Raw genomic sequence first — 69,326 nt, 5'->3', positions numbered from 1 at the left:
CATTTATTTTTACTGTCATAAGAGTGGGTGGGTAGGGGATACCTCTGTAAAGATTTTGAGCTGAATACAGAAATTTATATGTATTCGAGTTTGCCTGCATTTTGTAGTAAGGAAGGGTGTGCTAATCTTCATTATTTTTTCCCAAGCATTTACTTTGGGTCATTCTTTTATTGAAATTACATATACGAAATTATTTGTCAACTTCCTATCTGCCTCTTTCTCCCAAATCCATCAAAAGCAGCAAAGAAAATGAGAAATAGCAGGTTTCTGTCTTTGATTAAATGAGGAAAACCTCAAACTCCAAACTCTAAAATAACTAAGAAAAATTGCTGAGGGCAGAGAACAGTGATCCATCCAGGGAAACCTTTATAGCAGGACCAGTGTGGGACTGACCCACGCAGGTGGGTGGCCTACTTGGGGTGGGGGTTGGGACAAAAGAAGAATATTGGATACAGTAAAGTAGAAGGAGAAGGTGCTCAGAGAGAGAGGAGGTTACATGAAGGACCTGGCAAATGGCTGCCTCGGCAACATGGGGAGCAGGAAGGGCTCAACGGGAGACAGTAGCAGCTGCCATTCTTGGTCAGCTCAGAGGAGAAAAGGTCAGCAGCCTCAGTCACACGCACTTGTCTTATGAGATGTCCCATGAAATAATGCAAATATCCTGGGCCCTCCCCAACACCATCCTTATGAAAACAGCTCATCCAAGAAGTCAACCACAAAATGAATAGGCAAAGAGTCTGTACTGTGGGGGAAAAAAGAAAGTGGAAAAATAAAGAAACAAGTGAAGAACATCTCTCAGACCTACTAAACCCAAGTCTTAGGATTTCCAGCTGAATCTTAAGAACATAAAAGTTTGAAAAGCTTTGTTCTTAAAAGACCATTTTTAGCCAAAGATGAACAGAAAAACTAGCAATGACGGCAACAAGTTCAGTTCAGTTCAGTTCAGTCGCTGAGTCGTGTCTGACTCTTTGCAACCCCATGAACTGCAGCACGCCAGGCCTCCCTGTCCATCACCAACTCCAAGAGTTCACTCAGACTCACATTCATCGAGTCAGTGATGCCATCCAGCCATCTCATCCTCTGTCGTCCTCTTCTCCTCCTGCCCCCAATCCCTCCCAACATCAGAGTCTTTTCCAGTGAGTCAACTCTTCGCATGAGGTGGCCAAAGTACTGGAGTTTCAGCTTTAGCATGCTAAATGCATTCACATGTACAACTGAACTACAAACAACTGCAGCGATTTTGGTTCCAGAAAATAGAAATAATCGAAGAAATTGTCTTCAGTAGAGTCGGTAAAGGAGAAGCAGAAATGGTAACAGATAGTACAAATATGTTGATTTTCTCATCTTTCTCAACACAATAGTAACTAGATACTATCTTAAGCTAATAAAGAATATATTTAAAGGAATAGGATAGGGTGGCAATACCAAAAACATATAAACGCTGAAGGCAGGAGCCTAGAGGGCTCCTCACTGGGGAATCTGACCCCCAACAACTGGCTCATGTCATCACCCACTGTGAACCTCCCAGCTGGCAAGGCCCACTATGTTCCCAAAGTCCCCGGTTAGTCCCCATTCTTCATCATGAGCAGGGAGTCATAAATTACTAGACATCTGAGAAAAATGTTGAACACACTTAAGAGGAAAAAAAACAATCTGGAGGGAACACACTATACAGGGAGAATGTTTTATGTATGTGTTAAAACTCTTCAGGGGACTTCCCTGGGGGTCCAGTGGTTAAGACCACCTTCCAATGCAGGGGGTGCACGTTCCATCCCCAGTCAGGGAGCTAAGGTCTCACATGCCTTCCAGCCAAAACACCAAAACATAAAACAGAAGCAATATTGTAATAAATTCAATAAAGACTTAAAAAAAAAAACCTTCAAATTACACACCCCGAATAGTGAATACTACCGCATGTAAATTTTTTAACTGAGATTTTTTTAAATCGTTTTAAAAAATTAAATATCCTTAAAATGGTAACAATGCTATTTTTAAAAAGGAAGGATGGAAGAAAAGGAGGGAGAGAGGGATGGAGGAAAAGAAGGAAGGAATAAAGATTTAGAAGAACACAAAAATAGGTCTTGGAAATTAAAAATCTGACAGCATTTAAGTGGAAAATATGTAAAGTAAGAGTTGGAGGGTAATTTGAGAAACTCTCCCAACAAGGAGGACAAAGAAAAGGGATGGAAAAGATGGGAAAAATAAGAGAAATTCTCCAGGAGTTCAACGATCTAAATGAGAAAATGGAGGAGAAAAATTGTCAATGATCCCCTAAAATAGTAATTTTAGAAATGTTGCCAGAACTGAAGACTTTGACTTTTAAAAGTTGGAAGAACCCTTGAAAAAACCTATAGACCCACAACAAGGAAAGCTACTGTGAAATTCCAGAACACTGAGGACAAATAGAAGATTCCAAAGGCTAGAAAAGAGGGAAAAAAGAGACGCACAGAAAGATCAAGAATTACACTGGCTTTAGATTTATCCACAGCCAAGTGGACAAGAGAGTAATCATTTCAAAATACTGAAAGAAAATTATTCCCATTCTAGAATTTCATATTCAAGACAAACCAGTAACCAAGTAACTAGACTTCCCTGGTAGCTCAGATGGTAAAGAATCTGCCTGCAATGCAGGAGAGCTGGGTCGAATCCCTGGGTTAGGAAGATCCCCTAGAGAAGGAAATGGCAACCCACTGTAGCATTCTTGCCTGGAGAATTCCATGGATAAGCCATGAGGTTGGAAAGAGTCAGACATGACTGAGCAACTAACACTTTCAACCCTTCAGTAATCAAGTGGGAAAGTTGAATAGGGATATTTTCAGGCATGCAAAGTCTGAAAAATTGACCCCTAAGTACCTTTCCTTGAAAGGCTACCGTGATGTTCTCCACAAAAACAAAAGAGATAAACAAGAAAGAGGAAGAGATGGGTGAGAAGAACTGGAAGATCCAACAAGGAGAGAAGTGATGGAAATCCCCAATAGAACATTGAAAGAGAATCCCTGGGTGCCCCCTTCCATTGCACCACCGTTATAACTGGAAGACATGCGGCCTGCTGAGCTGGTCATGAGTCTCAACTGTACTTGTTTCCATAGGAAGCATTCCTGCTCTTTACCATGCCTTGCTGCTTGCATCAGTGGAGGATGCTCAGCCCAGCGCATAGAAACAGTCCCTTCCTCCTATCTCATTGCTGCCAGATGTGCAGCGCCTGCAAACTCCAGACACCTGTGGGATTTCCCAGCTGGGATTTCTCTCTCTGGGAAATTCACCCATGATCTTGCCCACCAACTTCCCTGAGGAGGGCCTCAGAGACTCTTAAGGAAACTGAAGCCAAGGGTATGCCTCAGAACCTCTGTTCAGTGTATCCTCTGGGGCTTCAACAAACAGTGGCCATACTGCCCTTTCCTTGCACAGATGGGTTTCAGTTCAGTTCAGTTCAGTCGCTCAGTCGTGTCTGATTCTTTGCAATCCCGTGGACAGCAGCACGCCAGGCCTCCCTGTCCATCACCAACTCCCGGAGTTCACGCAAACTCATGTCCATCAAATCGGTGATGCCATCCAACCATTTCATCATCTGTCATGCCCTTCTTCTCCCGCCTTCAATCTTTCCCAGCATCAGGGTCTTTTCCAATGAGTCAGTTCTTCACATCAGGTGGCCAAAGTATTGGAGTTTCAGCATCAGCATCAGTCCTTCCAATGAATATTCAGGACTGATTTCCTTTAGGATGGACTGGTTGGATCTCCTTCTCAGGAGTCTTCTCTGACATCACAGTTCAAAAGCATCAACTCTTCAGCATTCAGCTTTATTTACAGTCCAGCTCTCACATCCATACATGACTACTGGAAAAATCATAGCCTTGACTAGACAGACTTTGTTGGCAAAGTAATGTCTCTGTTTTTTAATGTCTCTATTAAAAAGCAGAGACCTAGATTGGTCATAACTTTTCTTCCAGGGAGCACGCGTCTTTTAATTTCATGGCTGCAGTCACCATCTGCAGTGATTTTGGAGCCCAAAAAAATAAAGTCTGTCACTGTTTCCACTGTTTCCCCATCTATTTGCCATGAAGAGATGGGACTGGATGTCATGGTCTTAGTTTTCTGACTGTTAAGCTTTAAGCCAACTTTTTCACTCTTCTCTTTTACTTTCATCAAGAGGCTCTTTAGTTCTTTGCTTTCTGCCATTAGGGTGGTGTTATCTGCATATCTGGGGTTATTGATATTTCTCCCGGCAATCTTGATTCCAGCTTGTGCTTTATCCAGTCCAGCATTTCTCATGCTGTACTCAGCATATAAGTTAAATAAGTAGGGTGACAATATACAGCCCTGATGTACTCCTTTCCCGATTTGAAACCTGTCTGTTGTTCCATGTCCAGTCCTAACTGTTGCTTCCTGACCTGCATACAGCTTTCTCAGGAGGCAGGTCAGGTGGTCTGATAGTCCCATCTCTAAGAATTTTCCACAGTTTGTTGTGATCCACACAGTCAAAGCTTTGGCATAATCAATAAAGTAGAAGTAGATGTTTTTCTGGAACTCTCTTGGTTTCTCGATGATCCAATGGATGTTGGCAATTTGATCTCTGGTTCCTCTGGTTTTCAAAGCTGTACAATGCATTCTTTAGGAGTACATAAGTAAGGAGTAAAACCACAAAGAAAAGCAAGGAAGGCATATGTAGGTGAGGCTAGGAGGAGGTTAGGGACCTTGGGTGGTTTGTGGGGAAGGACACACGGAAGAGTAGTTATGGTTCTGGTAACAGTCTATTTCCCAACCTGAGATCTGAGTATGTGGCTATTCACTCTATTATTTCCTCTTTCAACTGAAAATGTACCTTTTCTATATTCTTATCTATGTATGTTGCATTTCACAATAAAGTGTCTTAATTTTTACATACGTGTATAAAGATATTTCTTGCATATTTTTTGCTTCAAAATCATAACTAAAAAAAAAAAAAACGCACCTGGCAGATGGTAGCTGTTGTCTCCTTGTAAAAGGCTACGCAAATAAGCAGACACTGCTCTTAACTTTCAAATACAAGCGCCCATTGCAGTTCATGGGGAATTTGGGGCTCAAAAAGAATTAGAGCCCAAGCCTCCAGATGTTGAGTTTGCACTCCCTGATGAAATGACAGCACCAAACTAGACAAGGATCAATTCCACCACAGTACCTCCCAATCCAGAGCCTCGTTTCGAACCCTGTACTCTCATACCACCTGCCAGCTAGACTCACATCCTTCAGTCACTCACCATAAACAGTAGAAGAAAGCACACACCTCTCCTGCAAGACCATTCTCATCTCCATGCTCGGACTTCATGGGGCTTCTCACTATATTATTCAAGAAACATCAAATACCCTTTCAAACTTTGAACACCCTTTCAAAATTTTTCAGTGGTAATTCCCTCTGACTGAAGAGTTACCCAGCCCCCACCCCCATCAGTATGACAAAAATCCTACACACCCTTGAAAGTGAAAAGTGAAAGTGTTGGTTGCTCAGTCATGTCCAACTCTTTGCAACCCCATGGACTGTAGCCTGCCAAGTTCCTCTGTCCATGGAATTCTCTAGGCAAAAATACTTCTCCAGGGGATCTTCCCAACCCAGGGATCGAACCTGAGTCTGCTGCATGGCAGGCAGATTCTTTACCATCTGAGCCACTAAGGAAGCCCATCCTCGAAGGCTCACTTTGAAATTCTCTCCCTCATAAAATCTTCCCAGACCCTCTGGACTCCCACATCAACAAGTGTTCGGAATATCAGCCCCTATCACACTGCACTCAATGGCCTTGTCTCTCTGTGCTTCCTTTTCTGAACCAAGAGCTCCTCAGCCAAGAAAAGTATCTTTTTCTTCTAAATTTTTACCCATCACCAAGTCAAGCTATGACATGGAGTGCTAACAAAGGCCTAATGAATAAATAAATTATTTTTCAATAGGACAAATTGTAAACACACAGATGCTCTCTCATCTGAGTGATCCTTTTAAATCAAAGAAAATCAAGTGGAAGTTGGAAGAATCCTCATGGGAGACCTAATATTCCCCAGTGAAGCCAGTTCTATAGATGAGCCCAGCCCAGGAAATGTCAAGCACCTGTTATGTGATGGCCTAGGGCTATGGCTTCCAAAAGGGCAGTATTACATTTCCAGGAAGAATATTATTTCCTTCAAGGAGACAGTTTTGTCATCTGCAAGAAAATTAATGCTTCCTTAGCAAGGTGAGCTTCCTTCTCAGGTAAATTACCAAGACTGTGATCCACACAGTCAAAGGCTTTGGCGTAGTCAATACAGCAAAAGTAGACGTTTTTCTGGAACTATCTTGCTTTTTCTATGATCCAGCAGATATTGGCAATTTGATCTCTGGTTCCTCTGCCTTTTGAGGAGATGCAAAGAATGGGATTATGAAATCCGTTCCTGAAAATATCTAACTATCCAAAGACCTGTTCCACCAGTTTCCCTGGAGCATAGTGCCTCAGTCTCCACCCTGAATTTCCTGTAGGGGGTGCTGAAGGTCAACAGCTGCAGCAGCACAAGGTTCAGTCTCTGCAGAGGCAGACGGCAAATGCCCTTGTTCAGTCGCTCAGTGTCCGACTCTTTGTGACCCCATGCACTGCAGCACTCCAGGCTTCCCAGTCCTTCACCATCTCCCAGAGCTTGCTCAAACTCATGACAATTGAGTCGGTGATGGCATTCAACCGTCTCTGTCGTCCCCCTCTCTTCCTGTCTTCAATTTTCCCAGCATCAGGGTCTTTTCTAATGAGTCAGTTCTTTGCATCAGGTGGCCAAAGTATTGGAGCTTCAGCCTCAGCATCAGTCCTTCCAATGAATATTCAGGGTTGATTTCCTTTAGGATTGACTGGTTTGATCTCCTTGCAGTCCAAGGGACTCTCAAGAGTCTTCTCCAACACTACAGTTAAAAAGTATCAATTCTTCAGTGTTCAGCTTTCTTTACGGTCCAACTTTCATGTCCATACATGGCCACTGGACAAACCATAGCTTTGACTACATGGACCTCTGCCAGCAAAGTGATGTGTCTGCTTTTAAATATGCTGTCTAGGTTTGTCATAGCTTTTCTTCCAAGGAGCAAGTGTCTTTTAATTTCATGGCTGCAGTCACCATCTGCAGTGATTTTAGAAACCAAGAAAATAAAGCCCATCCCTGTTTCTACATTTATTTGCCATGAAGTGATGGTACCAGACGCCATGATCTTAGTTTTCAGAATGTTGAGTTTTAAGCCAGCTTTTTCACTCTCTTCTTTCACTTTCATCAGGAGGCTCTTTAGTTCCTCTTTGCTTTCTGCCATAGGGGTGGTATTATCTGCATATCTGAGGGTATTGATATTTCTCCCAGCAATCTTGATTGCAGTTTGTGCTTCATCCAGCCCGGCATTTCACATGATGGACTCTGCACATAAGTTAAATAAGCAGGATGACAATATTACAGCCTTGACGTACTCCTTTCCCAATTTTAAACTAGTCTGTTGTTCCATGTCCGGTTCTAACTGTTGCTTCTGGACCTGTATACAGGCTTCGCAGGAGGCAGGTAAGGTGGTCTGGTATTCCCATCTCTTTAAGAATTTTCCACAGTTTGTTGGCAAGCTCCAGTTTGTAATTGACAGGTCCTTAACAGACATGTGAGTGAAAACAAACAGCCAATGGGAACCAATGACACCACCAAGAGCACCTGTGTGAATAGATGCCCTGGAGAACTAGGTTCAACTTGCAACCATGCATGCACACACACTCTCTCTCTCACTCACAACTGAGTACTAGATAAGGCTCTAGGGCCTTAAACACAACCCCAGGGAAAGGGTAAAACCCTCAATTAGCCGAGCTGAGGTTTTGCCACTCCAGCAGAATGAGAGTTCAAAGCAGAAATTGAGTTATAGAAAACTTTAATTACCTTTTTTTGGCTATGCTGGGTCTTTGTTGGCTGTGTACAGGCTTTCTCTAGTTGTCACGAGGGGGGGCTACTCTCTTGTCATGGCGTGAGGGCTTCTCATTGCAGCAGCTCCTCTTGTTGCCCAGCACTGGCCCTAAAGCAGCACAGGCCCTTGGGTGGCGAAGGCTCAGTTGCCTCACGGCAGGTTGGACTTAGTTCCCAGATCAGGGATCAAACCCATGTTCCCTGAATTGGCAGGTGGATTCTTAACCACTGGACTACCAGGGAAGTCCATAGTTATATTTCTTGCACAGGTGAATTTATGAACAGAGTTTCCTCCTTGCTGCAGGAAATATTTTGGAGGCAGAATCAACAAGACTTGGAGGTCTGATGTATGATGCAGTGGTGGGGAAGAAGTCTCTGTCCCCTCTGAGATACCTGTCTCCCAAATGCCCCAGGCAAATTCAGGTCTTCAATTCTGTCTGCAAATCTTTCCTTCCTTCCTTTGATGTTCTTTTCTCACAGCCTATAACATAGGTTCTACTGCTCTTGCCCAGTTATTTAATGATCAGGAGCCATTACTGGTTACTCTAATAAAGCAATGTATTTACTAGCAATTTACTATTTACTTCCTAGAAAAAGTATCTCAAAATCGCCCCATTCCGACTTCTGCACAACAGTCGCTTAAGTTAGTCCATAGGGCCTGGAAGAGGTCAGGGCAAATTCTCAAATGCTCTGCCTCCACGAGTATCTCACCTGGATCTTCCTGTCTTATTCTTTCCCTTTGCCTAAGCTCCGCTACCCTCACAGAAGCTCCAGTCCTCACCCTGGTATTCGAGATTATTTCCCACTGGATCCCATCTCTCGTCCTCTCAGCCCTATGTCCTTTTCTCTAAACCTCTCTTCCTCTCTGGGGTGGTGGGAAGGGTTTGTCCTAGGCCTTCCTGCCCAAGAGTAAAAAGGCACTTCTCAAGTGTAGAGGGAGGAGGATTGAAGGAAAAGAAAGGAGAATTAGTTACCTCCCCCAAAAAGGGTTAATAAATTCCTTAGGTGGGCAAGGCCCAACTCCAGGACTCAAGGAGAGGAAGGCACCCTGATCTGACAAATTCCTCCCAGAATACAGCCGCAGGATGAGGGTGGCAAGCTGGATGGGGTTCAGGAACTGCACTGGGGCTGCCTGAAACACACACCTCTGTGAGGCCCATGATGCCCAACCTCACCTGTGCAGACGGGACACTATGCTGAGATGGTAATCTGGTTGGCATCACCCTTATCATTTTCCCTTTCCTCCTCTCCACTCAAGCAGCTGGTTCTGTAACGGTTGCCTTGAAGTAGGAGTAAAGTACTACTTTATTGGAAAGTGGAAAGTAGGAGAACATATACACCATCTGGATTTTATGTTTCGAAAGTCCAAGCTCTTATAGACTTGATGGTTGAGGTCAGTGGCCTGCAAACTTTTGCTTCCTGCTTGCTTCCTGCTCCCCAAAAACAGTTTTTAAAACTACATACCCTTTCACACAGGACTAGCTACATAAACTGGAGTACCTAGAACAAAATGAGAATGTGGGCCCCTTGCTCAAACATTATTAGGAATTTCAAAGGACTTCCCTGGTGGTCTAGTGGTTACTTACAGCTCTGCGCTTCCACTGCAGGTAGCCCAGGATCCATCCCTGGTCAGAGAACTGAGATTCCACATGCTGTTTAATGTGGCTGGGGGCGGGGGGAAGCGGGGGATAGGAAGCAATTCAAGAAGTAATGGCAGACTGTTAAGCCAAGCTCAGAGCCCTCCTGAATTAGAGGTCTTGAGTGACTGTGCAGGTTACCCAGAAGAAGCTGGCTCTGCTCTCACACATTCCTAAGTTAGCCTGTAAATATATATATATATAACTTTAAGCAGTTGCAAAAGATGTGATTTTAGTATCCTGCATACTTGCTTTAAAAATATTTTCTTCCTGGGACTTCCCTGGTGGTCCAGTGGTTAAGACTGTCTCGCCGATCCTGCCGACTATGCCAATTGTCTTGCTGTTTCTCACTGTGTACACTGTTTGTTGAACCCATGGTAGGTGAAGCATGAGTGGGGAAGCTGGAAGAAAACTCAAGGAGACATAGGAACTGCAGACATGTTTCTTCTCTCCAGATTGGCACAGCAGCTGTAGCAGCAGCAGACATGCTATATTCTCCCTTCTCATGGTTGACCCAGTGGACACAGCCGTAACACAGCCTTACCACATAACACACCGATAAGGTAGCTGCAAGGGCTTTTTCAGGTGGAATTTATGTATGCTTACAGAACAGAAGTAGCTCGTGGCCAACCGAGTACCTTGTGAGCCACATGCGCAGTGCTATAAGTGATCTCAGCTGTTGCCTAATCATGATTTACAAAACACAGGGCGAGAGCGAGAGGGCGTGGGGTGAGAGAGCCTGACCACCGCCATCTCAGCTGATTTGCTGTTTGCCTACAGACTCTGTGTTCCCAGTGCAAAGGATGCAGGTTTGATCCCTGGCTGGGGAAGATTCCCATATGCCATATGGTGCAGTCAAAAAAAAAAGGAAGAAAAATTTTTTTCTTTCAGTTCTCAGAGCAGTATAATAAGTTAATTCAATGCATGAGAAAGATCTGTCATGACTATTCATCAATGTTGAGTGAATAAACAAACTGCGGTACTTCCATACAATGGAATACTACTTAGTATTAAGAAGGAATGAGCTTCTTAAGTATTAAGAAGGATACACGCTACAACATGGATAATTTGCAAAATAATTATGCTAAGGGAAAGAGGTCAAACAAAGCAAAGTGCATGCTATATGAAAATGCAAAACACTTATAGAGACAGATCAGTGGTTGCCTGGGGAGAGGGATGGAGTGGGAGGGAAAGATGACAGTTAGGTGGAGCCATATGGCTGCAATCTCCCCAACAGAATGAGTGAAAGTGATGTGTAGTCATTAATGGGTATTGCTCATAAAAACAACCCATGCAACCCTTGTTCTACCTTCTTTTCCATCCTCTCATTGAATGAAGAGAACCTAGATGAGGGCAGAGCCACAAGACAGAGAGTGGACCCCTGAACGACAGCCTGAAGCAAAGTCCCCTTCATCCAGCTTTGGACTGTGACATGAACAAGAACTAAGCTATTATGGTATTAAACCCCTGACATATTGGAGTCGGTTGTTACAGCAGTAAGCCAACACTGACTAATACAGAGTCTAATGTAAGCTCCCTGCCAGGAGATAGCAAGTTGGTTCCCTCAAAGTAAGGTTCTGCCTGGGGGCTCAGGCTGGTTCCCCAAAGTTTGCAAATTGGGCTCAGCACTGAGAATAGGTCAGCTGAGGGAGGGAGCATTTCGTAATACTCTGTCAGTTTTCTCATAAACCCATCGAGCCAGTCCTGATATGGCTAGGGAAGGAGCCAAACTGCCCACCAAGCTGCTTAGAAGTTCTTCTGTAGTAAGACCCTTGGGTGACTATTCATCTGGCATACAAATAACCCTAGGCTCTGAAGCCATTCTGGGCAGTTTATCCACATTTATCTTCCTCAAAACTTATCACTAAGCCTTTAGTCTGGTTCCTTTCAAGTCCCTGACCAACAGACCATACCATGAACCAATGGCCAGGAACCCGTGCATCTTCACTCTGGGGACTCTGGGCACACTTCCCTTTTCTAGGTCCCTCAGGCCTTCTCGGAGGAAGACTAGAAGACTCTAGCACTCCACTTTCAGCAGTAGCCAACATAATGTGCAAAGCCACCTATAAACAAGTCTTTAGGTTCTTCTTCCTTAATCAACCTATTACAAACAACTCTCTTGGAGTAGCACATCAGTTGCAGAAGAGGAAACAACTTGCTCAGGCAACCTACTTGTGCCTTTAAGGCCTGCAGGATCCCAGCCGTGTATGTCATGTCCTCTTCATGAAGGAGTGAGGCCTGGTCATCCCTGGTTCTATATCTAGGTAGATCAGATACCACAGTAGCTCAGGTCATGTGGTCACCTGCTGTGCCATGATCAGGCATCCAATTTCAACAGACTCCTGGAGCAAGACAAATGTTTCTCAAAAGGAAAATAACTGTTGCAGGAGGTCATAACTTTGCTCCGAAATCCAATGCCCAAACATAAAATGCGAAAGGCAGAACCATCTACCCTAAAGCCTGATCCAGTAAGAAAACCATCTCTCCTTGTATGGTCCCCCCTAAAGTTGATAGTTTTCAAGTGACCCAGTAATAGGTAAAAATAATATACTGCAGATGGTGACTGCAGCCATGAAATTAAAAGACGCTTACTCCTTGGAAGAAAAGTTATGACCAACCTAGATAGCATATTCAAAAGCAGAGACATTACTTTGCCGACTAAGGTCCGTCTAGTCAAGGCTATGGTTTTTCCTGTGGTCATGTATGGATGTGAGAGTTGGACTGTGAAGAAGGCTGAGCGCCGAAGAATTGATGCTTTTGAACTGTGGTATTGGAGAAGACTCTTGAGAGTCCCTTGGACTGCAAGGAGATCCAACCAGTCCATTCTGAAGGAGATCGGCCCTGAGATTTCTTTGGAAGGAATGATGCTAAAGCTGAAAGTCCAGTACTTTGGCCACATCATGAGAAGAGTTGACTCATTGGAAAAGACTCTGATGCTGGGAGGGATTGAGGGCAGGAGGAGAAGGGGACGACAGAGGATGAAATGGCTGGATGGCATCACTGACTCGATGGACATGAGTTTGAATGAACTCCGGGAGTTGGTGATGGACAGGGAGGCCTGGTGTGCTGCGATTCATGGGGTCTCAAAGAGTCAGACACAACTGAGCAACTGAACTGAATATACCTAAATTTCGTATATTTTATACTCAAGTCTAAAGTCTAAAGAAGTCCACAAAGTAGTATACCTCTTTCTTAGTGGTCAGGAGTGTGGTATTCAGCAACTTGTCCTTTATTTGGTGCAGAATATTACAATACACCCCAGAACCCTAGAAAGTTCACTGAGTAGACAGACCCCTATGTATTTGCGGGACTTGTTATCTGCCCTCTGGCACACATTTGTGTGCTTACCAAATCATCTAGGGTATCCACCACTTCCTGTTCTCAAGCTCCATCTGGAAACTGTCATCAGTATCACAGTATATTAGCCTGATATCCCCTGGAATGGTGATCTGGTCAAAAATTCCTGTAAGCTGAGTGTATCCAGACAGTGACATACCCCTGAAGCGAGACAGTAAAAGTCTATTCCTGCCCCTGCTAAAGGAATACAAACTATTCCTGAGCTTTGGTATAGAATAAAAAGCACTGACCTGACCTATCATTGTGGGTCAACAACTGTGCTGGTCTGCTCCAAGAATGACCACTCTGAAGAAGTCCCTCAGTTGGGTTCCCTACCAGAATGAGTTTATCATAATGCTCGATGATTTTTTAAGACCATCTATCTTCTCTGTTGAAGTATGAATGGATAAAGAAAATGTGATATAGACAGACAGATATCTGTATATATATATATATATATAAAGGATTATGTAAGTATATACCATATATATATGAGTATATATATAAGGATATACAAAAAGTATATATAATAAATATAAAAAATATTATTTGGCCTTAAAAAAAGAAGAGAATTCTGTCATTTGCACATGTATGAAATTTGAAAGGCATTTTAAATGAAACAAGCCAGTCACAAAAAGACAAACACTGCATGATCTCACTTACATGTGGAATACTTTTAAAAAAAAAAAATCTAAATTCATAGGGCTTCCCTGGTGGCTCAGTGGTAAAGAATCTGCCTGCTAATGCAGATCCCACATGCCTCAGAGCAACTAAGCCCCTGTGCCACAGCGATTGAGCCTGTCCTCTGGAGTCCAGGAGGGACAGCCGCTGCTCTGGAACAAGAGAAGCCACTGCAACAAGAAGCTTGCACAACAGCAAAGACCCAGCACTGCCAAATAAATAAATAAATATTTTCTTAAAAAGAGAGTAGAACAATGGTTACTAGACACTGCAGTGTAGGGAAAAGGGGAAGGTTTTTTGTGTTTTTTTAAAGTAGAAGGCTGGTTGCCAGGGGCTGTAAGGATAGGAGAATGGGACCTTATTTAATGAGTATAGAGTTTCAGTTTAGCAAGAAAAGAGTTTTGGAGATGGATGGTGGTGATGGCTGCACAACAATTTGAATGTATTTAATACAAATGAACTGTACACTTAGAAATGGTTAACACAGTAAGTTTTATGTTGCACATATTTTACCACAATGAAAATAAATAAATGGGGGGGAAATGCCATCTATCTTCTGTTCTGGCCAAACTGAAGAGTTAATGTTGATATAGTGGGAATCACCCTGAATCTTTCAAATCTTTGACGATGGTGCTAATCCCTATAACGAGATGAAGTATTATTTTTTCATTCGGTAGTTAGGGAGAGCTCCAGGGCCTTCGATTTAGCCCTTACTCCCTAAGTCGGGCCAGTGTCAAAATTGTGCCCGTGATGGAGCAACAGCAACTCTACATATAACCACCGTAAGTTTCAGGATACCACTGACCCTTGCATGAGACAAGCTGCACTCAACACTATTTTTGAAAAATTTGTTCTACGTTCATGTCACATATTCAAAAAAGAGTAAACATCCCATTTTAAACAATTAAATACATAATCATTACACTTTTTAAATGTTCCATTGATATCACTCAGAATCCTCCCACACACACATATACTTTTTTGGAAACACTGACCTAGTATGTGCTCCAGTCATCTCATCTTTATCACACTTGTTGTAATTGTGTATTTCAGTGTCCACTCTTTCCACCTGACTGAGGAGCTGAGTCTCCCTGTCCTAAGCACCAAACGCTGGACTCCCCGTGGATCTTACACTGAAAATAAGGATCTAAACAATCCCTTCGTCCATTCAGCCCAGGCTGTCCACAAGCCCATGAGTTCTGGCTGGCTGATGCTGAGCAACCGTTTCATCTTCTGTAGCCCCCGTTTTCTCCGCTGCAAAATAGGAGCTATAGCACCTGCCAGGTCGTGTAGGTACGAGAAGTCAAGTCACAGCTGTGAAAGTAGCGGAGCACTATAGAAATTACTAATATTACTAACATTCACTCATCCATTTAACAGCCAGTTTTGAAGCTCCCAGGGCCGTGCAGCACGGTTACTACAGCGCACACCCCCTCCTGGCGCAGATCTCATCCCCGGAACCCCGAAATGAGGAGGGCATTTCCTCACCAGGTTTACTCTCTCACGGAACTCCGGGTAGTGACCTTATGCAAAATGGCGCAGGCGGCCTCGGGGGCTAGTGCGGCGGCGCGGACTCCGCGTGCCCTCTGACCTGCTGGCAGCGGCGGAGGGGGAGCCGGGCGCCGCCATATTGGCTGTTGTCCTGTGTGGGGAGCGGCGGCGGCGGTGCGAGTGGAGCAAGGGAGCGGCGCGAGAAGCAGCATGACTCGGAGGCGGAGCAGGCCGAGCGGCGGCGCGGGCCGGCGCGAGCGGGCGCGGGCCACGGGGCCGCAGAAGCCCCAGGCGCCAGAGCCCCCACCGCCGCCAAGCCTGGAAGCGGGAGCGGGTGCAGGGCCCCCGGAGGCGCCGGCGGAGCCCTACTGCGACGACCCCAGGGAGGAGGACGAGCCCAAGCTGGCGCCCGGCCCCCAGGTAGGAGCGAGCGAGGCGAGTCTGGCTGCTCGGGTTCTTTCACCTCCCCGGAGTGGGGCTGGGACGGGCTTGGGGATGGACCATTCCCGGGTGGGGCCAGAACCTTAATCCTCAGGGCCAGAGCTGAGGCTTTTTCCCCCAAGGCGGGAGTGAGCCTGGACCCTTTGGTCCAAAGCCGAGGCACGGCCCGTCCGGTTCTGAGTGAGACCAGCCTCCCTGCCCTCTCCCGCCGCCTCCGGGATACCTTCTGGCCGCACACCCAGTCTTACGGCCACAGCTTAGCTCTGTGCCCTTCACCTTCCCTGGGCCCACCTGCTCCCCACCCACCCACAGGCCACGTCGGGGCTCTGGGCCCTGGAAGGCTGCAGCCTGTTCCCTCCACCCCCCCTCGGGAGCAGCTCCACCCCTTCCCCTCGCTGCTCCCTCAGCAGCTGTGCCCCCAGCATCTGTCTCCAGGACGCCGCCCCCCCTCCCCGCGCCCTGCGCCTTGCCCAGCTGAGCAGTTGAAGCAGACAGCCAGGCTACCTAGAATTATTTGGTGGGGCTTCTGTACTGAGTTGGAAACCCAGCAAAGCCTGCTCTTTCTCCCCACTATACCCCCGACCCACGAGGTAGTCCACCCAAACCCTCAGATCCCTGGGTTTGACGAATCCTGCTGAAAGTGAGCAGTAGGAGGACTCTCCAAGGCTTCCAGCTTGCCACCTGGAAGAAGGTCACTTTCTTTCGAGCAAAGGAGATAATAGGAGGTACCCTGCCAGTGTTCACTGCGAAGCTGGGGTGGCATGAGCCACAGTTGCTCTGGGGGGGTTGTGGCACCTGGGGCTGGGTGGCTCGCCCTAAGCTTGCTCTGACAAAAGAGTTTTGAGTTGGTTTTTTGGATGAGTCTGCCGAGGAAGGCAGGCTCCTGCAGGAGTCTTGGAGGGTCGGATGCAGCCCCGGATGAGGATGAGGCGTGGCGGAAGATGCGTTTGGCTCTGCAGACACTGCATCGGGCAGCAGGGGACTCTGGGAGGCTGGTGCAGCCTGAAGGCATGGCTCTTGACAGCCTTCTAGTAGAATCTCTGGAATTGTGCATGTGAGTGGGGATGCTGTTTGGGGTACCATTCCCAGAAAGCCTTTCCTGACCTCCCCAGCTGTGTGAGGTGCCCCCTCTGTCCCACAGCCCCCCATGCTCTCCTCTGGTAGCACTCCCTGTTCTACAATGACATAGTCTGTTGATGTGTCTGTTCCCCCCACTGAACTGTGAACTCCGCAGGGGCACAAATCATGCCGTCTGTCCCCAGCCCTCCACTCCTAGCCCTGGGCCTTGCTGACACAGAGTAGGAATAATTAGGTGAATGAGAGAGAATGAATCCGTTGAGAACCTGAAATTACTGTAACCCAGTTTTTATACTGTCTCCTTTGTGTCTTAGATCATAGTAAGATTTTTAATTAATGAAGATGTCACCACTTACTGAGTGTGATAAGCGCCCCCTTCATCCCCATCTCCTACCCTGGGCTGAGACTGTTTCCAAAGGACTCCTCGAAGTTGAGAACTCAAGTTGGACCCCACCCTTGCCTAGTCTAACTTTGCACCCTGAAGCTGTCTCCCCCTCTAGCCTTCTCTGGACCCCTGGGAGTGCTGTTCTCCAGAAGAGGAAGGTAGGGAAAGGAGAGTCAGGGAGCTGTTGTCTTCTCTTGTTTACCATTCAGGGTCCCCTGCCACTTAACCAGCCTATAGTATTCATGGCCAGAAAGTTTGGTTGATGGCATAACCATTCAGTTTTTATTTAGGTCGCAGTTTTAGCATGATAGATTCCTACCTACTCCACTACTTGACCTTTCAGTTAATTCATTTATTTATGCTAAGCATTTTACATACCTTCCCACCACCCCTGTGTTCTCCTCAGCATTTAGCACGAATGTGATGAGTTAACCATTGATATAATTATTAGTCTGCTTTTGCTTTGTAAACTCTTGAGAGTGTAGGAACCAAGTCAGTCACTATTGTACCACTAAGCCTGGTGATTGATAAATTCTAATGAATGAAGATATAAATACTGTTAATCCCATTTTTCAGATGAAGAAACGGAAACTCAGAGAAACTAAACATTTGCCCAAAAAACTCCTACTATAGGTACACCTACCACCGCCTCATAAAGTACCTTCTTGTGTACTGTAGGGTATTTAGCAAGACTTTTTTTTTAACTCTTGCTGTAATAGGTGAAACAAATGAACAAACTTCTGATTGAGCCCTGTTTTTGCTGGGGAAGGGGGTTCTGGGTGCCAGAAGCAGGCCTTTGTGCCTTGGTGAAAAGTACCTGCTGAAAAAATTGGGATCAGTCCTTGCTCTGCCCGCAGGCATACCTTTGGCGAGGACCTCTGGCTCCCACCACCACTTAGTCCCCTGTCTTAAGCACTTAGAGTGGGTAAGTAAGGTGAAAGTCAGTGTCGAATGCCACACTGAAGCCAAAGCTGGAGAATGGGGTCACTTTCAGTCTACACACAGGGTTTAATGCCCCAAATCACATGTTTTGTTTTCTGTTTTCATTTGAGCCAGTATTTTTAAAAATCAATTTCCCACAAAACTGGATTTGTGCCATCTGCTGCTAAAAATCTGGTACTGCTAGGCCCATGTTTCCAGAAGTTAGTCATCTGCAGTCTCTGGGAAGTGTCTGCCCTCTTCATCATATGAAGGACACCTGATCTGTGCCAGGCCCTGAGCTAGCTGGTATACAGAAATGAATCACCTGTGGACCCTCCTCACAATGGGCTCATTTGGTCTAGAGAACATGTATATAGCAGTCATGGTAAGGCTAGAAAAGCATTGCTTTCTCTGAGTTAAGGCTCATAGGCCTCTCTGGTTCCATCCAATCTCCTTTGCTTATTTTCGTAACTTGTATGCATTTAAATGCAGGACCTTGAACTTAATTGGAATCCCAAAAGCCTTCTCTTCTAATTGTTTAGGCCCCTAAACAACATTGATACATTTCACTGAAAACCCAAATCCTTGTTTGTTTGTTTTTTCCCCCCATAAGAAGACTAAAACAGTTATAGCCTTCTTAGTGAAGAGGGGAAAAATGAATTACAAAGCAGTTGAAGGAGGCAGAGACATAGTATTTAATCTTACAGACTTGGGGTGAGCTTCCTGCTCAGTCTCCTAGCCTTGTTACTCGAGGCATGTTTCTTCCCGTCTTTAAGACTCTTAGGCAGCTTCACAAGAGAATGTGGAGCAGCCCACATAGCATCTAGTGCTGCTCATGCCGGAGCTAGAATTGGATGTGGCATGTGGCAGGAGCCGTTTGGCCATCCAAAGCCTGAGTGTTCTCACCTGCCGGCCCCACTGACTGCTTCTAGTTCTCTTGGGCCACTCAGCTTGCAGTCCAGGTGCACACTCACTCAGTAAACCCCCAGGAGACTCGCTAGACTATAAACTGGCGTTGGTAGGGGTTGAGCGCATCCTGTCCTTCCATCTCTCCTCTACAGCTTCCCGTGGGACTTTGCCCAGCCTAGTTTAAAGGAACTCTAGAGACATGGCTCCACCACTGCTCAGAGTTAAACCTACTCCTTCATGGGACAGGAGCAGATGACAGTCAGTATCTTTATTAAAATCATCTCATTATATTTAATCCACTCAGCAAGTATTAACCTCTGTGCCAAGGCCTTTATTCAGAGCACACAGATGAATGAGATAATCCCTGTACCCTGAGACTTCCCCCTTAAAATCACTGCCCACCTAGCCATTTTAAATGCAGGTAGGAGGAGATAATGCTGAGTAGAGATCCCTGTCACCTCTGCTCCTTTGTAAACCAGTAGAGCTTCACCATGTAGAAATGCCAAAAGACCTTTGAAGATCAAAACTTCCTAAAATTTTAAATTTCCTTAAAATTTCCCAGAACTATTAAGTGTAATATTGTTAGATGTACTATTAATATCCTACCACCTTCACTTACTAAGCCTAGAGTTTTGTGAGCTTGGGCTATGTTCTTAATTCATTTCTGGAGTATTTATTGCACATGGTTCTTATGTGTTCAGTGAGTGGCTGTTAAACTATAATAAAAGAAACGTTAGGTTTCTGGCACCTTATTCTTACTGCCTGCACTGCTAAGCCAGGCTGGCAGTCACTCATTCATTCAGGCCCATTACACATGCACTGTGCCCAGCCTTCCTCTCACCTAACCTGCTGTTCATTTATTCTACCAACACTAACAGACTCCTGGTCTGTGCTGGGTCCTGGGCTAGCTGGTAATATAGAAGTGAATCAGACATGGTCTCTGCCCACAGGGGCTCATGGTCTAAAGAACATATATCTAATAATTACACTTAAGCTAGAGGAGCATCACTTCCTCTAAGTTGAGTCAAATTCTACATCCTGGTACACACCTTTAGAAGTGCTTCAGCCTTTTGTTTGGTTTTCTGTGTATAAAATGACAGTGATACTGGACTCAAACTAGGGTTCAACAGGCACTGAATGTCGAGCACTGAACACATGTAGTAGCTGTGATTATTATAGTGCTTTGTTTTGAGGATGCACAGATGTGATAGCCTAGAAAAGGCTTTTTGGAGCTGAGGCTTCAAGGTCAAGTAGAAGGTCCTCCAGAGAAGGTGAGGCAAAGCAGGCAGCGTAGACAAAGACCCAGAGTCCAGAACTGCCCAACTCATGGTGAGTGGTGAGAAGTCTGACTGGAAAGTTTAGTAGGTTTGAGCTTTAATCTATAGGCTATGAGGAGTCAAACAAAGATGGGGGAAAGTGAATGAGAGTGTGGGAGGAAGTAATTTTCAGTAGAAGCAACTGTGATTGCTTGATTCTACCTCTCTCGCACCCCAACCTAACTAATGATCAGATCCCCTGTGCTTTGCTAGACCCTATCCCAGCCCTAGAGTCTCTAGGTTTGGAGCCCAGTAACCTGTTCTTAAATTGCCTCAGATGATTTCTGATGTGTGGCTGGGTCTGGGAACTGTTTAACTGAGGGTGCCGTGGGGATCTCTGTGGAGGCCTAAAGTATTCTTTAAAGAATGAAGCTTCCTAGGGAAAGAGAGCTTTTCCCTAAGCAGAAGAAGAAGCAGCCTTAGTTTTTAAAGAAAAAAAAAAAGCAAACTTTTTTCAGTTCGCCATTTGTCCATATTCTCCAACTGCTAATCTTTCTTTGTGTATCAAAACATGTGCTGCCATCTCTGCTGAACAATTGGAATGCAGTGACTCATGGGATACAGGCCCTGCCCTTGAAAAGCTCACAGTGCTATGGAGAAGACAGATTTTGACAATCGGGGTACACGTGATAACCTCTGTTCAGGAGAAACAGAGTAAAAAAAGTAAAAAAAGTGTTAGGGCATCCCCTAACACAGAGCAAAGCACAGTTTATTTTGCCTGTAGACTTAGGAGAATGTAATACCCAAACTGAGCTTCAGTAGGAAGAGGCAAAGAGGACAGTGTGAGTGAAGATACACTTTATGAATTGGGGAAAGGGAATGAATATTGTAGAAAGGAGTGGTTCATGGTTCTTCATGGTGGAATGTGCAGAGCAGAAAAGAACTGGGGAGAAGAATGCTTGTGTCCTCGGAAGGACCCTGTGTTTGCACCTTTCAGTTCTGTGCCCATGTTCCCACTCTCATCCTTCCAAGTGCAAGATGGATGAGCATGGTGCTGTCCTATAGGCCACCTCTCCTTCATTCCCTCCCCAAGACTCTTCACTATCCAGCTCCCTTTGTGGTTTCCCCCACCGTTCTGAAGTGAATAGATATAGAGAAATTCAGGCAGAAAGAAGGGCCTAGAAATATTGAAGGTTCTTATTACGAAGTTGTAGCCAGAGAACATGAACTGGGGGGGTTAAAGAGACCTTGAAGGTCATCTGTCTAGTCTTCTGTCCTGTGCTTCAAGTAATAACTTTGGATTGGGCAAGTCTCACTTAGTAAGTTTCCCTGTCATTTCTTCCAGGACAGAAGAGGAAAGAAACTAACGGGTATTGAGCACCTACTGTGTGCCAGGCCCAGGCCAGGTACTTTACATAATTTATTTCCTTCTGTCCTCACGACTCTGTGAAGTATGGTTTTATTCTCATTTCATAAATGAGGAAATGGAGGCTCAAAGAAATTCAGTAATAATCCAAGATCATACTGAAAATGGCAAACTTGGATTTGAACTCAACAGTCTGTCTTCAAAGGTCATTCTCTTCCACCCATGAGAACTCTGTTGCCATTACAGAGTAGTCGGTAATAAGGTTTGCCTGAGATTCCAGGTAAATAAGCAGGAGTTTAGGCCTTCCCATAACTGATTGCACCCAGGAAACAGGTTCAACAGGTGAACTAGCCTTCACAGGTAGAGGGCCACTGGGGTTAGACAGACTCACTGCTCTATCCTTGACTCAGCCTGTACAGCCAGAGAGAATTCTCCACAAACTGACTTTATGTTGTGAAACTACTGTCCTGTCTCCTGGAAAGACCTGAGCCAACAGCCTGAGTGGGAGTTTGAGTGAAAGCTCAGGGCACGGAGGTGTGGTTGTATTGGCTTCCTAAGAATTAACTACACCTCTGATGGCCAGCATTAGAATGGTCTGAGATTCTTAGCACTGATGCCTTCCCATTAGTGACCTGGAGTGACGCAGCCGTGCCTTTTCAGCATAGTATGTTGGGCTAGTGGGCTGTGTTTTAGTTCCTTTCCTTTGTGTAGAGCAGCTGAGACATAAGCCAGATGGCTTAAACATCATTTATTTATTCAGTGAATGCCTGCTATGTGCCAGGCCCAAGCCAAGCCTAGTTCCTGGACCCATTTAAATGGCCAGGGTCCACTCCCTGCCCCCAAAGAGCTCCCGTTCTACAGGGGTTTGGGAGTGGGCAGAGGATATGTGTCTATGGCACAATGCGATAGACGCTATACTAAAAGAACTCTATTTAGCCTGGTCCAGCAAAAGCTTCATCAGCCTTTGACCAAGATCTTAGGAGATGAGTAGGAATTTCCTGAGGAGCAAAGCTGAGGTTTGATGGGGCACGGTGTATCTGAGGAATAGTACAAATACAACCTATGGCTCAGGGTGTTAAGCATGGAAATGGAATATGGAGAGATCAGCTGGGGCCACATTATGAATGCCACGGGCCAAAAGGTATCATAGTGAGGGTAGTGAGCTCCACCAAAAAGGAGCCTAGAGATGAAAAGCGACCAAGGTAGGAATGAGGAGGTCAAGGAAAGAAATCTTCAAACTGGACAGATATGTGAGAAGGCACATTACAAGCTTAACCTTAAGGAGAGAATCCCAGTGTCCTAATTGGTGGTTTTTAGTTTATATTTATTATTTTGTTTACTGATTATAATTGTATATTATTTTAATATGTGTTCCTGCCTGATTATCCAAAATAAATATGAGGCATCCTGGGAGTCTGGGAGCATAGACAACCCTGTGCATGAACCTGCCTGGTTTTACGCATGTGTTCTTAAGGCAGGAACTCTTGTTTCCCAGCACCTAGCACAATGGTTGGCACCAGGTAGAGGCTCTGAGAATGTTGAATGAGGGAATGAATGGAAGAGTGAATGGCAATGACTGGGCTGGGGAACTAATCACTTTCTCTGCTTTTGGAAGGGACTTTTAACTGTTGTCTTCTGCCTGCCTTGGTGACAAGGAGGCTTTTGGAGTTGGGCCATTTCTGAATAGAATTTAGAAACTGTCACAGGGCTCCTGGGTAGATACAGCACTGTGTCTTGAGGGAATCCTCTATAAACATATACTAACTCTTGGGAATAAAAGGAACCCATGAAAGAAATGAGAGCAGGTTTGGTTTTAGAAATTAGATCCAGCTTCAAGAGCGGTCCTTGATAGCCATCTGGCCTAGTGACACGTAATTCCCAAACTGTGGCCAGAAAGGCTGTGGTGCAAAATTTTCTCATGACCCCAAACAGCTCTTCAGATATACCATGAACTGCTATATGATTGTTAATAATCACTATTGCTTATAGCACACCCACTGGCTGACAGGCACTGTTAGATACTTTACATCAGCTGTTCTCAAAGGGTTTGGTCTTGGGAACCTTTTACATTTCTGAAAATTTTTGAGGACCCAGAAGAGCTTTTGTTGGTTAAACTATTGAAATTTACCAAAGGAAGTATTAAAGTTGAGAAAGTTTGAAAATATTTGGTCACTCGTTTCAGAATAACAGTATTAGAGCTATCATATTAACATAAATAACAATTTTAAAACTAGAGATAACAATTTTCCCAAAAAGTGAGAAAAATGGTCTTGTTTTCACTTGGCAAATTTATGTCCGTCTTAATAGGAAAAGTTTAGATTCTCTTACATGCTTCTGGGGCTTCCCAAGTGGTGCCCATGGTAAAGAATCCACTTGCTAATGCAGGAGACACAAGGGATGTGGGTTCAATCCCTGGATCAGGAAGATGCCCTGGAGAAGGAAACAGCAACCCACTCCAGTATTTCTTGCCTGGAAGATTCCATGGCTAGAAAAGCCGGGTGGGCTACAGTCCATGGGATCGCAAAGAGTCGGACACAGCTGAGTATGCATACACACATGTGCTTCTGTATTCAGTCTGTTGGCAGTACATTATCTTGATGGAAGTATGTTTTTAAAAAAATTTAACTTCACACAGATACATAGTTGGAAAAGAGAAAGGTATTTTGATAGCCTTTTCAGATGATTGTTGGTATTCTTCACAATATGGAATCTGAGAACATATCAATAAAGTCTTTATACTCATTCATGTTAAAATCTGTTGGTTCATCTAACACTTTGGGTGGACTTTATACCAGTGCATGACTCTGTGGCATCATGCTTTGATCATTTGGAAAAATAGGTTCACTGAGTTATATAGATCTTCCAGATGTTTTCCTGTTTCATTTTATAATATCAAAAAATAGCATTTGTTAATATCACCATCAATTTCATCATAAAGTCTTTTAAGTATTGGGAAGCTGTCAAGCTCATGGTTGTGGATGCAGCTTTTTCAAAATTCTAATTTTCGCCTAAAACTTAAATTTTTATCATTGACCACAGAAACAGAATAGTTTTCCTTGGGGGTGATAGGCTTGTTTTGTTCATTTTCTGAGAAAATGTCTGCCAATACCCAAGTTTGAATAACCATAGTTTGTCAGTTAGTCATTCTTTGTAGTAAAAATGCTCCATGAAAAATTGGCTTTCCCTTCCTTTGACTTTATCTCTTTTTTCCCAGGAAAAACTAGAAAGTCCTAGCATAATGCTTCTCAGACAAAAACAGAAAAGCCTTGGGCCTGGTCAGATGAGGGCACAGGTACTAGTTTTCATGGGTGTGCATGCCAGCCCCCTGGGCTGGGAGTGGCCACAGTCTAGGGTCCTGGCTCCCTAAGAGCTCTAGAGATATGCCTATAACACAGATACCCCCATGTGAGTAACTCCACACGTCCAGAGATTGGGGGTTTGCCCAGAGAATGAAGCAGAATTATCTTGGAGCTTTTATAGCAGATCCCAAATCTAGAGAACTCCTAGAACCTTTCCTTTCGCTCCTCCATCTTTTACCTAAGGCTAGACTGGAATCTGGAGAGGCTCTGAATTTAACCTGAGGTAAGAAGGAATAATTAGCTGTTGCCCAGGGTCGCTGGGTTGAAGAATCAATTCCAACAGCCTTTCTGATGAAGAAACATGTTTTCATTCATTTGATAAACATGTATTGATCATGTTCTTCATGTAAGATTACTGTAAAATTGCGCTAGCCGCTAAAAAGTACAGCTTGAGAGCAGCTAGTTGAAAGCCTGAATTGACTACAGGGCATACAAGGTCACGATTTCCAAGAATTTGGAAAGTGGCAGGAGATTGCAGTCAAAGGGAACTGTAAACCAAGAGCTTTTCTGCCAAAGCAAAAATTTGACAGTATTAACTGTATATAATATCTCCAGGGCTTGGGATTCTCAACACCCTCTGGCAGTTAAAATAGAGATGAAAATGTCAGAGAGAACAGTCCACAGGCTCCACTGGGAATTTTACCCAGAGATAGGCATCAAGGCTTAGAGTTAAGACAACTTTGAGGGTGGCCCGCTAAAACTTCCTGGGCCTAGAAAGAAAGAATCTAATATACCAAACTCAGGACAGTAGATAAGCTAGTTTCCAGTGTAGACTTACTAAGAACAGACCAAAAAAAAAGACCAGCCCAGGAGCCTAGATAGTAGATTGAGCACCTCCTGTATGGATCCTTTGAGCTAAGTGCTTTGCATCTCTAATGTCACTTAATCCTCTGGGCAACCTTATGCAACATAGGTGGTATCATCTCTGCTTCAGTTTGTACTTAATTAGCTTCCCAGGCCTTGTGTTTCTTCCTTTAACTGGAAAGACAGCCTGCCCTGTAAATTCACTTCCATTGATGGCTAATCTTATTTATCATATGTACCATTTCAGCTCTAGGGAAAGTCGCATTATTTCCATGAATAAGCAGTCTTGTAATCCCTGAGGAATACAATCTTCCAACAATCTTCCACTCTTCCACACTTGTGATTGGAACCATTTGGTTGGAGGTCCAGGGTGGGAAGACAGCCTTTCACTATGGGAAACAACAATTTCAAGCAATGTCTCACCAAACTGCCTGCCAGCTGTATTGCCATGAGGATACTTAACAAATCTGACTTAGCCACTATATGCCCAGCTGAGCCTGTGCCCTGTGCTGTACCGTGAGGGATCCAGACAAGAATCAGACCTGGTACTTGCCCTCTAGGAGCACAACCTAGTAGAAGGGACAGAAGATACAGGTAAATAAGTTAAGTAGAAGGCACAAATCTTGTCACCAAGGCCCAGTGTGCTGCAGGGGTATGGAAATTGGAAAGAGAGGTGAATTGTAAGAGGGAATCTCTAGGAAAGCTTGAGTGAGATTGGATCTAGACTGGGCTTTATTTAAGCCCTGCTCATCTACCCATTGGTAAGGGGAGGAAGAAGGGTTGAGGCAGAGGATCCCCTTTAGCAAAGGTGTGATGTAGGAGAGCACAAGGAATATCTGGGGAACTTAAGGAATTACATAGTGGAGTGAGGACAGAGGTTAAGATGCCTGAATGTCACCTTCAGTTCATTACATATGAGAGACTCTTACATTCTCATAAAATACAGTGACTGTATATTCTATGCTTTCAACCCTAGTCCTCATTTTAAATATTTTTCCTATTGCTCCCATCATGTTCACAATTAGTGCCATATATTGAGTAGCATATATGCCTGGCACTGGACTAGGTGCTTTATCCCAATGCTCACAGCCAACTCTACAAGTCAGAACTTAATCCCATTTTATAGATGGGGAGGCACGGAGTAAGTAGAACTTGCCCAACATTATACAGGTGGTAAGTGATGGAGGCCCAGGATTAATGCCAAAGCCAGTATTGTTTCTTCTACACCTCAGCACCTCCCACAAGTACTTTAGCATCAAGTACAGTCACACAGGTCACATATTTACCTTATAAAAATTGTTTCACTTTTAAAAGAAAACAGCAAATAACACTACACATTGTCATTTACATTGTACATTTGCGTTCTTGGTTGTTCCTATAAAACCATATATACTGTACTTTACAGGCCACATTAAAAATTTCGAGAATTATTTTACTCACCCAAGATTTTCATCTTCTGTAATAACTCGAACCTAACACTGGAAAATGAAGCCCCATTGTAGTAAAATTGCACATCCTGGTGTTTGCCTAAAAAATACAGTCACTTTACTCTTTCTCACAGGGAAAGGGACTTGGGCATTGGCCTTACCTCCTCCTCCTGGAGCTATTAATACTATGGCATCTTGTAGCTATGGAAAGTTTCCTGGGTGCATGTCTCAGAAAGGCCTCCTTTACCTTAACTTCTCTGTCAGCCTTCCACCCTTACCATGTGACACTCACCACAAATGGGTTCTAGAATGCTGTTTTCTTTTATAGCTGCCACTAAGCAGCTGACTTGCTCACTGAACTGTCCCCTTGGCACAGACTTTAGGCAGCATCTCACATGAGTTCCATATGTAAGATTTCTTTCTCCTTCTCTCTGATGTTCGTTCCCAAGGTCCTTGTAATTCCCCACATGTTTCAGTATGCTACTGGTGGTGCTAGTGGTAAAGAATCTCGCTGCCAGTGCAGGAGATGCGGGAGACCCAAGAGACGTGATTCAGTCCCTGGGTCAGGAAGATCCCCTGGAGGAGGAAATGGCAACCCACTCCAGTACTCTTGCCTGGAAAATTCCATGGACAGAGGAGCCTGGTGGGTTTCAGTCCACGGGGTCGCAGAGAGTCAGACACGGCTGAGCGACTGAGCACATGCACAGGCTCAAACACATGTGCTTCTGGTGCCACTTTCTTTGTTTGTTTCCTTTCTTCTTCTAGAAGCCAGGGGCCCAGGTCAGTGTAATTGTAACATTACAAATTGAAGGATACCCTGATGCCAACTTATTGTGAGAAGGTGATTTTATTTGAAAAAGATGATGCCATTTATTTTATTGGTAGGATGAAAGTGATACTCGTATTATTCCTTTGCTTAGGCCTCTGCAAATACGTCTTGCCTAGTGGTGGGTAAGTTTGGAAGCTTAACTATTATGTGCAACAAACCACCCCAAAACTTAGTGGCTTAAAACAATACCATTTATTATTTGTCATGAGTCTCTCGGGTGTTGACTGGGTGTTTCTGCTGATTGGTGCCTACTTGGCTGATCTCAGCTATACTCATGTATCTGATCTACTGGCCAGTCAGCTGGGAAGACTCAGTTTTCCCCACAGGTCTCACATCCCTCCAGCAGCTAACCTGGTCATGTTTACGTGGCAGGGCAGAGGTGCAGGAGCAAGCAAGTCCAGCCATGCAAGGGAGCACGTAGAAATGCACACACACTTTTCAAGCTCATGCTGGCAGCATGTTTGCTGACATTCGTTGGCCAAAGAAAGTGACATGACTGTCCGAGTGAGAAGGGACTACAGTGCAAAGTTGCAGGATATAGGAAAGCCATTAATGGGGTCATTAGACACAATCAGTCTCTCAAGTCACTATCCCTCAGTGTGACAGAAAACCTGTAGACTTACATTTCTAGGTCAGGTTTGTCCTAGAAGGAAAAGGGAAAAATAATAGTAATAATGACTATATACTGGGACTGTACTATGGACATGCACAGGGCTAGGCACTTTACTTGTTTACGCACCCCCCTCATAACAACTCTGCACAGTAGGTAGGAAATCAGAAGTTGAATAACTTGCTCAAGGTCACCCAGCTCATTTGTGGTCAGGGAGGGATTAGAATTCATGTCAGTCTGACACCCAAAGCCCAGGGGTTTTTCACCACACCTCCCTGCCACTCAGAAGCCCCTGGGTCTGCCTTACCCTCCAGCTCGGTTTTCAGCTGAGTTGATACTCTTTGACTGGCTCCTCCAGAATGCTCCTGGGATCCTAACGGAATTGTGCAGCTCTTTGGGAAACCCACATGGTCTCCCAAACTGCGTTAACTGAAAGCATTTTTTTTCCTTTTAGGTGAGAATTGGTCTGTAGACTTCACAGACAGCCCAAGAATTGTGACCTCTCCCAGACATGCCACAGCAGGAAGGGCCGACTCATTAACCTTCAAGATCCGGAGACGTTGGGGCACTAGGGCATTTGAGCATGAGCTTTGGAGTCAGCCTCACTGGGGTTCAAATCCTGTAGGGTTCAACCACTCACTAACTCTATAACCTTGGGCAACTTATTTGACTTCTTGAAATGTTTCTTCTTTAAAAAAAAAAAAAAGATGAGAATAATAACAGTTTGCAGAGCTGTTTACAAGGGCTGAAATTGGGTAAATAAAGTGCCTAACCCAGTGCCTGGCACATAATAAGTGATGTCATCAGTATTGTTAATACTGTTTCTAAGCAGAGCTTTTCCCCTTCTGGGAAACCCTGTTTCTGTCTGTTGGACAGGTTCCCCCTACCACCAGCCAGTCTGTGCAGACTTGCTGCCTGCTGTGTCACCGGGAACGCAAAGGCTGGGAAGAAGGCCCTTCCCAGAACGGACTGGTGTTGCAGGGTGAGAAGCTGCCCCCTGACTTCATGCCAAAGCTCGTCAAGAATCTCCTAGGCGAGATGCCTCTGTGGGTCTGCCAGAGTTGCCGAAAGAGCATGGAGGAAGATGAAAGGCAGACAGGTCGAGAACATGCAGTGGCGGTAGGTAACCGCTGAGAAGGGGTCCCCGAATGCAGGAGTGCTGCCTGCCCAGAGAAGTCAGGCTGTTGAGCTGTGGCTGCCTTGTGCTCAAGTGGCTGTCCTCAGGCAGCACCTCTGCCCAGGTGCCAAAGAGGCTGCACCCATACAGCATTAGGAGCTTGTGGCCCACATTTGGGGGAAGAAAAGAGAGGTTTCAGGCAGCCCACCAGCCCCCAAGGACAGTGCACCGTGTGATGGCCGGCTTGGAGGCACTGGTAGATCGAGATCCTGACCCTCCCTGTGACTGTGCTGCCGTCAGCTCTGTGGCAGCTCAGAAACCAACCAGTATGACATGGAAGGCAAAGGTCAGTTTGAGGGTCTGCAATACCTCTGTTAGAAGGCTTCCAAGATGCCCGGGAGCCATCTAACTGCCATCTCCTGAATCACAGAGGTCAGACTCCTCACTTTTCATTCCCCTCAGTCCCTCTCTGTAACCCAGAATCAGTTCAGCTTCAGGACTCCCGGCTTAAAGACCTTTTTCCTCTCCTTGGCAGCTCTCAGGACTCCCCAAAGGCCACAGCTGACAGGCAGTCTCTGCCTCTTACCAGAATCTCTCATCACATCCACACACTTCACTTCACGGGGAGCACCACAGCCCCTCTTGGCAAAGGCCTGGCCCGTGTTTGCCCTTGCATCTGGAGTTGTGGGAACTGGGCCATTCCCACAGTTGGTGGGAGGTGCCCCAGGGGAAGCCAAGGCAGCAGAGGGCCAGCCCTGAGGTTTACTGTTTTACCATGAGCCTTTTTCTTCCCCAGATCTCCTTGTCACACACATCCTGCAAATCACAGTCTTGTGGGGGTGATTCTCATTCCTCTTCGTCCTCCTCTTCATCGTCCTCTTCCTCGTCCTCCTCCTGCCATGGGAACTCAGGGGACTGGGATCCTAGTTCGTTCCTGTCAGCACATAAGCTCTCGGGCCTCTGGAACTCCCCGCACTCCAGTGGGGCCATGCCAGGTGGCTCGCTCGGGAGCCCTCCTACAATCCCTGGTGAGTCGCCAAGCTTAGAAGAGACCTCTCTCCATAAATGGAGAGAGTTGTGTTTTCCTAACCATTTTGTTCAAACAAATCAGATCGGTTATTAAATAAAAGTGGAGCTGTTCTGGTGGAAGCCAAGTAGGGAATCTAGCCCTTGACTATCTTGGTAGGAATCCTTTCCCTAAGACTCTGAACTTGAAAAATACTGCTGGCATTGGCTCTGATAACTGTTCCCATTGGATCCAAGAGGGGACCTGGTAAGCATTGGCTGAAGAGAAAGTAAAGTCTGCAAGGGCCTTTAAGGAATTAGGTCACCTGACTGCTGCAGCAGCATGGAGGGCCTCAGTGTCTCTTCTTTTCCAACCAAGGGTTGGGTGCTTTTATAAAAGCACTGCACTTCCATCCACATGAGATTGGCCGTGTGAGCTGCTTTGATTATTAGCCAGTTATGCAGCTGTGTAAGCCTTTTTTAGACCCTGGGATAATGCTTAGCAACCCAAAGAAAAAAATCTGTGAGTTATTGCTGTACTTTGTAAATATGAATTACTGTCTACTTTTAAATGGAGGACCTAGTTCTTCAAAGGGGTGCTACCCCCAGAATTGTGAGTGGAGCGATACATAATTGCAGTTATTCTGGTGCATGAGCCAGAGAGAGTCATCAAAGCGCTTTCCCACTTGTCCTCTGAAATTTGGGACCACCCGAAAGTCTGGCATATCCTGGCTGCCTTGATGCACGTGGCCCAGAAGCAGAGCCTTGTCAGACAGGTCCTAGAGAAGCACTCAGAGATAGAACATACAGCCCCTGTTGATGCCCAGCAGAGGTTTTATGACCTTGCATGGGACTGGCCTTCCTGGTGCCTTCTCCCTCAGGCCTGGCCATCTTCAGCCTGTCCAGCTGCTGCCTGCCGAGAAATCTCTCCAGCCCAAGTTACCGCTTGGCTTTCCTGAAAGCTCATGGGTCTACCATGCTGAGAGACTGTGCCCAGGCATGTTGCCTCTGGCCACAGTAAGCAGGCTGCTGCAGCAGCGAGCCCTTGGGCCTCCTTCCCAGGATCTGGGCTCCCGCTCTGACACCTCTCTCCCCCATCCGCCCACAGGTGAGGTTTTCCCCATCTCGGAGCACCACCGGCACTCAGACCTCACTGCTCCACCTAACAGCCCCACCGGCCACCACCCCCAGCCAGCGCCGCTGATCCCATCTCACCCCGGATCCTTTGGCTCACCACCCCACCCGCACCTGCTGCCCACCACCCCAGCAGTGCATTTCCCTGCCCAGGTTTCAGAATGCCCTGTTGCCGTGGCAGAATGCCCTGTTGCTGTGGCTGCTGCCCCCCACACCCCAGGGCCATGTCAGAGCCCCCACCTTCCCTCCACCAGCATGCCGCTCCTGAAGATGCCTCCTCCATTCTCGGGTTGCAGCCACCCCTGTAGTGGGCACTGCAGTGGGCACTGCAGCGGGCCCCTCCTCCCACCACCCAGCTCTCAGCAGCTCCCTAGCACTCACAGGTGAGTGGCATAAAGAGCAAACTCCCTGACAACTTGAACTTAAGAGTTCGGGGAAAACTTTGGGGTGGAAGTTAAAGGGTATACTCTGTTTATGTTTTTTCTATAGTTTTTCCAGATATGAAAGAAATGTTTGTTTGTTTGTTTTAACTTGGGAAATTTATAAATGTCAAAATTTTAAATATATGAGAGAAAAAAATTCCTGGCAACCTAAAGATAAACTTTAATACCACAATATATATTCTTTTTTTTCACGTTTCTATATATCCATAACAAAATGAGGTCACATTCTGTATTATTTTTGTGTGGTTACTTTTTAACATTATACCATCATCATTTCCATAGTTAAAATTCTTCAAAAACTTTCTCAGTGGCCACATGTTTTATTGTACAACTGTGGCATAATTTATCATTACCCTGTTCCTGGATATTCAGGCATTTGTAGATTTTTTTGTAGACTGTAATAAGCATCCTTGCACCCAAATGTCAGGAGTTCTGTCCCTAAAGTAGATTCCTAGAATTAACTCTTAAGTACTGAGAAAGTGTGCTTTAATACATATTTGAAAGGTACAGTTCTTTGGAGAAGATCTGTCTTTTTGTAAATCAGATGTGTGTTGAGGATGTGTTTCTATTTGCCCGCTCTAAAATCCCATCACCCCGATACAGCGCTTGTAGCAGGTTTCTCTTGAGTAGCTTTCCCGTGTGGTAGTGGTGTCTGTGTGGTTTCTCGTCGTCCAGTTTCACTTAGCGCTGTTAGGTTCCCACATGGCTTCTGAACCTCAGCTTTAAAGGCTGGGAAATTCTTTGCTCTTCTCCAGTTGCTGAACATTTAGGTCATCCCAGCATTTTAACATTATAAATAATGTCTCTTAACGATGTCTTTGCCTAAAGCTCTTCACTCTTTTGGATTTTTCTCCTTGGAATAGATCTCTCGGTGAAAAAAGTTCTCAGTATAAAGGCTATGAGGGATTTTTTGCTTTTATTTTATTGAGAAAGGCTCTTAATACATATTGAAAAATTGCTTTCCAAAGAGGTCTCCAAATTGATGTAACCACCAGTATTAAAGCACTAGGAATTTTTAACTGTGCTAGTATAGTAGATGAATAATGGTCAGTTGGGGTTAAGCTTCTCTGAGCACCTTTTTATTTTGCACCGCTCAATATGCAGGAAATTAGTTCCCAACCTGGGATTGAATCCGTGCTCCCTGCAGTGGAAGTGTGAAGTCTTAACCACTGGGCCGCCAGGAAAGTCCTCCGAGTACTTTGATAATGATTCCTGCCCCAGGGAACCTCCGTGGCTGCTCCTTGCCCCACCCTTCCTCCTGGCTCCCTTTGGCTTCAGCCCTGGAGCACTCCCACTGCTGATGGCCAGCCCAGGACTCTGACTCTTCTAGCACGAATTCTGGGACCTTTCAGACGTGTCTCTTCCTTACCCTGGGAAATTAGTTCATATTACAAGATGCTTCCTGAAATCCAGAGGCAGACCAGAGCAGTGCAGTGGGAGGGTGAGTCCTAGCTGCTCTTTGGGCAAAACGGTAAAGCACTCTGAGCCTTGGTCTCTTCTGTTGCAGCGTGGGGATGGCAAAACCTGTTTTGCAGGGTTTGGGGGATTGTTAGAAATGATTTGCTGTATACAATACCTGGCACAAACAGTAGCTCAAAATATGGCCCACAAGGCACATTTACTTTCCTAACCTCGAGATGCCATGGCTGAGGCAGCTCTGTGCAGTGGTGCGATCTCAATCAGAAGGACCTTTGAGCATGGTACACTGTCACTTCCACTGTCAGGGGCCCGGATTCAACCCCTGGTCAGGAAACTAAGATCCCAGAAGCCACATGGTATGGCCAAAAGCAAAACCACAGTGTCAGGGTGGGGGGAACCATAGAGAATGAAAGGACGTTGGCCTCCTTTGGATGTTCCAAGGAACCATCAGCCCACTAATCTGTTCAGACACCTACTTCCTGAGCACTTACTGTGGATAGGCTTGTGATGGTACACACTGGGACCCAAAAATAGAAGTGGCATAGTCCATATCTTCAGGGAGTCTATACTCTGCTCTGGAAGACAGATGGGTGAACAGATCGTCACTGTAGTGTGTGATAGAGGTAAGGCTCACATGGTAGACGTGGGGAGGGGAAGCACAGGGAACCTTCCCAGAACAGTGCCGTTGTGGGGGTCCCTGAGGAACAGTGAGGGTGTTTGCCTTGTTCTTACAAGAGGCTCATTCTGTCTGCCTGCCTTGGTCTTTGTGGGATGAGGCAGGTGAAGATGGTGGGGGGGCTGCTCCCCAGGCTCCTCACAGCGTGCTCCTGCCCTGCCTTTCCTCACCTTTGGGCCTGTCTTTTCTCCCAACTCAGCAGGGACCCTGGGTGCAAGGGGCACAAGTTTACCCACAGTGGCCTGACGTGCCAGCTTCCCCAGCCATGCGAGGCAGACGAGGGGCTGGGCGAGGAAGAGGACAGCAGCTCGGAGCGTAGCTCCTGCACCTCATCCTCCACCCACCAGCGAGATGGGAAGTTCTGTGACTGCTGCTACTGTGAGTTCTTCGGCCACAATGCGGTGAGTGAGCCTTCCCAGGCCAGAGCAGGCTGGGGGCCAGCCGAGGGGAGCCAGGGGAGTACCTTGCTCTTCCGGGGCCCCCCTTGCTCTTGGAGCTAATAATTGTGCTTGGACCCTGTGAGTCCTCGCCAGCGCCTGCTTGCTAGATCCTCACAGCATATGGATGAGGTAGAGATTTTTCAAGTTTGCTGCCTTTGCTCTTCTCATGGTTTCTCTTAAGATTGGCTTTTTTTCCTTAGGCAAAAAGAAAGAAAGTGGCAGAGGAAAGCTATGATTCTGATGAGTATGTATACGTAACGTGCATTAATCACAGAGAAGTGAAGGCTTGTGCGTGATAAAGGCAGAATGGAAGCCAAGGCTCTCAGTCCCGTGTGGGAGCCAGCCAGGGGACAGGCCATGAGCACAGATGGCGCCAGGAAGGAGGCTCATAGCAGAGTACAGGCTGTCTCTGGACAGGGGAAGAAAGCAGTTCAGAAGTCTCATAAGGTGAAGAAAAAAGGGCTTCTGGCTAGGGGAGAGCAGTTGAGGGCAGAAGAAATTCAAGCAGTTATGTTGCTGGTCACCTTTGAGCTAGAAGTTGTTATCCTCATTTTAGAGATGACAAAATTGAGGCTCACAAAGACTCAGTGAACCTGCTCAAGGTCATACAGCTTCCGAGTGACGAAGCCTGGGCTCAAACCTGCTTTCCTGGCTCCCAAGTCAGTGTGCTCGCAACACTGCTGCCTACCTCCCACTCCTCCGCCCACCACTGCCTTGGCTCCGAGCCTGGCTGAGGGTGAAGCCATTTGGCCTCTGTGGCTGTGGTAGAAAGAACAGTTGTCTTGCTTCTCACCACATGCTTGGTGCCTGTGGGTGGTAGTGCTCCGGGCTTCCCAGGCCCAGGGTGTAACGTCAGCACCTCCCCTCCCCCAGCCACCCGCTGCCCCGACGAGTCGGAATTATACCGAGATCCGAGAGAAGCTTCGCTCAAGGCTGACCAGGCGCAAAGAGGAGCTGCCCATGAAGGGGGGCGCCCTGGGCGGGGTCCCTGGGGAGCCCGCCGTGGATCATCGAGATGTGGATGAGCTGCTGGAATTCATCAACAGCACGGAGCCCAAAGTCCCCAACAGCGCCAGGGCTGCCAAGCGGGCCCGGCACAAGCTGAAAAAGAAGGTGGGTGTGGGGGGAGCCCAGCTCTACCACCTCTTTTCCCCGAGGACTCCCTCGCCCCCAACCCCCAGGACTTCTCGGGCATGAATAGTGCTGGCTGCCAAAGGCCTTGGCAGGGCTCTCTTCTCTGAGAAGGTCTGAATGAGTTTGGGAGGCACCGGGGTAAGGGAGCCAGGGGGCCAGTGATTGGAGGAAAAACAAGTCCTAGCGTCAGAAGCCGCTTGCTGGATTCCTCAAAGCTTAGGACTTGTTCAGTCAGTCAGTCAGATGTTCATTCAGCAAACACTTCTGCAAATGCTTGGAGCCAAATATGATGCAGTTAGCTTCTTACCCTGGAAAAGCTCAGTCCAGTGGAGAAACAACACTGGACAAGCACATTAGTGTGCAACAAGTGCTGGGATGAGGGAAGCCCCCATCCTGCCTGAGGCACTGGAAATTGCTGGACCATCAGGCTGCCTGGGGAGCTGAGTTGTAGAGAGTGAGTACAGATTCATCAGGAGGACCCTCCTGATGTGCAGCGGGCATAGCACATCCACAGCAGTTTTTGAAGCCAGAGCTCACACCCAGGAGAAGGCAGGCAGATAGCAGAAGTGAGGGAATGGTATTGCTCCACAGCTCTGACTTGATCCTACAGCCAAGGGGGGTTCACCCAAGGGCTTTAATCACACAGTGCACTCACCAGATGTGCCTCCCAAGGTGACTGTGTAGCAATATGGAAGGTAGCCTGAAGGAGTGATCCTCCAGGCCAGAGCCAAGAGCCAGGGAGAGGTGACCGATAGTGGGCCTAGAGCAGGGGAGCTGGAGTTCTCAGAGGAGGCAGGCGACCTCTTGATTTCAGGACAAGGAGATGATAGAGTCAGAGGGACCTCCTAGATGTTTGCCAGGGTGGCCGGCAGGATGGCATGCCTTGCTGAGCACAGGTGGAGTTGACAGAAGATGGAATTCAGTTGGGCACAGTGACTCAGAGATTCTCATGAGAGGTCCGAGTGGAGATGGCGATGTGGGGCTGGGAGTTGCTGGCATGGAGATGTAATTGAAGCCATGGGAATGACCCATCCTGAGGACTGAGTGAACTCCTCCCAGAAGGCCGAGGACAGAACCAGGGGAGCTGTTCCTGGGCAGCCCTGCCGCCAGGCGAGCAGCAGAGCTTGATGGCTCGTCCCCTGCCACCTCATTACCTCTTAGCCTGCCTGCCCCCAGCTGTGTCTGCACAGTGCCACACTCAGGAGCTCAGCAGCTGAAGAGAATGGGTTTGACAGCCAGCTAGCTCCAGGTCCTGGGTGGTCGAACAGCCCTGGTGCTCTGGAAAACAGCAGTGCTTCTCCATCTTTTTCCAGCCCAAAGGACAAACCAGGACCCCTTCCTGCATCCTGAAGTAGTAAACCAAAGGGTCTCACCACTGCCTTCAGAAAGTGGTCGGCATTTGCTGTCTCCCTGCCAGCACTGCCTGGCCAGAAGTGTGCAGTGGGCAGAAGTGGTCTCTCTGGCCTTTCCTGGCCTCCCAAGGCTGTGGTTCCCAGTTAGGTCCCAGGGAACACACTTCACAGTTCCCAGGCCTGGTATGTTTTTCGTAAATTTCTGCCTGGATATCCTTTCTCCGTCACCTCTGCCCCCTCCTTTCCCTTCTAAAAACCTCCTCCCAGCCCAGTTGAGATGTTTCCTCCTCCGCAGGCTTCCTCAGGTAACGTCCACTGTGCTGTGGCTGCATCTCGCACATCTCTCTCGTCTGCCATTTATCATTCTCTATCCACAGTTCAGAAACTGCCTGCCCCACCCAGTCTAGAGGCCAGGATACAACACAGAGGAGGCAGTCCTGATGTCCTGTAACTAGTGATCATGGCCAGTATCTGTGTATACATCAGCCTCCTCCACTGTACCCCTCCGTCACCTCCCAGACTTAACTGCAATCCACCGAAAACACAGCTTCCACCACGAAAGGCATCCACCCACTACCCACCTGGGGAGACAGATGAAGCTGGGCATTTTTCTGCTCCCTTGTACCATTTCTGGCCATGACTTGTCCATGTCCTAACCCTCGCTCCTTTGAAACCGACCCTGGGTCTGTCATCTGTAACCTCCCACCACTACCCCTCTTCATCCACTGAAGACCGTCACGTGTCTTCCTTCCTTTCTCAGACCAGTTGAGATCCCTTGAGTATCATTCATTCACTCTCCTACCAGTCCTTTCAGCTCCTCATTATCCTTCCGTTATGCCCACTTAGAAAAACCACAGTCCTGGGTTCAGCCCCAGCCTGCCTTTCTCCTACACCTTGAGGAAGGTGCTAGATTGAATCTGTCTTTGGCACCCTGGCCAAGCAGTCTCCCACCTGCCTGAGCCCCCACTTTGCTGTTCTCTAGTCTTCTGACTCCTCATCACTTCCATTCACCCCAGCCCCTTTGTTAGACCTCCATTCTGCTCCAGCTGCCAGGCTCTCCCCACCTCCACCTTACTTTTTGGCAGATAACTCACTTCCTGTTTCAACAAGGATTCAGAGCCAGTGGAGAGGCCCTGTCCTGCAGAGTTCTTCTTGCTGGAAGGAAGAGTTAGTCCTTTTCCTACCTAAAGCCTGTGCTGTCCTTCCTGCCTCCTCAGTCTAATACCACTTCCTGCTGTGTGGCTTCAGCCTCTTACTGTGCCCAGTACTGTTTTTTGAAAGCAAACTGTCCTTTGAGCGTACAGCCTCTATTAACCACCCTGGTCTCTTTCCTCATCTGCACTTACTCCTGTCAGCCCGCTGCAAATTGTCTGCTACCTCCACTCCTCCATAGAGCCGCTAGTGACTTCTTTGTCGCCAAGTCCTTCTCTCCTGTCCGTCTTCTTTTCCGCCAGGCAGCATCTCACCCTTTGTTCTCTTCTTCAAAAGTTTTCTTTGGCCCCTCCAACCTCACTTAAGTGGGGGCAGGGAAAGGGAAAGGGGAGGCCGCATTCTCTGTGTTTCTCACTTCCTCTCTGCCCTCTGTCCTGTCTCCTTTGTGAGCACGTCTTCCTCTGCCTGGCCCTCCCCCTTAAAGACAGCTCCCTTAGAGAGAACCATCTAGATAGTGTTTGCTCCCAGGTCGTCATGTCTCCCTGTTTCCCCCTGCACTTCCCAGTGACATATCCTCCCACTGGTGGGTACCTCCTCACAGACATTCTGCAGGTACCCAAACTCAGCGTATCCCAAACTAAGCTTGTCACCTTTCTCCAAAAGAGCCCACTTTTCCTTCTCCATTGCCTGTCTAGATAATAGCACCACCAGCCACCCAGCTGCCTCAACCAGAGCCCCAGGTGCCATCTGGGGAGGACTGCGTCGTGGTGATGGCGAGCAGCAGGCCTTGCAGTTGGACCAGTTTGAAACCTGGCTCTACCGTACTTGCTGTATGACCTTGGGCAAATCACTTAACCTCTAAGCCTCAGTTTCTTCCTCCATAAAATGAGAATAATGGTAGAACCTAAAATTCAAGGCTTTTGCGAAAATGAAATGGAGTGATGCACAGAAAGGTTGGGCAGAGTGAACAGAGTAGTTGCTGCAGGAACAGTAGTGATGGTTGATGATGTGTTCATGACTCCTCTTTCTCTCCCCAACCCATCGCCGAGCAGTCCTGGCCATGCGACCCCTTCCAGCAGCTCACACCATCCACTTCTTTCCACCCTACTGGCACTGTTTAAAAAGCCTTCAGTGAGGGAACATTGCCCATAGGCTCAAATCTAGGGTCAAGTATGGCCGGCGGGGCTCTTGAGGCTCTATCCCCTGCTTAGCTTGCCAGCTTCATCTCTCAGTCTGCCCCTGTGGCCTTCCAGCCCACTCTACTCCACCCAAAAGAAATCTGTGCTCCAGCTGCCTGCTAAGTATTTGCATTCCCTAAATATTCTGCGTGTCCTCATTTCCCAGCCTTTTTTCTACTTTTTATCTAGAATATGTTTGCCTCACACTTCCAGGATAGTCCCGCTTACCCAGTGCTCAGCGAGATATTGCCTCCTCTGGGAAGCACCTCCTGATGGCCCAGTCTGGGTCCCCAGAGCACCCTGTGCTTTTTCCCCCTGTCACTTTTCACACTGTCACTCAGAATTAAACAGCCTGTTCGCACGTCCATTTCCCCCAGCAGACTCAAATCAGTGAACAGAGAGTGCCCAGAGCCCAGTCCAGTGCCTCATATAAGGTCACAGGTCAAGAAGTGATTGTCAAATGATACTGAAAATCATAAGAACTTCTGAAGATCACCCCTGGGCATGCTTTCCTGACTCACCACTTAACTAGCATGTAATCTTGGATCAGTTCCTTAACTCTTTCCAAAGTTGAGTTTCCTCATCTATAAACTGAGGGTAATGACACAGCAAGGGCAGTTGTGGGGATTAAATGCGGCAACATGGGAAGGCACCAGGCTTTTGGTACATAGCAAAAATGTGTGGTTCCATGCTTTTTCCTTCTCTCATTACAAAATTATACACGATTCCACATCATTCCCTCTACATCAGTCGTTTCACATTTGTATAGCAGCAAAAGTCCTTTCTGCAATTGAAATTGTCCTCAGGCCCTCAGTTCCTAACAAATGAAAGCAGAGCTGTTCTGACACAGAAGAGCAAAGTGAAGGGCCTTCCAGTTCTTTGTCCATCACCATAGCCTCAGAGCTCTTCCTGTAGCCTTGAACTCCACGGCTTACAGCCTGATTATTGCCCAGAGAAGGGGACACACACCCACTGAGGTATCCTCATGGTGACCCTGTGACATAAATAGGTTGGTTGTTTTTCCCCAAAATTTATAAATGGAGATCGTAAGGTTCAGGGAGAAGTGATTTGTCCAAGGTCCCACAGTTGTGGCCCTAGTCAGCTATAGAACCAGCCTGTTAAAAAGATGAGAGAATAAATGTATGTCCCCTGGGGCAGAGGGTCACCCTCCCTAAGTTGACATTGTGATGCAAGCCTTCCTCTGGCATAACTTCCTGTTCCTCCCCTGCCATTCCCAAATAAAGTCATCTGGCCCCTAGCACACCACTACCACCTCATTCCCAGTGGCTTTTGAAAACTGTCTCCTGTCTCCCTCTAAAGGCCCCCTCAGCCTGCTGATGCCTTGAGGTTGGGCAGAGCTGGTGCCAGAGGTTACGGGTGGGGTGACTCAGCCCACAGTCTTGCTTTCACTCTCCCGATCTGGCTGTCGATGCTGGGTGTCAGAGTCCAGCCTCCCTCAGCCTCCTGGTCCTCACCTGGGTGATGGGGCTGCTTTTACCTCTTGCTGTGGCCCCTTGTCTGCCACTGGGCATGCTTTAGGTGTGCCCTTGATTCCTTGAGGCCAACTAAGCAGCGAGTAGCCTTCCTATGGGAACTTGGCCCTCTCCAGTAGCACCCATAGGCAGCCTCAGGAGGGCACACACATTTCCCAGCCACCCAGAACAGTGTGACCTACCATGGTATCTCATGGCTCCACATCTTCCTTCTTGAAAGACCTACATGTTGTCATGGCTTTTTTTCTCCTGCCACCTGCAGAATTGGAGAGAATGCCTCCACAGTAGCAATCTTCCTTACACATATCCCCACTTTGGTCTTCACTCCCGAATACTGTCCCCATTTTGCAGATAAGTCCACTGAGACTCAGCAAGTGAGTGAATTGCTTCAGCTTATGCCTGAGAGGGAGATCCTATCCCTTTTGAGATCCTATAAACTTTTTAGGCCCTAGGACTGATTCTAGGGCCCTGGATGAACAAGCTGTAAAAACCCTACCCTCTGTTGGCGTAACCGCCTCCATCCCCACGACATGTACCTGTCAGATTGCATTTCATCCTGGTTACTGGGGTGAACAGGCCAGGATTGCCAGGCCCTTGCTTCTAGCCAGTTCGTGGGAAAGCTGGGCTGAAGGCAGACGTGTCAGGTGTCACACTCTGCCTGGCAGCTGCCAAGCCCTGCTAAAACTACCTCTTGTCTTGGCAGGAAAAAGAGAAGGCCCAGTTGGCAGCAGAAGCTCTGAAGCAAGCAAATCGTAGTGTTTCTGGAAGCCGGGAGCTGAGGCCTGCCAGGGAGAGTCTTTTGGCGTGGCCCGATCGGGAGCTGGATCGGGTCAACAGCTTTCTGAACAGCCGTCTACAGGAGATCAAGAACACCGTCAAGGACTCCATCTGTGCCAGCTTCAGTATGTGTGAGCTCAGCGTGAACGGCAATGGCTTCTCTAAGGAAGGGGCCACTGAGCCAAAACCTCGGAGTCTAGCCCCCTCAAACCCCAGTGGCTCCTCAGAGCAAAGGCCTGACATTAACCTTGACCTATCCCCTTTGACTTTGGGCTCCCCTCAGAACCATGTGTTGCAAGCTCCAGGAGAGCCAGCCCCACCATGGGCAGAAATGAGAAGTCCCCACCCACCATGGACAGAGGTGAAGGGCCCCCCTCCTGGTATCATCCCTGAGAATGGGCTAGTGAGGAGACTCAACACCGTGCCCAACCTTTCCCGGATGATCTGGGTCAAGACACCCAAGCCAGGTAACCCTAGCTCTGAGGAGCCAAGCATAAAGCAGGCCCTTGGTTGCAAGCAGGAGCTGCCTGAGCCTGTGGCCTCAGGTGGGAAGCCACGGAAGGGCAAGAGACAGGGTAGTCAGGCCAAGAAGAGTGAGGTGAGCCCAGCTTCCCAGTCCCCAGCCTGCCTTGAGACTCCCAGTGCCAAGGGCCAGACCCCCAGTCCCAAGCAGCCAAGCAAGGCCCCGGAGCCTCCCAGAGTGGACAGCTGTGCTGAAGCTGGAGAAGGGGGCCAGGGGAACCAACCAGGACCAGGCTGGGCTGACAGCCCCAAAGCTGACAAAGAGAAGGGCAGCTCTTGGCGAAACTGGCCAGGTGAAGCCAAGGCACGGCCTCTGGAGCAGGAGTCTGTACAGCCCCCAGGCCCAGCAAGGCCGCAGAGCTTGCCACAGGGCAAGGGCCGCAGCCGCCGGAGCCGCAACAAGCAGGAGAAGTCAGCCTCCTCCTTGGGTGAGTGCACCAGGAACTGACTGATCGACCCCCACCCAGCCAGGCCATGGGGTGGAGGGCAGTCCTTACATGTGAGCAGCATTGCCCCAGGAGCATGACCCAGAGGCTGCTGTGAGCACTGAGCCCTCCTGGCTATGTCTTCCTAGACGATGTGTTCCTGCCCAAGGACATGGATGGGGTGGAGATGGATGAGACTGACCGGGAGGTGGAGTACTTCAAGAGGTAGGTGTGAGGCTGCCTGCTGTCCCACTCATGGTGGGCTCCAGCCCCCCCACCCTGCCCCGGTAGGGACACAGGTAGCCAGGATGGATCATCTGGGAAGGTGCAAGGGACTGGGAGAAAGAGGGATGTCAGGCCCCAAGAACGAGGGCCTTCTCCAGTTTTATTCACGTGCATTTCTCTGTTCTTGCCTGGGTTGAGTTTTGGGGGCAGAGTCTTATCTAGGTGGTGGCAGAGAGCCATATATGTACAATCCAGTGATAAGAGCTATTAGAGGAGTAAAGGTATGGGGCTAGGGCCTAGGAATGGCCAAGCTGAAGGATGGGGTGGCCAGGGCAGCCCTCCCCAAAGAGGCAGTAACCAGACTGAAACCTGAGGAATAGGAATGAGTGGGCCAGGTAAAATGAAAAGGGTTTGAGGGCAGGAGAAATACACCATCCTGGAGGAACAAGGCATCCCAGTTTAGCTAGAGTAAAATCCAGGGTGAGGAGGCCAGCTGTATGCTAAGGCAGGCCACTCTCTTCACACACTGCCCCTTAGGTGTGTGGGCACCTCATCGGGCAGCCCCATACTGTTAGGCCCAGACCCCTGGGAGTCCGAGGGGTTGTACAGAGCTGACCTGGTTTCCTTAGTGGCCAGGGCTTACAGGTCTGGAAGCGGGTCCAGTGGGGAGAAGAGAGAACCTCTTGATTGTGCCCCCACCCCACCCACTGCCTGGGCATCTCCCAAACCCGACAGGTTCTGTCTGGATTCTGCAAAACAGACGCGTCAGAAAGTTGCAGTGAATTGGACCAACTTCAGCCTGAAGAAAACCACTCGCAGCACAGCTCAGTGAGGTACCGAAACCCCTCTAATGTTTCGTGCACCACGTCTTCCCACGCTCTGCCATGTTTTGTGCTGCTGCCAGGCTGTGTCATGCTCTGGGGCATAGGGAGTTGGCCTGGTGCTTTGCCGGCCCCATCTTCTCTCCTGAGAGCCCTCCTGTCCCTGTTCCTGAAGGGACTTTCTAGCACTGCCATCCCCTGGGGTGTCATTGCCAGGCCTCTGACTTCCCTCACCAGCTGCCTCCCAAAGTGCCCAGGGGGCCATGGGCCTTAGAGGGCTGCCCCCACCCTTGACATTATCGGCCTCAGGATTGAATCTCATTGGCCTGGTCTGGCTCCTCCATGCAGGCTACCAAGGTGCTTCCCAGCTGAAGCCATGCAAAACGGACCCTGCCCCAAGAGAACAGTGAGAGGGCAGTCCCGCTAGACCAAGGCCTTGGAGGTCATTTAGGCGTAGAGGCTAGGTGGGCCCTCTTCCTCAAACAGGACGGGTTCCACGAGGAAAGCGGTACTGAAGCTCCTCCTGGAAGAAGAGCCTGGCCCCTAGCTGGGCTCTGGCCTCCCCTCCCAGCCACCTGCACAGTCTTTGTATCTGAAATATTGACATATCAGATGTTGTTCTAGGCTAAAAACAGAAAACTGAGAAGGCAGTGGGGCTGGGAACCCCCAGGGCAGAAGAGAAGACTGGCTGGCTGGCAGGCCTTGGTCCTGGGCTTGGGGCTTAATGGCTGTACAGTGTCATAGTTCACCCTGAGATGCGTGCCCAGGGCCGGGCCTCTCAGGCTGGCGAGCATACAGCTGCCTTTGAGGCAACAGGGAGCTGGGGCAGGTGGGCTGAGCTCATCCCTCAGGAGGACATCCTCTCTTGTCCCTTCCTCCTTTTCCCAGTGCCAGGGCAGCAGACTTCTTGGACCCTTGACTGAGTCCCTGAGTCCCCTTTTGAGTCAGAATGCCCCCCGACCCTTAACACTAACCTCTGCTTCCCAGGCAGCCCAGGGCTGGGCTCCCTGTAGGCTGGTCATGTCTGTACTAACGCAGAGTCAGGACAGTCCTCAGGCTCGCCTCAGCTCCTCTGCTCTGTGGACCTGGGCTTCTGCCAGAGTCAGGGTGCCATCCTGCCTTTCTTCACCACCTCCACAGGAGCCAGGAGCTACCAGAACCCCAGGCACCTTCATCTGTTGCCCCTTTTGAGAGAGAACAAGTCACACTGCCTTCCCCAGCCCAGTGCCCCTATCATGTAGGAAGCCTCATCCAGCCATCTTCTCTCACTCCCTCTTGACTGATCTCTTTCTCAAGACGGGGGTGCTCCCCTCCAGTAAATGCTCTCCTTTAACCTTCTCCACCCTTCTCGTAGCCTTAATTGTGAGCCCTGAGTGTGTGAGAGAGCACTGCTGGTGCAGGCTGGGGACCCAGCCTGGGCCAGGCACCTGGATCCTGAGGCGGGAGTCTGAGAGCATAGGTGACCTCTCCACGGTCAACGGGAGAGGCTGGGCTCTTCCTCCACCCTGGCCTACAGCAGGGGGCCCTGGGTTCCTCAAGTGTTGTCCTCATTCCTTGAGATTTAGGATCATGTTTAGTGGGGCTGGGGTTCTGTCTTAACCTTCGTCCTCTGCTGGAGGTGATGGGGAGGGAAAGTTTGTTCAGTGTTTTTAGCCCAATGGACAGAAATAGCAGGCAACTGTTCTGCCTCCATGGGGACCTGTGGAGACTCGGAGCCAGCACAGGGAGGCTGCTATGGGGCCATTTCTCACCATGTGGCCATACTCTTCTCTTTTATCAGCCCCTGCCAGAACCAGCTTCTTAAGGGTGTCCTGAGACCCCAGCTGCCAGCCGAAGGTCTACAGTTTTCTTCATCACATCCCCACCTACCTGCCCAAGACCCCACTCCCCGCTCCACCATCCTGGACCAACCAAAAGCTGAATAGATGCTGTTCATGCTGGGGCCCCTCAGGACCTCCGCAGAGCCGCTTCCTGGTGCTACGCAGCCTCCACACTCAGAGCCCAGAGGCTGGGCTGGCCGGTGGGCTTGGGGGCTGATGGTACTGCTGGCCCAACACTGCTCTTTTTGTGTTTGGTTTTTTTGTTTTTGTTTTACTTGTTTTTCAATTCTTTACTTTTGATACTGTGAAAATCTTTCCTGCCGAAAGATAAAGCAACATTTGGACACAGAGTCGGTGTGTTGATTGAAGGTTTACTCATCCGGGTGGGGCGTGAGGGTGAAGGATGTACTCAGAGACATTGTAGTCTGCCTTAGTCATTAACTTTCCTGAGCACATGCTGCCGCAAGAGATTGGCGTCGATTCCACTTAATTCTGTCAGCAGGGCTAAGTGGAACTATTAGCCCATTTTACGGATGAGGAATTAAAGCCAACTGACAGCAAAGAGACTCTACTGAGCTCAGTTTGGCCAACTAGGATCCCAGGTGGTGCAGTGGGCCTGCCGATGCAGGAGATGCAAGAGACTCAGGTTCAATCCCTGGAGTAGGAAGTGGCAACCTGCTCCAGTATTCTTTTTTTTTAATCGAAGGATAATTGCTTTACAGACTTTTGTTGTTTTCTGTTAAACATCAACATGATCCAGTATTTTATAACTGGAAAATTCCATGGATAGAGGAGCCTGGTGGGCTATAGTCCATTGGGTCTCAAAGAGTCAGACATGACAGCGTGTGTGCATGCACACACACACACACAGAAGATTAAAACATAGGTTGTATGACGGTAGCATCTGTGCCCCCTCCTCCTGTTAATAAGACTCCAGTATGGAAACCCTGAGCAACCCCTTCCCCACACTGTGGCTCAGTTTCCTTCCCTCCAAGATGGGCGAGTTGGAGGGCTAGGACTTGGTCTCTGCACAGCTAATGTGAGAAGCTATCAGGAAGTCTTGAGGCCTTGTGGATTGTGTGCGTACCTGTAGCCTGGATGATTGAAGCTGTCAGGGCAAGGTGGGGGTAAAAGTAAAGATGGAGTTTTATAAGTTGGACCTGAGTTTACAATGGGCATGGATGTGTAGCCAAAGTACTTAAGTGTTAAGAATGCACTCTTGTGTAAAGCAAACTACCTCATCCCCTGCTCCCCACCACAGATCTGATCTTGTTTGTGAATTCAGATTTTAATATAATAGTTTTGCCAGAAATGCCTCACACACAATTTTGTCCCAAATCCTCACCTCCAATGTCATTTTCTCTACTAGAACAGCTCTTAGCTTGTGCTCCTGTGCGGAGTGAAAGTGGCAGCAGCTACACCTTCACCAACAGGTCTTTGGAATGTTGGGACTAGGATCTAAAACCACTCCTTCCTTTCCCACCAGGTTGAACCCTTCTCTACCCTGCAACACACACACACACACTGGGCTAGCAGTACCACTTCTTCCAAAGAGGCGAAACAGCATTGACCACAGGCTCACAAGTCTTGGTCCCTTGGCCAGTCCTCAAGGAAGTGCGGCCACTTTTCTGTGAAACCTCTCTTTGTATATTTATTACCTGTGCTTCTCGCCTTCAACTTTTACACTGGGATCCTGCTCTGCAACTGAGTTGTCACAGCTATGAAAAATTCTGCTTCATCTGCAGAGTTGCAGATCTGATCAAGCAGCTGCTTTACGCACAGAAAGTGAAAGTCACTCAGCCATGTCCAAGTCTGCGACCCCATGGACTGTATACCAGAGTGGGTTCCATGCCCTACTCCAGGGGATTGAACCCGGGTGTTCCACATTGCAGGCAGATTCTTTACCAGCTAAGCCACAAGGAAAGCCCAAGGATACTGGAGTGGGTAGCCTATCCTTCAGTGGATCTTCCTGACTCAGGAATTGAACTGGGGTCTCCTGCATTGCAGGTAGATTATTTACCAACAGCTATCAGAGAAGCCCTTTCCCACAGAAAAAGAGCTCTATGAATGGTGTTCAGGGTTGTTCAAGTCTGGCTCCTGCCTCTGGCACACTCCAGCCATACCTGATGACCTGTCTCCAGCGAGGTCTGGCACCCTCAGGGCTCCTTTTACTCACTTGTTTCCCTCTTAGAAATAACACTTTCTTACAAATACCACCTAGTCCATCACATTCCAGCTGAGAAGCCACTTCTTTACAGTTTGCCCTGTGTGTGTGTAAGTTGCTCAGTGGTGTCCAACTCTGCAACTCCATGGACTAGCCTGACAGGTTCCTCTGTCCATGAAATTCTCCAGGCAAGAATACTGGAATGGGTTGCCAATTGCCTGCCTTTATGCTAATTCCAAAAGTGGTACTTTTTGTGTCTTAGGAGAGTTCTTAAGACCAGTTATGTATCTCTCCACCTGATCTCTTTGGGCTTCCCTGGTGGCTTATATGGTAAAGAATCTGCCTGTAATACAGGAGACCCGGGTTCAATCCCTAGGTCGGGAAGTTCCCCAAAGAAAATGGCAACCCACTCCAGTATTCACGCCTGGAGAATTCCACGGACAGAAGAGCGTGGAGGGCTACAGCCAGCAATATTGCAAATGAGGTGGATATGACTGAGCGGCTAACACTTTCACACTGCACAATGTCCAGTCCACACTCTTAACATACAAAGGAAGAAAAGAACAGCACTAACCTATCCTCTTTAAAAGTTGAAATTACCCTGACAGTCAGCCCTGCACACTCTGGGTCTACCTTTCCAGCCTTAACTCTTAACTACCCTACCCTACACAGGCCACATCTCTGTTCACTGAGAAGCTTGAGCATGGCCAGAACTTGACTCCTGCTAGCCCCTGTATCAGGAAGCCTCTCCCTCTCCTGCCCTCCCAGCAGCTCTGAGATTTCTCACTTCCCTCTAACTTCAGATCCAGGTCTCCTCGAAGTCTTCTTTGGTTCCCCAGTTACCCTATTACGGCATTTACAATAATAATCGTTTGCGTACATATACAGGCCCTCAGTTTAAAACCACAGCCATCGTTTTGTTTATCTCGCCACTCTGAACATAGGTGTTTCACACAGATAACACCAGCAGTATTCTCACCAGTCAGCTTATTCTGCAAGCCCCATCCTGCCCTGCCTGCCTTGGCCGGTGCAGGTTAATAGGGGCTGGATAGAGTCCGGGCCGGGATTCCAGCTAGCCTGGTCTCTGAGCTCCCCGGCCACGAGAGGGCGCAGTGTCCACTAGCCGGGGGAGGGGGGGGCGTGCCGAGTGACGTCACGCCCTGGGCGAGGCTGGGCAGGCGGCAAGCCTCCCTCTTCGGGAACGGCTGTTTCCACGCTTCTACCCGGCTCGGTGTGAGCTTTTAGCGCGTGCTCGAAATCCTGCAGAGTCACACAGTGTCTTGCCTGACCCTTTCGCCCTCAGCCCCGGCAACAGCTGCGTAGCCACCTACAGTGGGCGGGGACACAGCACCGCGCGACCGACGCTCAGGAGAAAATTTGTCCATCTGCGCGATCCGGCACTCAGAGGTCGTTGCTAGGTGCCGACGTCCGCTTCCTTACATCTGATTGGATCTCATATAGGTGGGGCGGGGTTTTACTGTGGTGCGCATGCGTGCAGCAAAGGATGGCGGAATCGGAACCTGAGTGGAAGGTGGGAGAGAGGTTGGGGTCCGCGCGGGTGGAGAGCGAAGGTAAAGGCCGGGGGTCCGGGTCTGACTCGTGTGTGTCTGCAGCGGGCTCGCACCGACGAGGCGACTGCCACAGGAAGCCGCTCTGAGGCGGAGGATGAGGACGACGAGGACTACGTGCCGTACGTGCCGTTGCGACAACGCCGGCAAATGCTGGTGAGGGCCGTGGGTCGCGAGAAGAGTGAGGGCAGGAGATAGGGTTTTAGCGATGCGATGGGGGGTGGCCCCGGGTCCGCGGAGTGAGGTGTCAGTACGCGGGAGCGTGGTCCCCAGGCAGACGAGGAACTGGCAGTCTCATCCGAGGAGTGGGGCAGCTCTGCGCCTCCGAGCACAGGACCCTCTCCCAAAGGCCAGAATCCTGACGCAGGCCCCCGGGCCCGATACCGCACTTTGCGTTGGGCTTGGCTCTGAGGGGCACTGGTGGAACCTCAGCTCCAGAAGCTGCTGCAGCGAAGACGCAAGGGAGCTGCGGAAGAGGAGCAGCAGGACAGCGGCAGCGAGCCCCGAGGAGATGAGGACGACATCCCGTTGGGTCCTCAGTCCAACGTCAGTCTCTTGGATCAGCACCAGCATCTCAAAGAGAAGGCTGAAGGTGGGCTGGGCAGCAGGCCGGAGGCTCAGTGTGGCGCACTGCTTTGGTGTCTCTCTGACACCTTCTTCTTTTGTCAGCCCGCAAGGAGTCTGCCAAAGAGAAGCAGCTGAAGGAAGAGGAGAAGATCCTGGAGAGTGTGGCCGAAGGTCGAGGTATGGCTGTAGCCAGGGCAGAGAAGAGGTGAACTGAGCCTCCTCCCTCACCCCTAGGCATGTTCCATTTCAAGGGACCTGGCCTCTGGGAAGCAGGAGCCAGCCTTGAGCCACATCTGTTTCCTCAGCTTTGATGTCAGTGAAGGAGATGGCTAAGGGAATCACATACGACGATCCAATCAAAACTAGGTACGTCTTTCTTGACTGCAGTTGGTTCCTCTTACTTGGGATGGTAGGTGGCTGAGACTGGAAGGGACACCCCAAAGCCAGGTGTGCCCTGGGGCTGTCTTGACCCTTGTCACCCACCCACAGTTGGACACCACCCCGTTATGTCCTGAGTATGTCTGAAGAGCGGCATGAACGTGTCCGGAAGAAGTACCACATCTTGGTGGAAGGCGATGGCATTCCACCGCCCATTAAGAGCTTCAAGGAAATGAAATTTCCTGCAGGTACCTGGGAGCCAGAAGCACCAGCACATTATATGCATACAGGCTGTGCTGGGTCTCTCGTTCCTCCGCACAGGCTTTCTCTAGTTGGAGCTAGCAGGAGCTACTCTGTTGCGGTGCACAGGCTTCTTGTTGTGGAGCATAGGCTAGGCACTCAGGCTTCAGTAGTTGCAGCACGCGGGCTCAGAAGGTGCGGCGTGCGGGCTTCACTGCTTGTGGCACGCAGGCTCAGTAGTTGTGGCACGCAGGCTTTAGTTGTTCCACAGCATGTGGAATCTTCCCACACCACAGGTCAAACCCGCGTCCCCTGCATCAGCAGGCAGATTTTTATCCACTGTACCCCCAGGGAAGTCTGCAGTACCGCATTGTGATCATGAAACGCACCACATTTTGATAGTGAAACATCTGTGGGGTTGCACCCTGGGCCCCCACCGAAATCCAGAAGCTCCTGCATCAGGTCCAGGCAGTGGAGAAGGAGGAGTTCGTCTTTATGCTTCTTTTTCAGTCATTGAGCTGTTCATACTTCGTAACCTCTGCCATTAGGGAGCTTTGGAGGGCAAGTAATGATGGCCTTAAACAGAACTGGGTGTGAATCCTGCCTCCACTTAGCCTAGAAGCCTTGGGCAAGTTTGTGTGTCTGTCTTTCTGTCTGTCTGAGTCTCATCATTTGTAACGTGAGGGGCATAGTGCCAGTTTTACAGGCGTTAGGGGGCTGTGTCTCGTATCCTGTGAAACACAAAAATGAAGCCAGGCTGTTTTCTGTAGCCATCCTGAGAGGCCTGAAGAAGAAGGGCATCCACCACCCAACACCCATTCAGATCCAGGGAATTCCCACCATGTGAGTGTGAAGCTGACAGTCCGGGGAGGAGCAGCCACTGGGTGAGAAGCAGTCTTTGTTTCCCACCGAGCCTGACCCTCCGGCCTCTCTTCTCTGTCACCAGTCTCTCTGGCCGCGACATGATAGGCATAGCCTTTACCGGTTCAGGCAAGACACTGGTGTTCACTTTGCCCGTCATCATGTTCTGCCTGGAACAAGAGAAAAGGTTACCTTTCTCTAAGCGTGAAGGGCCCTATGGACTCATTATCTGCCCTTCGGTAAGAGAGGCTGGCCTGGAGGGCAGGGTACACAAGGGAGGGAGCCACCTTCTGGTGCCAGCCACTGCCCCTGTACCTGCAGCGGGAGCTGGCCCGACAGACCCACGGCATCCTGGAGTACTACTGCCGCCTGCTGCAGGAAGACAGCTCGCCACTCCTGCGCTGCGCCCTCTGCATCGGGGGCATGTCTGTCAAAGAGCAGATGGAGACCATCCGACAGTGAGTCCAAGTCACCCTGTCCCACGGGCTTCGTCAGAACCCCTTGACAAGCCAAGAGATCCTTTGCTTTAGCTACTCAGCAGAGCCTTGCAGAGGCTGCCCATAGGCTCAGCCCTCAAGGAGCCCCCAGTCTAGTGAGGAGGTGGGTTGGGACAGAGGAAGGTGCTAAAGTACTCTGGGACCACAGCAGATGGAACAGGGGCATCTGGGAGGTCAAGGAGTCAGGGCATTCCAGGCGGAAGGCAGAGGTGGAGGGCCTGGGGTGTCCAGGACAATCAGGGTTGTCCAGTGTGATCTGTCAGGGAGGCTGAGGCTCTGGGGTGTGGCTGGGCCTGTGCCCTTTCCACACAGTGCAGTTCCTGACAGACATCACATCACTACATGTCCAGGGTTACAGACAGGCCAAACCCAGTCCCTGTTTCATAGGCATTGCTAGTTAGGGAAGATGCAAACATGGAAAAGATGAGTTCAGTGTACCAGGAAGCTGATCCCGTTGAGGCCTACAAAGGGACCTGTGGAAGCACAAGCTGAAACTATCTGAAAGTTCCGGTCAGTCCTCCTAGGGGCAGAGGAGTGATCAGGGGGACGGGTGTGTGAGGCAGAAGTCAACACATGGCTGGGGTCTAGCAGAGAAGGCTGTAGCGCTCTTCAGGAGAGCCTTGTTCTGTTTGGAAAGCAAGGTGGTGGCAGTGACAAGGAGGGACAGGCGACGAGAAACAGCAAGGAGACTGGAAGGCAGAACAGAGCGGGCTGCTGGCCTCTAGGTAAGGTCGAGCAGGTGGCTCAGCCTCAGTGTCGCCCTTGGTCCCCAGTGGTGTGCATATGATGGTGGCCACCCCTGGGCGCCTCATGGATCTGCTGCAAAAGAAGATGGTCAGCCTGGACATCTGTCGTTACCTGGCCCTGGACGAGGCTGACCGCATGATCGACATGGGCTTCGAGGGCGACATCCGCACCATCTTCTCCTACTTCAAGGTGCCCTTCCCCACCTGGCCGGGACGTTCCCACCTCGTTCCCCCCCTCCACACACACCACATTCAACACCCACTATCCCAGCCGCTCAGCCTCCCCAGCCCACACATGTCCACTTCTTCCTCAGGGCCAGCGACAGACCCTCCTCTTCAGCGCCACCATGCCTAAGAAGATTCAGAACTTTGCCAAGAGCGCCCTGGTAAAGCCTGTCACGATCAACGTGGGTCGTGCCGGGGCCGCCAGCCTGGATGTCATCCAGGTACCTGCTAGGCAGCCTTACCTGGAAGGGCAGGGTCTTCCAAGGCTCCCGGGAACTGATCAGAGCAGGGTGGGCAGCGAGGGTTTCATTCACAGCCTCGGCCCTTAGCAGGAAGCCTTCTTATAGTGCCCAGCCCTTGGCAAGAGGCTTCTGGTCACCTCCCAGCCAGGACTGGGGACCCATTCTCTGTGGCAGGGCCAGGGCTGGTGAGTCTGTTGTCAGGACCACCTGACCTGATCCTGGTGGTGGCAGGAAGTGGAATACGTGAAGGAGGAAGCCAAGATGGTGTACCTGCTTGAGTGCCTGCAGAAGACACCGCCACCCGTGAGTGCTGCCAGCCAGGCTGGCCGGAGGGCAGCATGCAGGGGGAATGTAACGGGGCATCCAGGAGTCAGCCCCTGTGACCAGAGTTGGCTTTTTCCGGACAGGTGCTCATCTTTGCAGAGAAGAAAGCAGATGTGGACGCCATCCATGAATACTTGCTGCTCAAGGGAGTGGAGGCTGTTGCCATCCATGGGGGCAAAGGTCAGGGTGGGATGTCCTAGGCACAGACCCCACCCCTGTAGCAGCCCTTCATCTTATCCCTTCCCCTATCTGGACAGCCTGCCACTCCTCCCCAGACCACTGCTGTCGCTCTAACAGTTCCTGCCCGACCCTTTCCAGACCAGGAGGAACGGACCAAGGCTATTGAGGCATTCCGGGAAGGCAAGAAGGATGTACTTGTGGCCACAGATGTAGCCTCCAAGGGCTTGGACTTCCCTGCCATCCAGCACGTCATCAATTATGACATGCCCGAGGAGATCGAGAACTACGGTGGGGTATTTGGGCGGCTGGGGTTGAGGGCTCGGCCCCAGCCCCTGGAGAGGAGGCCACATGCTCTGTTCCCTGTCTGCAGTGCACCGTATTGGCCGAACTGGGCGCTCAGGAAACACAGGCATCGCCACCACCTTCATCAACAAGGCCTGTGGTGAGTCTACCACCGAGGCCGTCTCCTGGGTCCTCCACCTGTGACCACTCAGGTTCTGGCTGCAGGGCCCAGGCTTGGACCTGAAGACTCCCCACTATCCCCACAGATGAGTCAGTGCTGATGGATCTCAAAGCCCTGCTGCTGGAGGCCAAGCAGAAGGTTCCACCCGTCCTGCAAGTCCTGCACTGTGGGGATGAGTCCATGCTGGAGATTGGAGGTGACGCGGGGCAGAAGGACCCTAGTCTGGTGGGGGCAGTCGAGCACACCACGGAACAAGTGGATGCTGCCCCTTGGTGGACTGGGGGTCTGATGGGGGTGCCCAAGATCTGGGGTATGGAGACTGGCCCTGTCATTGTGCTGACCCTCCATCTCCCGGTACCCCATTCCCACAGGAGAGCGTGGCTGTGCCTTCTGTGGGGGCCTGGGTCATCGGATCACCGACTGCCCCAAGCTCGAAGCCATGCAGACGAAGCAGGTTAGCAACATCGGCCGCAAGGACTACCTGGCCCACAGCTCCATGGACTTCTGAGCTGGCTGCCACCCCTCCTTCTCCGCGAGGGGCCTCTGTCCCTGGAGCTCCAGCCGCCACCACTGCCCCCCCAACACACACACATAGACACACACACACCCACCCTGTGGACAAGAAGACAGCAACCTCGCCTCAGCTGGCCTGGGTTGGGCCAGGCTGGACCTGGCTGCCTGCTCCCCATGCCCCCCAGAATTACTATTTTTGCTCCCCTTTACCCTAGCTGCCATTAAAGCACAAGCCTTTCTGGTCTCAGCCTCTGTGTTTCACCTTGTCTGCCCCGTGCTCCCTGGGCAGGCCTCACCCTCTGACCACCAGCGCCCTTCTGAGGTTGGACCTTGGTATTTCCCACCACCACTGCCAAAACCTGCTGGTACTGAGCTGTGAAAGGAGCTGATTGCCTGGGGCCTCCTGTGGAGGCTTAGGGTAAATTTCTTCTATTGTGACTCAGAGAAGGACCACCCTGATAGACCAAAGGGAAATGGTTGATTGGGGTTTCTGGTCTTTCTGGTTGGCTGTTATAACCTCCAGGCCTGCCCCAGCCACCCTCTTCCTGTCAGTGTGTAAAGTTCCCCAGGGCTTCTCCTAAGGCCCTTTGGAGACATCATGTCTCAGGCCCCCTGCCCACGCATGCTCCCAGTAGGAAGGCCTCTGCTGTTTGCCAAGTGGGCAGCAAATGCCATAGGACTGCCACCTAGGCCACATGCACCCACTGACCCAGCTATGTGTTGGGCTCAGGACCCAGGTGAGCCAGACAGATGCCCTCTGGGAGGTTCACAAGTGAGTGGGACAGACAGATCAGCCATGAATAAATGCAGGCTGCTGTCTCGGGACTGCTAGCAAAGGGGCCAGGATTTCTTGCTAGGGGTTGATAGAAGAAGAGCCCTGGTGGCAGCTCCTCTGCACCAGACACTCCATGCGCAGGCCACACGCTTATCCCAGCGGGACAGCCGTTGCTCGAGCCATGTTCGCCACTTGGTGTGTCGCCTTGGGCAAGTTACTTAACGTTTCTGAGTTGATTTCCTCATCGGTGAAATGGCAATGAGAATGCAAAGGACATGGTGTCTGGGGCTGCTTGGGCCATAATGGGCACAAAGCCAGGTGAATGAGGCCCTCGATTTCCTGCCTGAGAAGCTACACAACCCACATGTGACCCCCAAACAGTATTTGGCCTGTTCACACATGGCTTCCTAGAAGTGGCACGGGATAAATGACACAAGGCTGTCTCCAGAATTCAGATTCATATGCAGAGCTCAGATAACTGGCCTCCAGCAAGGCAAGGCTTAGAAAGAGTCCCAGTAAGAAGCAAAGCTTAAAAAAAAAAAAGAAAGCACGTGAGATCTCCAGGGAACTCTGCAGGGGCGTGCCACACTCACGTGGCTGGGGCCGTGCCATGAGGGCTGGGGCCTTTGTGCTCTCAAGATAGCGTGGGGTGGTCAAGGGAGGCCTCCTGGAGGAAGAAGGCCAGAGGGAGAAGGCCCAGTGCCCTGAGGAGCACGGTGAGAGGTGCCCTGAAGGGGCCAGGCGTGGGGAGGTAGAGGAGAGAATACTCCTCGAGTGCTGGGCCCAGGAGTCCAAGCTAGACCTGAGGGCACTGGGAGCCAGGCAGTGTTTAGGAAGGGGAGGGATGGGTTGTTTGGGCATGGCAGAAAGGGCCTGATGGGCCCAGGTGGGGCCATGGTTCAATGGGAAGATGCCAAGGCTGGCAATAGACAGGAGCTGTGAAATGGAGAGGATGAAGTGATTGTTAGAACTGTTTTCCAGCATAAAGACAGGCCGACCAACTAGGACTCTTGAATGGGAAGGCAAGGAGTTTGCCCATCTGGCTAGAGTAAGGTCCTGGGGTGGGGACCAGGCTGTGGGCATGCCAGGCCTCAGGGTACACAACTGCCCCAGGATGGGGGAGGGGTCAGAGCTCATGACTCGGGAGCCAGCCTGGGGTCAGAAGCTCACACCCAGCTGACCAGAACAGGCAGGGATCATCTGCCCTCAGGTGGTCTGAGGTCCCTGCCTGGCCCTAGTGGGATACCTGGAACCCCAAGGGAGAAATATGGGATGCCCTCCCCACCCCATTCTAGCTCCTTTATGGTGTAGGCAGGGCTCCCCTCCCCCAGGCCTGCAGCTGCCGCTCTGGACAGAGGGAGGGGGAAGTGGCCAGAAGGGGAAGTGTGAGGAGTTCCCCTCCTACCCGTCATCAGTCTCCGCAGGTCCTCGGAGTGGCAGCCCTGGGTCCGGCCGCGGCCATGGAGCCTCTGGAGACCCCCGTCAAGGACGGCATCCTCTACCAGCAGCACATCAAGTTCGGCAAGGTGGGGACCCTGGCTGCCAGGTGGCCGCCTAGGACAGGTAGTGGGCCTCTGCCCCAGACTCAGACAGGCCACTAGGATTGGGAGAAAGAGGGTAGGCGTCAGAGTGGGGAGTCCAACCTGGGTGTGGAGAAGTTCAGCCTCAGCGAGACCCTGCCTCATTTACAGGTGGGAAGCCAAGAGCAGGGAGCTGGTAATGCCACCAATGGGGCAGAGCAGAGGTGAGGGAGCGGCTAATCCAACAGCCTTCCATCCCGTCTACTAGTGGCACTGTGGCCCCTGAGAGGGCTGGAGGCTGAGCTGGAGGAGCCCCTAAAAGTGGAGCTCCATCCTGCCGAAGAGGGCTCGGCTCTTCCCAGCCCTGTCCTCAGGTCGTGGGCCCTGCACACCCATAGCTCAGCCGCAGCTGCTGCCCAGGCAGATAAACCGTCTGTTTCCTTTGCTCGGAATTATTTGCATGTTTCCTTCCTTGCCATCATGAGACCGAGGCCTCCCTCCCACCCCAGCCCTTGCCCCATGGCCTAATTGACCTTTTCTTTGCAGGCGGTGGGGGCACCGACAAAGCAGGGGTGCAGGTGGTCTGCTCTAGCCACTAGATATTACCCAGTAGAAGCCCCAACCTTGTGCGTTCTCATAACCATTTGTTTTTTTAAGTATTTTATTTTATTATTTATCTGGCCATGCTGGGTCTCAGTGGTGGCGTGCAGGATGTTTTACTTGCCCCATGTGGGATCCAGTTCCCCGATCAGGGATCAAACCCAGGCCCCTGCATTGGGAGCATGGAGTCCTAGCCACTGGACCACCAGGGACGCCCCCCCCTCATGACCTTTGAGAGACAAAGATACTAGTGCTTATGGGGATCACAGTTGGGAAATTGTGGGGGTAGATGTGGGGGCTGACTGACTCCAAGTACAGACTGTCCCCCTTGCCATGCCAGCTCTGGCAAGGCATCCGGGGCTTCCCTGGTGGCTCAGATGGTAAAAAAGCCGCTCAGACAGTAAGGAGTCTGCCTACAGTGCAGGAGACCCGGGTTCAACCCCTAGGCCAGGAAGATCCCCTGGAGAAGGAAATGGCAACCCACTCCAGTATTCTTGCCTGGAAAAATCCCATGGCCAGAGGAGCCTGGCGGGCTACAGTCCATGGGGTCACAAAGAGTCGGACACGACTGGACGACACTTCGCTTTCACGTGGCCTGAGGAGTGGGGAGGCGGAGGCCACCCTGGGTGGCCAGGAGCACTGGCTGAATGGCTTGTGTGGAGTTGAGCTGCTGCAGGTTGGGAACTGCCACTTGAGGGTCATCTCCCCCATTTTTATCTCCTGCAGAAGTCCTGGCGGAAGGTATGGGGTCTACTCTATGCAGGAGGCCCCTCGGGCGTGGCCCGGCTAGAGAGCTGGGAGGTCCGGGATGGTGGCCCAGGGCCAGCAGGTGACAGGTCTGTGGGGCCTGGCCGGCGGGGAGAACGGAGGATCATCCGCCTGGCTGACTGCGTCTCTGTGCTACCGGCTGATGGTGAGAGCTGCCCCCGGGACACTGGTGCCTTCCTGCTCACCACCACGGAGCGAAGCCACCTGCTGGCCGCAGAGCACCGCCAGGCATGGATGGGCCCCATCTGTCAGCTGGCCTTCCCGGTGAGCACAGGGCAGGTGGGTAAGGCATCCAGGGGTGGGCCGGGAAGACCATTTCACCCACACCTTGTTCATCTCCATGCTCGTTCACATCCCGTCACTCGGCAAGCACCTAGAAGCCTGGGATACAGCCCAGAAGCCCAGAGAACAAATCTCAGATTGCCATGCATGCTATGGAGAATATGAGAGGCTGAGTGGGACCATGAGTGAGTGGGGGGATGTTAGACAGGATGGTCCAGGAAGGCTTCTCAGGAGAGGACAAATAACCCACCAGGCAAAGATCTGAAGAAAGAGTGTCCTCAACACCGGTCTGAGAAGGCTCCTGAAAAGAGGGAGCAGCGTGGGCAAGAGCCCTGAGGCAGGGAAAAGCTTGATGTTCAAGGAGCAGAAAGGCCAGTGTGGCCACAGAGTAAGAAGGGAGAGGGGACCCAGGAGGAGGCAACGGTGGAGAACTTGGTGGGAGCCAACTGAACCTGCCTTGGGCCACTTGTGGAGTCTGGGCTTTTATTCTACACAAGAGGAGAAGCCTCTGGGGAGTTGGACCCAGAAACTGAGTTTTTAAAGCTTTGCAGGGTCTCTGATGGGCCAAAAGGAAATGAGTGGCAGTTCCTCAAAAATTAAACAAAGTTAACATATGACCTAGCAATTCTCCTCCTAGGCGTAGACCCAAGAGAACTGAAACAGGTGTTCAAACAAAACTTGCATGAGAATCTTCAGTGCAGCGTTCTTCATAGTAGCCCAAAGATGCAAACAACCCACATGTGCATCAACGGATGAATGGATAAACTGAATGTAGTCTATCCATACAACAGAACATTACTTAAAAAGAATGGAGCACTGATACATGCTACAACATGGGTGGACACTGGAAACATGCTAAGTCAGAACAACTAGGCACTAAAGGCCACACACTGTGTGATTCCATTTACATGAAATACCCAGAATAGACAAATCCATAGTTACAGAAAGCAGCTTACGGGTTGCCAGGGCTGAGGAGAGGAGGGAATAGAAAGCAAAGACTTAATGGGTACAGGATTTCCATTTGGAGTGATGAAAAAGTTATGAATTACATCTCCATCGACTTTAAAATGGTTAAAATGGTCAGTTTTATGCTGTGTATTTCACCACAATTCTTTTGATTAAAAAAAAAAAAAGGTAAATAAACAGGTGCAAAGAGACCAGTGGGAAGCCATTGCATTTGACCCTGGCTATGGTATCCTGGCGCTTCCCTGGTGGCGCCGATGGTAAAGAATCCACCTGCAATGCAGAAGACCTGGGTTCAATCCCTGGGTTGGGAAGATCCCCGAAGGAGGGCACGACAACCTGCTCTAGTACTCTTGCCTGGAGAATCCCACAAACAGAGGAGCCTGGTGGGCTATGGTCCATACGGTCACAAAAAGCCGGACACTGAAGTGACTTAGCATGGCATGGCACGTGGTATCATGGGCCAAGGTGGTCATGATGGAGATGCTCAGGGTCAGAGCCTGAAGAACGTCGGGGAAGATGGAGAAAGAGGTCAAAGATGGGAGGAACAGTGGCCATTCACCCGTGGGTCCCACCCTTGACGCTCCCACCCCTTTACTGCTCCAAGGTGTCAGGGACACAGACAGACTGGCCCAGTCCCTGGCCAACCTCAGGAGCGATGGAGGACATCTTCATGTGTGCCCTTGCTTTACAGCTCTCAGCACCCTAAAAGGGGCAGCCAGTGGGGAAATAGGCTGAGTGGTGCCCAGGGCCTTGCACTGTGTCACAGGCAGAACTGGGACTGGCACTCAGGTCGCTGGGTGCCCTTGCTCGTCACAGACCCCAGGGAAAGGATATGGGAATGGGGAGGAGAGGCACCAACCTCTAACTTTGTCCCATTCCCTAGGGCACAGGGGAGAGTTCCTCAGGATCTGGGGAGGTAGACGCTCGGCAGAGGAGCCTGGTCCCCATGGAGGAGAACTCCATCTACTCTTCCTGGCAGGAAGGTAAGTCGCAGAGTTTACAGAGGCAGCTTTAGCCCCAGCACACCCGGGGCGGGAAGCTTTCTGGGACCCCACCCCGGGAGTGTGCTTGTGGCCCTCACGGCCGGTGCTTGCAGTGGGTGAGTTCCCGGTGGTGGTGCAGAGGACGGAGGCAGCCACCCGCTGCCAGCTGAAGGGGCCCTACCTTCTGCGGCTGGGCCAGGACGCTATCCAGCTGAGCGAACCAGCCAACCCGCAGGCGCTCTACACCTGGCCCTACTGCTTCCTGCGAAAGTTCGGCTCCGACAAGGTGAGGTGCTGGGTTGCCGCCCCGCTGGTCCCGCAGGGAAGGGTGGCGGGTGGCGCGCAGTTCCTCAAACCGCTGACTCCTCGTGCCGCCCCCTGCCCAGGGCGTGTTCTCCTTTGAAGCCGGCCGCCGCTGCGACTCGGGCGAGGGCCTCTTCGCCTTCAGCAGCGCCCGCGCCCGCGACCTGTGCGGGGCCTTGGCCGCCGCCATCGCCCGCCAGCGGGAGCGGCTCCCGGGGCCCCGGCCCTGCCCTCTGCCGCGGGCCACCTCGCTGCCCTCGCTGGAGCCTCCAGGCGAGCTGCGGGAGGGGCCCCGGCGGCCCGAGGGGCCCGGCTCGCGGAAGATGCGCGCGGCCGAGCCCGGGCCACAGAGTCTGCCGCCGCTGCTGGGCCCCGCGGTCTCCGAGGAGCCGCCGGCAGTGCTCTACGCGTCCGTGTGCAAGCGGGCCAGCGGGCCCCCGAGCGCCGCCGCCGAACACCTGTACGAGAACTTGTGCGCGCCCGACGCCGCCTGCCGGGAGCTGGTGGAAGAGGGCCCGGGCGGCGGCAGCTCCCCGGACAGCCCCATCTACCACAACAGCCAGGACCTGGGCTGGCCCGGCGCGGCCCACGACAGCAGCCTGGAGGCCCAGTACCGGCGGTTGCTGGAGCTGGAGCTGGCGGATAACGGCGACGAGGCCGCGGGGTCTGGCCGCCCGGGTGCGCACTCAGGCTTCAAGGCCAAGCTGGTGACGTTTCTGAGCCGAGAGCGAAAGAAGGGCCCGGCCCCCTGCGACCGGCCCTGAAGCACTGGGCGTGGCCGCCCGAGGAGAGGAGGGCACTCTCCCTGGGACAAGAGGGCAGGGGGGACAACAGACATCTGGGGATGCAACCCTCACACTCACTCTAGCCTGGAGTGACGAGGTAGGAGGCCTGGGGAGGACCCCACCCCATCCCCCGTGTACAGTGTACAGATTTGCTGGCAATAAAGCCTTTTTAGTTCTCCTCTGTGTCCAGCCTCGCGGCCCACAGTGCTATCTCCTCCCTAAGGTCTTCCCTGGTGGCTCAGATGGTAAAGAATCACCTGCAATGCCGGATTCCTGGGTTCGATCCCTGGGTCGGGAAGATCCCCTGGAGGAGGGCATGGCTACCCATTCCAGTATCCTTGCGTGGAGAATCCCATGGACAGAGGAGCCTGGCGGGCTACAGTCCATGGGGTCACAAAGAGTCATACATGACTGAGCGACTAAGGACAGCAAGGCTCCCGGCAGTGGTATGCCCAGGTCCGCACAGATCCTCAAACACGGGTTACAGCAAACACCAGTGCCCTGTGCTGGGTTCCAGGGGCATATGTGACCCAGCGCTGACCTCTGCCACCAGTAGGTTCAAGTCCACTGGAGCAGGCAAGTGGAATGCAGATAATTACGGCTCCATGTGGTCCTGTGTGGTGGAAGTGACTCAGACAGTAGTAGGGCAGAGGGAGAAATAAGGCTTGCTGATGGGTGATGTGCCCTCTGAATTGAGCGTAAAGGGGAGGCAGGGCTTCACCAGGCTGGCAGTGAGCCCTGGAGTTTTCCAGGCTGAAGGTAGGCATGGTGGTTGTAGAGAGCAAGGGAAGAGCATGAACCAGAGGGTTCCTAGGGGCTTGAGATTGAGTTGGCCACACATGAGAGGCCTGATCATCCTACAAGGAGCTGGGTCTCATCCTCAGTGGAGGGACACAGTCAGACCAGGGAAAGCTGTGTGGAGGCTGATTTTGAGGGACCAGAAAGCCTGAGCTGGGGAGGAGTGGGAGTGGGGGAGGGGCAGGGGACAGAGACTTCAAAGATGTGCACACCCAAAACAGTCTCCGCTGAGACTGAAAAATGCACAGACACTCCTGGGGAGTCCCTGGCCTCAGTCTCTTCCTTAGCCGTCAAGGATAAAGATCAAATTATACACCAGATATGCGTTCATTCGAGTCTTACCAATGCCTACTTTGTGCCAGGCTCTGAGGACCCATGGCCGTGTTCATGACAGCCACAGTCCTGTTTTCAAGGAGTCCACATTCCAGAAGGAGATAAGGAGTCTCTTGAAGACTTCATTGGCTGCCTTACTGTCCTCCCCTTACTGCTGCTCCTGTCACCATCCCTGGGTCTCCATGCATGCAAGCATCAGTGCCCCCAAAGACCCAGCCTCCTGGACCCTTGACCTCAGCACCACCCCAGCTGCTCACACCTTTGACACATCCCGATCTTCATCTTTATGATGGTGATGCTCCATTGTCACTTCACAGTGACACTGTCTTATTTCAGGCGTCTGCCACTGGCTACCTCCTCTCCTTCTGGCCCACTTCCTCTAGTGTTGCCTATGTGGCCGCTCTCCATTCTTGCTGACCTGCACTGACCCCTTTCTCATTATCTGCACTACTCCCGTCCATAATCCCATCCTTGCCCTACTTGGATTCTGCCTTCTGCTCCCCTCTCCTTCCGTCCTATTTTTGGGGCAAAGTCCCCAGCCTCAGGTGAACCCAATTCTCTGTGCCACCATATGAGAAATTCCCATAACCAGGTTGATTGCGCTCTCTTTAACGGTGTGATCTCAAACTTCAAATAGATAGGCTCTCCATGGTGCCCAGAGATCCTGCACCCCACAGTGGCTGCTTTCCTCCTCCTCAAGGCTCTCATAGTTTCTGCTCTCCATCGCTGACCATTCTCCCATTTCTACTTAGGGAATGGTAGCTGACAGCAGTGAGCATCCTTGACCTCCCACTGCTCCATCTACAAGAGCAGCTATATCTGCACCAGTCTCCCTCCTGCCCTACAACAGAAGAGTGTCTGCTCCCGTCTTCCTCTCACTTCCCCATGGCTTGGCAAGCGGAGCTCTACCCTCTCTCCTTGACCTGTTAATTCCATCATCATCGTCGTCATTTCCAGCCACACACAAATATACTCTATAATTTCTTTAAAACAAACCTCCCCTCGGCCTCTCATTCTCCTTCAGCCACCTCCCCATTTCTCTCTTCCTCTTCACAGAGAAATTCCTCAAAAGAGTTGTTGATTACTCTCATTTCCACTTTCTCACCTCCCATTCTCTCTTCAACCAAATCCAATCTCCTGGTGGTCTCCACAACTCCATTCCATTGCTCTTATTAGGATCACCAACCTTCTTTTTTCCCCAAACAAAAGCCACCTGGACTCTCCTTGTGATCTAGACTCTCCTTGCTTCTCAGCAGCTTTCCACACCCCTTCTTGGAATGTGGTCTTCACTTGGTTTTCCTCTTCCTCACAGGTCTCTCCTTCCCAGACTCTTCTGTCACCTTCCCTGCCTGAGTTCTGTGCGGGACTTTGGCATCAGACACAGTGTAATTCAACCCTAGCTGCATACGTAATCACTTGTTGTTGTTCAGTTGCTCAGTCATGTCTGATTTTTTGTGACCCCATGGAGTACAGCACACCAGGCTTCCCTGTCTTTCACCACCTCCCAAAGCTTGCTCAAACTCATGTCCATTGAGTCGGTGATGCCATCCAACCATCTCATCCTCTATCAACCCCTTCTCCTCCTGCCCTCAGTCTTTCCCAGCATCAGGGTCTTCTGCAGTCAAGTTGGCTCTTCGCATCAGGTGGCCAAAGGATTGGAACTTAAGCTTCAGCATCAGTCCTTTCAATGCAAATTCAGGACTGATTTCCTAGTATTGACTGGTTTGATCTCCTTGCTGTCCAAAGGACTCTCAAGTGTCTTCTCCAACACCACGGTTTGAAGGCATCAATTCTTTGGCACTCAGCCTTCTGTATGGTCCAGCTTCCACACCTGTACATAACTACTGGGAAACTATAGCTGTGACTATACAGATCTTTGTTGGCAAAATAATGTCTCTGCTTTTAATTATGCTGTTTAGGTTGGTCATAGCTTTTCTTCCAAGGAACAAGCATCTTTTAATTTCACGGCTGCAGTCACCATCTGCAGTGATTTGGGAGCCCCAAAAAATAAAGTCTATCACTGTTTCCATTGTTTCCCCATCTATTTGCCACGAAGTGATGGGACCGGATGTCATGATCTTCACTTTTTGAATGTTGAGTTTTAAGCCAACTTTCTCACTCTCCTCTTTCACTTTCATCAAGAGGCTCTTTAGTTCCTCTTTGCTTTCTGCCATAAGGGTGATGTCATCTTCATATCTGAGGTTATTTCTCAGATTTCTCCCAGCAATCTTGATTCCAGCTTGTGTTTCATCCAGCCCAGCATTTTGCATGATGTACTCTGCATATAAGTTAAATAAGCAGGGTGACAATATACAGCCTTGACTTACTCCTTTCCTAATTTGGAACCAGTCCATTGTTCCATGTCTGGTTCCACTGTTGCTTCTTGACCTGCATACAGGTTTCTCAGGAGGCAGGTAAGGTGGTCTGGTATTCCCATCTCTTTAGGAATTTTCCACAGTTTGTTGTGATCTACACTGTCAAAGGGTTTAGCATAGTCAATGAAACAGAAGTAGATCTTTTTCTGGAATTCTCTAGATTTTTCTATGATCCAACAGATGTTGCAATTTGATCTCTGATTCCTCTGGATTTCTAAATCCAGCTTGTACATCTGGAAGTTCTCGGTTCAATTACTGTTGAAGCTTGAAGTAGAGCCTTTTTAAGATGCCGATGCCTCGGCCCACACCCATGGTCTCAAATTTCATCTGTCAAGGCAGGCCTTGGGCTCCACTTTTTCAGCTCCCCAGATAATTGTAGCATGCACCGAAGGCTGAGAACCACAGTCCTAAGTGAGTCAAGGTGGTCTCCAGATCTCACAGGCCACCTAAATATTGATGACCTGTCAATCTCACCCCTGAGATCCAGATTTAAGATTCCAACTGCACACGAGTTCTAGGTGTCTAAAAGGATCTCCAAATGTAGTGTGTGAAGGGGGGTTGTGGGGAGGTGCAGTCTGTGCTATCCCATGGTGTTTGTGGCCACACAGGACAAAACCCAGAAAAGTGCTGGCAACACTGAGAGGTACATTTCAGCCCTACTTACAGACGGTCCTCCTGACAGGCAAAATCTTCCCATGATTGATCAGGCTGCTTGTAACAGAGCAAGCTGAGGCTAGGAGGTGTCAGGGTACCTTCAGCAATGACCTCTTGGCCCCGCAGTAGCAGGTCAGCTCCTGCCACCTCACAGAACACCAGGACACACTTGAGGTTACCTAGAGAGTCAAGATCTTGGCCAGAACTGGAATCCAGGACTCTGGGTCCTTGGTCTGGCATGCTTATTTTTAAAACTGTCTTCTAATACTTTTATAACTTTACTTGTAAAAGTAGATTTTACTTTATTTTTCCAAATATTTATTTTTACTTATCTATTTGATGGCACTGGTTTTTAGTTGTAGCATGTGGGATCTAGTTCCCTGGCCAGGGATCAAACCCAGGCCACCTGCATTGGGAGCAAGGAGTTTTAGCTACTGGACCACTAGTGAAGTCCCATAAAAGTAGATTTTAATCTATACATGATATATTTTTATATATGGCATGAGGTGGAGCCTTGTTATTTTTAGACAATAACCAATTGTTCCAACACAATTTATAGAATGATTTTTCTTTCTATTTTAAGCAAGTGAATGTTCTTTTACAATTTATTTTCAGTGTATATTCATTTTTAAATTGAAAAGTAGTTGATTTGATTTATAATGTTTCAAATATACAGCAAAGTGATTCAGTTATATATATATATGTATGTATATATATGTTTGCATACATTTATATGTTCTTTTTCAAATTATTTTCCATTATGGGTTATTACAAGATATTGAATATAAATTTCTGTGTTATACAGTAGGTTCTTGTTGTTTGGGCATGCTTTTTTTAATTACAAATCTAAACCTTTTTGTTTCATGGCAATTTTTATGAGGTTCCAATCAGACAGTAGAAGAGAAAGTCTTTGGAAACATCTAGGGACCTGGCCCTGGAGCTACAGGTATCCTGACCACCAGGGGGCACTGTGACCTAGCCCACGGCCTGTTCCTCCCTACCCAGCGGCTGCCTGTGCAGGGAGCTCTCGTGGCTCTATCTAGGTCTGAGCCCTGCAGGAGCCTGACGGATGGGATCCCTGGCTTTCCCTGTTAGAGGACTGCCTGGAGCCCCAGGCTGCCACTTCTTCCTTTCCTCATTTACTGTTTCACTTTCTCAATCCTTCCTTTATCAGTTTATTCATATCCGCTGTGTGCAGTCACTGCGGAGATGGTGAACAGGTCAGACAAGCCCCTATTCTCATAGGACTGAGTTTCTAATGCAGACAAAGGGCAATGAAGAAACAAACACTTAATATAATGTCAAATGGTGGTAAGTGCTATAGGGAGAAAATAAGGCAGGGTAAGGAACTCGTGCATTATGTAGGTGAGGTGTCGGGGGCTGCTGTTTCAGATAGGATGATCAAGAAAGGAGGCAACATCTGAGCAGAGACCTGAACACAGTGAGAGAGCCTGGGAGAAAGTGTTTCAGCAGAAGGAGTCGCAAATAGAAAGGCTCTGAGGCAGGAATACCTTTGCTGTGTTGGAGGAACACTGAGGAGGCCAAGTGACGAGTAGATGGAGTGAATGAGGAGGTGAGTGACCCAGTTTATTGTGTCTTGGTGGATGCAGTTTATTAGTGTCATGTACATCTGAAACACTTTACTTTGAAGTGTGATACCAGCCCACTGGAATGCTAAAAGCCGAGGGTGATTTGATGTGATCTCTGCTTTAGGGGGACTTTGGCTGCTGCAGTGAAAGAACTCTGGACTGGGTAGGAGTAGTAGCAGAGAGCTCTATTAGGAGACCGTTAAAATGTCCAGACATGGGAGAAGTGGCAGGGACATACATGGAAGCCAAATGTGGAACAAATGCTGAAGGTGGAATTTGCAGAATCTGAAGTATGAGACAGAAAATAAAGGAAGGAAAATGTAATAATTTTTACTGGACCAGGCAGATGAATAATGCTGCTCTTTAAAAAAAAATTATTATTTTTTTTTACTTTACCAAAGGGAGGAAGGAGTTAGGGAGGTGGAGAAATTGCAAGTTTAAATTGACTGATGCTGAAGCTCCAATACTTTGGCCACCTGATGCGAAGAGCTGACTCATTGCAAAATACCCTGATACTGGGAAAGATTGAAGGCAGGAGGAGAAGGGGAGATGACAGAGGATGAGATGGTTAGATGGCATCACCGACTCAATGGACATGAGTTTGAGCAAACTTTGGGAGGTGGTGAAGGACAGGGAAGCCTGGTGTGCTGTAGTCCATGGGGTCACAAAGAGCTGGACATGATTCAGCGACTGAACTACAACAATGATGATTTGAGATAGACGTCCTAGGCTTGACAGACTGTTGGATACTGGAGTCTGGATTTGTTGGGGAAGGCCAGATCCGGACATATAAGTTGGGAGTCCTTGGCATATAGGTGTTATTGATAGTCACAGAACAGAATGGGGTCCCAGAGAGTGAATGTAGAGAGGAAAGAGCTGATGACCATGTTGGAAAGCAAATGAGGAGCTGCGAAAGGAGGTGGAGAAGGAGAATTCAGTAGGGCAGGAGGAAAGATGGTGGAGAAGAAGCAGTCAGTGGGACAAGATGAAGCCACAGGGAAGAGGGAGTATACCCTGACCAGAGCTGTTTCTAAGTAAGGAAAGAGGAAAGTTGAGAAATCACCATTGATTGAATAACCTGGAAATCATTAGAGACCTTTTGAAGAGGGAATTAATTCAGAGGACTGGTGGGGACAAGAGCTTCACTGAATGAGATCAGGAGAGAATGGGAGGAAAACCGGGGAGGAAGGGTAATAGACAACTCCAAGGAATTTTACCCTCAGGGAAAATAGAAGAATAAGAGAGAGATTGCTGAAAAGTGTTGTGAGATCAAGAGAAAATTTATTTAAAGATGAGAACTCTTACATCAGTTTATGTAGTGAAGGGACTGATGCAGAAGAGGATGAAATATGATAATAGTGGAGAGGGGAGAATAGCGTTGGCCATCCCCTGAGGCGTGGACATCTGTTCACTCACTCGCAAACCTGGATCCCTGCTCACTTTCCCCCCGCTGCCTGAGCTAGCCGCCTGGGCTGAGCACTGGGTCAAAGTGAGGACTCTGACACCCTCAATGGAGGCGCTGCCGGTTCTGGAGTGGGTAGCAGGACATACCCCATCAAGACAGTCAGCACTTAGGTGGGGTCGCTGGGCTGCTGGCCGCTGACTGCGAGGGGTCGGCGGTAGGAACAGGTCAGGAATGAGTAACGATTGGGGCCAGAGCCAAGGGTCCCTACACCTGTGTCGACTGTCATTTTCTGCCTGTGGTGGAATGTTCTGCAAACTTAACTTCATGCTCCCCCGTGTCCTCCTCAACTAAGCCCACCTCGAGGTCCCCCCCCCCTCCACCAACTCTCCACCAAATCCGTCCTATTTAGAAATTCTGGAGCCTCCGATGGCTGTACCTTACGGCAAACTGTGCCTGTCTTCACGACGGCCCTGTGAAGCGAGTAGTATTGTCCCATTTTTCTGAGTTGGAAACTAAGGTTCACAGACGACTCAGATCCAGATCTGTCTGGTTCCCAAGTAGACTTTCTTTTCACTCAGCCAGCTGGAGGCGAAAAGGGCCAGGAAAGCGGAGGGTTAGGCTCCCAGACTAGGTGTCCAGCAGCCGAGACCCCGCCCAG

General features: G+C 49.7%; 3 protein-coding genes across 9 annotated transcripts; all 3 read left to right on the top strand.

The window, feature by feature from the left end:
* Positions 1–15,369: 15,369 nt before the first annotated feature.
* On the top strand, positions 15,370–45,873 carry FAM193B (family with sequence similarity 193 member B). 6 transcript variants are annotated; one of them, XM_068979881.1, is made up of 12 exons: positions 15,370–15,467; positions 16,351–16,542; positions 21,382–21,442; positions 29,308–29,550; positions 30,345–30,576; positions 31,662–32,070; positions 34,428–34,626; positions 35,539–35,778; positions 41,678–42,701; positions 42,848–42,923; positions 43,659–43,756; positions 45,525–45,873. In XM_068979881.1, exons 4-11 carry the CDS (start codon positions 29,437–29,439, stop codon positions 43,753–43,755), a joined length of 2,391 nt encoding a protein of 796 aa, XP_068835982.1. In that variant the 5' UTR covers positions 15,370–15,467; positions 16,351–16,542; positions 21,382–21,442; positions 29,308–29,436; the 3' UTR covers position 43,756; positions 45,525–45,873. The 6 variants fall into 6 exon arrangements, with proteins under 6 accessions (XP_068835982.1, XP_068835979.1, XP_068835980.1 ...); XM_068979878.1 differs by having other exon boundaries at positions 34,425–34,626; XM_068979879.1 differs by lacking the exons at positions 15,370–15,467; positions 16,351–16,542; positions 21,382–21,442 and having other exon boundaries at positions 28,924–29,550; positions 34,425–34,626.
* A 3,356-nt stretch (positions 45,874–49,229) lies between these two features.
* On the top strand, positions 49,230–54,737 carry DDX41 (DEAD-box helicase 41). The gene is made up of 17 exons (XM_068979728.1): positions 49,230–49,259; positions 49,342–49,452; positions 49,729–49,888; positions 49,966–50,040; positions 50,169–50,229; positions 50,353–50,489; positions 51,252–51,324; positions 51,428–51,581; positions 51,664–51,800; positions 52,613–52,775; positions 52,900–53,031; positions 53,284–53,355; positions 53,460–53,556; positions 53,695–53,844; positions 53,927–53,998; positions 54,105–54,215; positions 54,391–54,737. The coding sequence occupies exons 1-17, from the start codon at positions 49,233–49,235 to the stop codon at positions 54,525–54,527; spliced, it is 1,869 nt and encodes a 622-aa protein (XP_068835829.1). The 5' UTR covers positions 49,230–49,232; the 3' UTR covers positions 54,528–54,737.
* A 2,012-nt stretch (positions 54,738–56,749) lies between these two features.
* On the top strand, positions 56,750–61,493 carry DOK3 (docking protein 3). Of its 2 annotated transcripts, none has more exons than XM_068981378.1 (5): positions 56,750–56,833; positions 58,154–58,459; positions 60,327–60,426; positions 60,540–60,712; positions 60,813–61,493. In XM_068981378.1, the coding sequence occupies exons 1-5, from the start codon at positions 56,768–56,770 to the stop codon at positions 61,491–61,493; spliced, it is 1,326 nt and encodes a 441-aa protein (XP_068837479.1). In that variant the 5' UTR covers positions 56,750–56,767. The 2 variants fall into 2 exon arrangements, with proteins under 2 accessions (XP_068837479.1, XP_068837480.1); XM_068981379.1 differs by having other exon boundaries at positions 56,768–56,833; positions 58,157–58,459.
* The last annotated feature ends 7,833 nt before the right edge of the window (positions 61,494–69,326 follow it).

Source organism: Capricornis sumatraensis, chromosome 9, assembly GCF_032405125.1.
Source record: "Capricornis sumatraensis isolate serow.1 chromosome 9, serow.2, whole genome shotgun sequence".
NCBI lineage: Eukaryota > Metazoa > Chordata > Mammalia > Artiodactyla > Bovidae > Capricornis > Capricornis sumatraensis.
Note: the sequence above shows the minus strand (reverse complement) of the source record. Positions and strands in the feature narration are given on the sequence as shown.

Excerpts from the sequence above, each read along its gene's own strand:
- FAM193B (XM_068979878.1), top strand. The coding sequence starts at position 29,437 with ATGCCAAAGCTCGTCAAGAATCTCCTAGGCGAGATGCCTCTGTGGGTC. Across the intron at positions 30,577-31,661 it reads GAGCCCTCCTACAATCCCTG|GTGAGGTTTTCCCCATCTCG; the intron begins GTGAGTCGCCAA and ends ATCCGCCCACAG. Across the intron at positions 35,779-41,677 it reads GGCACAAGCTGAAAAAGAAG|GAAAAAGAGAAGGCCCAGTT; the intron begins GTGGGTGTGGGG and ends TTGTCTTGGCAG.
- DOK3 (XM_068981378.1), top strand. The coding sequence starts at position 56,768 with ATGGAGCCTCTGGAGACCCCCGTCAAGGACGGCATCCTCTACCAGCAG. Across the intron at positions 58,460-60,326 it reads TCTGTCAGCTGGCCTTCCCG|GGCACAGGGGAGAGTTCCTC; the intron begins GTGAGCACAGGG and ends CCCATTCCCTAG. Across the intron at positions 60,713-60,812 it reads GAAAGTTCGGCTCCGACAAG|GGCGTGTTCTCCTTTGAAGC; the intron begins GTGAGGTGCTGG and ends CCCCCTGCCCAG.
- DDX41 (XM_068979728.1), top strand. The coding sequence starts at position 49,233 with ATGGCGGAATCGGAACCTGAGTGGAAG. Across the intron at positions 50,230-50,352 it reads GACGATCCAATCAAAACTAG|TTGGACACCACCCCGTTATG; the intron begins GTACGTCTTTCT and ends ACCCACCCACAG. Across the intron at positions 53,356-53,459 it reads TGCAGAAGACACCGCCACCC|GTGCTCATCTTTGCAGAGAA; the intron begins GTGAGTGCTGCC and ends TTTTCCGGACAG.